This window comes from Muscardinus avellanarius (genome assembly GCF_963383645.1).
Source record: "Muscardinus avellanarius genome assembly, chromosome: X".
NCBI classification, from domain to species: Eukaryota; Metazoa; Chordata; class Mammalia; order Rodentia; family Gliridae; genus Muscardinus; species Muscardinus avellanarius.
This window is the reverse complement of record NC_137792.1, coordinates 8,926,262-8,989,652: the sequence shown is the minus strand read 5'-3', so window position 1 is coordinate 8,989,652 and position 63,391 is coordinate 8,926,262. Positions and strand designations below refer to the sequence as shown.

Sequence of the window (63,391 nt, the reverse complement as noted above, 5' to 3'; positions counted from 1 at the left end):
TTCTACCTTTGAGCTACACCGCCAGCCCTATTTTTTATTCTTTTTTTTTTTTTTGCGATACTGGGGATAGAACCCAGGGGCATTCTACCTCCAAGCTCCACCTCTAGCTCTAGTTTTTATTCTTTATTTTGAAACAGAGTCTCACTGAGTTGCATAGGGCCTCAATAAATAGCTGAGGGTGTCTGTGAAGTGTAATCCTTCCATCTCAGCCTCCTGAATACTGGGATTATTTTATTCTTTATTTTGAAACAAGGTCTAAATCATGGAGGGCCTCACTCAGTAGCTGAGGTTACTGGTAAACCTGTGATCCTCCTGTCTCAGCCTCCCAAGTCCTGGGATTACAAGCATAGGCTACCACGCCTGTTTGAGCATATTTTGATTCTACATTTTTACTTTTAGAAATATCTCCTCCAGAAATATTTATTTAAGTACACAAAGCCATGTGTATAAAATCATGGACTGCCATATTTTTATAGCAGTAAAGGATGTGGTAACATTCTGCTTGCATTGCTAGTATAATAAGTAAATACTTTGGGAACAATATGGAATAAAATTGTGAATAAAGAAGCATAGCTGCATCAGGTGAAATGGAAACATTTCCCAGGCATAAGAAATGCAAAAAGCACAGAACAATATGGTAATATAGTTACATTTAAGTAAAAATGTAAAGGGACATATGTGTGTGTACACAGAAATGCATTAAAAATATGAAAAATGCACCCTAAATTGTTATTGCTGGTTACCAAAGATTTCAACTGAGGCTCCATAAATCTAAAACAGTGGAGCTCTGTCTTTGACATTGAAACAAATTTGACATTGAAACAAATCTATAATAATTTGGCAGACAGAGCTTTTTTTTTCTTCTTGTAACACAGATTTTTTTTTTTTGGTGGTACTGGGGTTCCTGGAAACCCTTCTGCCTCTGGGCTACACTCCCAGACCTATTTTACACTTTTTATTTGGAAACAGGGTCTCTTAAACCAGCCCGGCTGGCTTCAAACCTGCAGGATCCTCCTGTCTCTGCCTTCCAAGCAAGGGGGATTACACGCTTGAGCCACCATGCCCAGCAACACACAGAGCTTTTTACATGGAGATGAAAACTGTTCTTCCATCAGGCAGGGAGTAGAGTGGGAGTCTAGGGGTGGCCCTGGCCTGTACCAGCACACAGAGGAGTTATGGAAAATGGGAAATAGTCATGCTTGTCTTTTTTTGTGATACTGGGGATGGAACCCAGGGGCATTCTACCTCCGAGTTACACCCCCAGCCCTATTTTTTTTAATTTTATTTTGAAACAGGGTCTCACTGAGTTGCAAAGAACCTCACTTAGTAGCTGACGTCCTCAAACCATGATCCTCCTGTCTCAGCCTCCTGAATGCTAGGATTACAAGCATGCACCACCATGCCCAGTTTATTTATTTATTATTATTATTATTAATTATTATTGGTACTGGGGTTCCTGGAAACCCTTCTACGTCCAGGCTACACTCCCATACCTATTTTATATTTTTGTTTGGAAATAGGGTCTCTTAAGCCAGTGAGGCTGGCTTCGAACCTGTGCGATCCTCCTGTTTCCACCTTCCAAGAGCAGGATTACAAGTGTGCGCCACCATGCCCGGCTATTATTTTTTAAAACTTGGAAACAAGGTCTTGCTAAATTGCTGAGAGCCTCACCAAGTTGCTGAGGCTGTCCTTGAACCTGTGATCCTCCTGTCTAAGCCTCTCAAGCACTCCTGGTGGAAAACTGAAATTGGATCTTGAAAAGTCACATATGCAGAAAGCCCAAATCTTTTGTATAGGCAAACTGATGAAACCCCTTGACAAAATATTTTTCTAATTAACAATGGAACGACAGAAAGCCTCTTCCATAGCCCATGCCACCCAGCAACCCATTTTTTTCATTATTCATTCCAAAGATAAAATGTGGGAAGGAAGGGTGAACTAGGACATTGAATGAAGTCCTCTCTGTTGAAAGGAAGAAAACAGTTCTTTCCCAAGCCCACATTTCTGTAACATATAGACACATTTTTCCATAAGACACTCCCAGCAAAATTGAAACCACATGTGCAGATGGCCAGAGTGTGCTGTGCATGTTTCAGTGCAAGCAATTCAGCAAGGCTGCTGCTGCAAAAGCAACTTTCTCAGCTCCCCGGGCTGAGGCTAGTCTCAACACCAAGACGCCCCTCCCCCCCACAAGTAGCAAGCAGGTCTCCACGGAGTGAGCAACTTTGCAGCCAGTGAGCTGTTTGCCTTGCCCCCACGCTACTCCCCTCACTTTGCAAAAGTTACAAACTGTGAGTTTCCTTCCTGATAAACTCCAAGGCTTCCTCCCTGATTGGTCTCAGTTTAGGAAAGGACGTGACATCAGCGGTTTTGCAGACTTAGGGCTGGGGGGCTCTTGTGGGCTTTGGTCAGCCTCCAGCCAGCTAGGTGCTCTGTGTGTGTGTGTGTGTGTGTGTGTGTGTGTGTGTGTGCCTGAGCACGCGTTTCTGTCTGATCACAGGTAGTACTCAGATTACCCTGCCTGTACTCTTCTCTGTTCCAGACTGACCAGGACGTGTGCAGCCAAACACAGAACTGGAATTTCTCAGGAGCATGGAATTTGGACTTTCCTGAGCAACTCAAGCGGATCGTGGAGCTTGCTGGCCCAGGAGAGCACCATGGATGAGCAGCAAGAGAGCAGGGGTGACAGCAAGTCCCTGGGACCAGGAGGCTGTCCTGACACCAGACTACTTTCCAACCCACTGATGGGGGGTGAGTCAGAGGGGCCATTCAATCAGAGCACTTGCTGGGGAGGGTGACCGATATGCTTAGAAGAAAAGAGGGCTGAAGCGATTGCAGTGGATTTGGCTCAGGTATATCCATGGAGCAGTTAATGGACAGATGTTCACTGCTTGCTGGTATATATGCTTGGCTGTTCAAAAGTGTGTGCATTTCTACCCGCACAGTCCCATAGATGATACACATTTAATTGTCACAGTGTATTCTCCAGGCTAAACTTCAGCTCCCAGGAGTCATTCTTTGGGGGTCAAATGTGTTACTTATTAATGGGAGGCTTAGAGTTACTTATAAATAGGGGAGAATTTAATGCCAAATTGTTTCTTCTTTTATTAAAAGGTCTTGGGGGGCTGGGGGTATAGCTCGGTGCTTGCTTTTCTAATACTGCCAACAACAAAAGGTCTTAGGTACTTGGCATTTAGGTGGGGTTGGGTTTATACCAGATGTTCAGACCTTGAGCTGTGATTGATTCACTCTAAAAGGAGACGTTTTTAAAATTTGGGGGAGGTGCCTTATAGGCATGAGCCTCGCACATACGGGCACTGTCAGTCTCTGAGCATTCAGCAGGTGCCTGCTGGCTGAAATGATGGTAAAAGGCAGATCCAAGCATTGGCAAACAGATTATTGCATTCAGTATCATATTCAGCACCCAGGTATTCTGCCCACAGCACCTGTCAATCAGAAAGACCAGGAACAGGGGCTCTGAAGTCAACAAGGATTTACCAATCTACTGAACAGGTATTTAAAGGGGGAAAGCAGAAGAAATAAAATACAAAATGCCTGCCCTCTGAGCAGAGAGAAGCTTGCACACTCATTCATTTATTGGTCCAGTTTTGCTCCTAAAATCAATGGAGCACTCAATGGTGAGTAGGCCAAACTGAATTACTCAGTAGAACCACTGAGTGCAAATTTGGAGTACTAGGAGAGCAGAGTGGCACCAGAAATCACTTTTTTTTTGGTGGTACTGGGGTTCCTGGAAACCCTTCTACCTCCGGGCTACAGTCCCAGACCTATTTTTATATTTTTTTTTATTTGGAAACAGGGTCTCTTAAATCAGTGTGGCTGGCTTCAAAACTGCGCGATCCTCCTGTCTCTACGTTCCAAGCGCGGGGATTACAAGTGTGCGCCACCACGCCTGGCTCAGAAATCACTTTTAGAAAGGAATTTGAAGCCGGGCGTGGTGGCGCACGCTTGTAATCCCCGCGCTTGGGAGGCAGAGACAGGAGGATCGCGCAGGTTCGAAGCCAGCCACGCGCGCTGGCTTAGGAGACCCTGTTTCCAAATAAAAACGTTAAAATAGGTCTGGGAGTGTAGCCCGGAGGTAGAAGGGCTTCCAGGAACCCCAGTACCACCAAAAAAAAAAAAAAAAAGGAATTTGAAGCCTGGTATAGTGGCACACGCTTGTAATACCAGCATTCGGGAGGCTGAGACAAGAAGATCACGGTTCGAGCCCAGCCTCAGCTACTTAGTGAGGTTCTTTGTGAATCAGCGTGTCCCTGTTTCAAAATAAAGAATAGAAAAAAAGTAGGACTCAGGGTATAGCCCGGAGGTAGAATGTTTCATCCCTCGTACTGAAAAAAAAAAAGGAAAAGAAAAGAAAAAAGGGAATTTGATATATTTATTTTTATTTTTTATTTTATTTTTTATTTTTGGTGGTACTGGGGTTCCTGGAAACCCTTCTACCTCCGGGCTACACTCCCAGACCTATTTTTTATACTTTTTAAAATTTGGAAACAGGCTCTCTTAAGCCAGTGCGGCTGGCTTCGAACCTGCGCGATCCTCCTGTCTCTGCCTCCCAAGCATGGGGATTACAAGTGTGCGCCACCATGCCCAGCGTGATACATTTATTTTTTTTTTAATCAGCAAAGCAGTCACTATGGGAAAGAAACTTTGGTTGGCTTCTATACAACTGCTTTACAGCTAAGTGTTATGTTTATTTTTGTTTCTATGTGAGAGAAAGTAATTGGGCACTTTTCACTGTTCAGGGTTTCTAAAGGTCCTAATCCAACCCTGCTTGTGGCAGATTGGGTGGGTGGAAGCAGGCAGTTGTCCTACTCAAAGGTATGTTGCTTGAGAAATAAACACACTGTGATAGCTAAAATGCAGCATGTCTCAGGGAGTCTAGTGAAAATAAATTTGGAGACAGGAGCTGGATGTTGAAGCTTTGAAAGCTAAGTGGAGGAGCTTAACATCCAGGAGTCAGGGAATGGGCAGCCACTGATGGTTCTAGAGCAGAGACCCAGCAATAATAAAGGCATTAAGGAAATGACTCTGGTGGCTGCAGTCAAAATAGTTCATGGCGGCATCACAGGAAATTGTTGCACTAAATCACAGGTCCTCAAACTCATGTACTTTGACATCAACTGGGGGAGGAGGAGAACATACCAAAACGTACGTGGTGCAGCTTCTGATGAAGTGGTTGGTCTGGGGTGAGGCCCAGGAATCCTCACTCAAACACAAGTTTCCCAGAGCTGTCGATGAGGATGCTCAGAGACCACATTTTGAGAAACATGGCACTAATTTAGGGGTCCAGTTTACATTTGGAAATGAGAGATAAAGGGTGATGATTTCAAAGGAAAGAGAAATCTGGCTATGTTGCTTGCTTAAATATTGGGGCTACAGGAGGGGAGGCAGACCAAACAGTCAAGTGTTCAAGTCTAAATTAGTGCTAGATAAGAGGGAAATTGGGAAGTTAAGCTTAGCTATGGAAAAGAATGAGTTCTCTTTTAACCAGTAACCATGCCCAATATATGATAGCATGAGACTGAGGTTGGGAACAAATACCCCAGATCTTGGAATGTTCTGTAGAGAGGTTGTGATCAAAAGTCAGTAAAAGGAAAAAATTTCTTTTTCTTTTCTTTTTTGTGGTACTGGGGATGGAACCCAGGGGCATTCTACCTCTGAGCTACACCCCCAGCCCTATTTTTTATTCTTTATTTTGAAACAGGGTCTCACTGAGTTGCAAAGGGCCTCACTAAGTAGCTGAGGCTGGCCACGAACCGCAAGATCCTCCTGTCTCAGCCTCCCGAATGCTGGGATTACAAGCATGCGCCATCACGCCCATAGAAATTTGACTTTAAATAAAACAAAAAAATTGTCCAGTAAAAGGACACATTTTCTGATGGCCAAGAGTTAGTGCCAAGGTTGGATCTGAGGGACAGCCTCTGGTCAAGAACATGAGATCATGAGCTGGACAACGAAGCTGGAAGCTTTGTTAAACTTGACCGCTCTGGGTGTAGTAATTTCACAGGGACTAAGGAAAGAGAAGCTTTCAAAGAACTGAAAATCAAAGCTGGGCGTGGTGGCCCAGGTTCACCGCCAGCCTCAGCTACTTAGTGAGGCCCTCTGCAACTCGGTGAGACCCGGTTTCAAAAAAAAAGAATAGAAAAATAGGGCTGGGGGTGTTGCTCAGATGCCCTTGGGTTCCATCCCTAGTACTGAAAAAACAAAAAAAGAATTGAAAACACAAAGATAGATTCCTGGCACCTCTGTGTTCTTACTTCTTCTCTGAATCTGTCAAACTCCTACTTTCCTGACACACCCAGCCAAGCCACTGCTCCCATAAAGCTTTTCTGGGCCTTCTCCCTCTTCCTCCCCATACTCAGTTATGCCCTTTCTGCCTTGCACCAAGCCTGCACCTCAGGTAAAACCTCGCTTATAGCTGGCTGTATTTGTTTATGATTCTGAAGTCTTGACCTTGGCCAAATGTGGAATGTGGAACACCCGGAATGCTGTTTCCAAAGAGCTGTGCTGAGAAACTCAGCTTGGGTGAAGGATGTCCGGCTGGCCCAAGGACAAATCAGAGGCATAACAGGGCCCACGTATGGTTCATCTTGGGGAAGTTTGCTGTTCCCACATTCACCTGCAGATTCCCCTACCCCCCACCTTCTTTTCTAGAAAAAGGGAGGAAAAGGGAGGAAAATAGGTCTCAGTCCTGAGGGTTAAACCTAGAGTCTCACATATGCTAGGCAAGCTCGCTGCCACTGAGCCATACACCCTCCCCAAGACAACCATCTCTTTATTTAGATTTCATTAATGCTGGGCTCTCCTGTCCTAGGAGTAGAGAATATTTTTTCTGCCCTGAAAGTACCTTAATAGGAGTTGAATTGTGTCTTCAGAAAGATACATTGAAATCCTAACCCCCATTATCTCAAATTGGAGTAGGGTCACTATGGATGTCCAAGAGTAGTTAAAAATGAAGTCATCGTAGAGAGGGGAAGGTGGACCCTTAATTCCATAAGACTGATATTTTTAAAAGAAAAGGAGAATAGCCAGGTGAAGTGGCACATGTCTATGATCTCAGTGCTTGGGAGGCCGAGATAGGAGGTTACCTGGTTTAAGGTCAGCCTCAGGAACTTAGTAAGACCTTATTTCTTTTATTTCTTTTTTACTTTATATTTATTTTTAATTTTTTATTGGTTTATTATATTCATACATCATATTGGGGTAAAAAACTTGTATGGACATACATGTACACATCACCCATTTAGCCACTACCCAATTCCCACCCCATTCCCTTCCCATCCCTCCTTCCCATGCTTGGCTTAGTGGTTGACGTCGATATGTTTAAGTACATTGTGTGTTTTAGAGAATTTCCTTCTTCCCCGCTCCCATCCCCTCCTTTAGGTTGTCTTGTTTGCTCCTCTGTAGGATTTCCTTTTTCATCTAGAGCTCCTCCTATGACCCATTTCTCCTTAGCTTTCACATATTAGGGAAAGCATCCGATTTCTTATTTTTTTGTGACTGACTAATCTCGCTTAGCATAATGAGTGAGACCCTATTTCAAAATAAAATATGAAATGGGCTGGTGTGTAGCTTCCAGGTATGATACGCCTGAGTTCAATCCTCTGTACCAAAAAAAATAAATAAAGAAGTTGGAATGGGAGTGGATAGGACCTACTTACTCAGAAGTTGTCTTAGTAGGCCTTTCTGACTTTGAGCCTTCATTTCTCTTTTCTCTTTTTGTGTTTGTCTTGGAATCAAATTGAGTCCACTGCAGTTGTAAACACAGCACCCAGATCCTCCCCAACATTGGCCCATGCCAGTGAATCCACTCTTATCATGTCCTAAAAAATGAAGGCAAATGCTCCCACACCCCTCACGTCAGCCCTATCTCTCTTTCCTCCTCTTGACCTTGCAGAATCTTTCCCAAGACGGACAGATTTATTCTGCTGCCCAGCATTTGCCGGGGCTTTCAGCTTCCTTAATAGCTCTTTTCAGAATGTACCAATTAGTGCATTTAAAGTCTCCCCTGAAATAATGGAAATTTTAGAAATTGTTCCAGAAAGTGCAATAAAAATGAAATAGCAGTCTTCCTAATGTGCTGCGGGTTTGATAGAGACACAAATTTTTTTTTAAAAAAAGGTAGGCTTAGTGGCACTAATTGGAGGATTTGTAGAGTGGTTTTGTTATGAGCGCGCCCTGCCCCATTTTACCCATGATCTACACTATCGGATCTGTGGTGCTACCAGGGATAGTACTGGGCATCTATATTTTGGCAGCAAAACCAATAGAACTTAGCCAAACAAGTTCTGGGAAAGAATCCTTAATATGTGCCAAGGGCTTGCATAATGTGGCACATGCAGATAATGACCCCTTGAATTTCAAAGACTTTGGGAGAGTTGATGGAAAATGGTATGGTCACCTTGGGACTCCTCTTCATCCATTGGACAGTCTACTACAGTGAGCATCTTCCATGTTCTGCATATTTCATTCTTTCCAGATGTCAGTTAACAGGAAGGCAGATAAAGATACTTCTGGGTTTAACTGGTATGTGTCGAACATAGAGATCTTTGCATGCTTCAGGTGTGGACTCTGGAAAACCCTTGAGAAGCATTTACCAGGTCCTCCCAGGCAGACTCTCACTAGAGTCTCACACGGTGCATGTCTCCACTACCTCTTCAGTGCTAAATTGTGTATGAGTGTGTGTGTGTATGTGTGTGTGTGTGTGTGTGTGTGTGTGCAAGCATACACACACACACATGATCTATGATGAGTGTTAGAAAATTGCTGAGTGTTAGAAAAATGTTAATTTGGCCGTTATCACTTGTCATGTCCACAGCCCAGTTGTGCCAGGGCAGTGGGCAGGTTGTAGCCAGGCCAAAGAAAGTGCCCGAAGACAGCATGGGAGGCATGTTGTTTATTGAAGAAAGCTTATGAGACATTAGTGATTCCTTCAAGAAGAGTTCAGCAGTGACAGGCCGAAGAGAAAGCTACTCTGTCCTTTATTGCTTTGCCAAGCCCTGTGTCGTCTTTTTCCTGGCACTTTGTCCAGTGGTGGCTGGCTGGACAAGTGACATGTATCCTTTCTATAGTGCCCTTAGCTCTGCACCAGTTCCCCCTGAGAGAGGTGTTTTATGTGTTAGGCTGCAGAAGCAGCGACATCAGCAGCACCAGTGTTCTTAGTTTGCTTGTGACCAAGGGGAGACGGTCCTAGTGTACATGCAAGAGAGTTGCTTTTTACAGATAACACTATCTCGCCCTAGCTCCCAAGTGTGTAGGAAAGAAAGCCAGTGGCCTTCAAGATAATAGGTATCTGGACTTTCTGGCCCAGGCTTGCGCTCATTGTTCCCTTAACTTGGCTAAGTGTTTAGAACACAAAGAAGACATGAAGTTTTATTCTCCCCCTGTTCTTAAAGGACAATACACACTATTTTATTTTTTTATTTCAATTGTTTTTTATACTTTTATTGGTGCATTGTAGTCCCACATTATAATGTAGTTCCCAGTGATAGTGACATCCATGCACACAGTACTTGGTGAGCTTTTCTCTGGGTTTCCTCCCCACTCCCACCCTCCCCTATACAGGGTATTGAGGTTGACATTAGCATTTTCCCATATGTACATAGTATTGATGGAAGTGTTTGCTTCGTTGATTCTTTCCTCCCATTTTCCCCCTAGACCACCTCCCTGGCGCCACTGAAATTTATCCTCCATTAACTGAAGTCCCCCAGGTATTCTGATTACTCCCTAGCTTCCGCATATGAGAGGAAACGTATAGTTCTTGGCTTTCTGTGATTGGCTAGTCTCACATAACACGATGTTCTCCAGGTCCATCCATTTTCCTGCAAATGGCATAATTGTATTCTTCTTTATTGTTGAGTAGAATTCCATTGTGTGCATATATCCTAATTTTATAATTCATTCATCTGTTGATGGATACCTTAGGTTGGTTCCATAATTTGTCTATTGTGAATTTTGCTGCTATATAAACATGGACATGCATATGCTACTATGGTTTTCTGGTTTCAATTTCTTTGGAAAGATACCCAGGAGTGTTATATCTGGATCATATAGTGGATCCATTTCTAGCTTTCGGAGGAATCTCTACGCTGATCGCCATAGTGGTTGCACTAATTTGAAATCCCACCAACAGGATACATACTATTTCAATTTTTTACATAATCATCCAAGTATTCTGAGACTCGCTGAGACTGAAGTCCTTGTACAGAATTGAGATGAATTTAAGCTTCACAAGGACCCGTGTTTTTCTTTGGGGCAGTAACATAGGATACTGTGACAGGCTTAAATGTCTTGGAAGGGGAAGCTGATGGGGATATAAAGTGCTGAGTACATAAGCTGGGCGTGGTGGCGCACGCTTGTAATCCCAGCATTCGGGAGGCTGAGACAGGAGGATCCCGGTTTGCAGACAGCCTCAGCTACTTAGTGAGGCCCTCTGCAACTCAGTGACCCTGTTTCAAAATAAAGAAGAAAAAATAAGGCTGGGTGTGCGAGTCGGAGGTAGAATGCCCCTGGTTCCATCCCCAGCACCAAAAATAAAATAAAGTGGTGAATATTTCAGAAAGTAGTTTCAAAAGGCTAGCCATTGTACAACCATATCATACAGAAATCCTGCTCTTAGATGTATACACAAGAGAACTGAAAACATATATCCACCTGAAAACTTATAGATGAATGTTTGCAGCAGCATTATTAATAATATTCCCAAAGTAGAAATAACACAGATTTCTATCAGCTGAGGAATGAATGAATAAAATGTGGTCCATCAATATAATGTATATCCGACAAAAGAAGAGATGAAATACTAATTTATGGCACAATGTAGATAAACCTTGAAATATTATGCTAAGTGAAAGAAGCCTGTCAAAAAGGAACACATATTGTAAGGTTATGTTTATATGAAAAGGATAGACTAGGCAAATCCATGAGGACAGAAAGGAGATCAGTGGTTATCAGGGTCCAGGGGAAGTGGGAATGTGGAGTGAATGTTTCTGGGCATGGTATTTCATTTTGGGGTGAGAATAATATTCTAGAATGGATTGTGGTATTGGTTGCACAGATCTGTGAATATAATGAGAAGCATTGAATCGTACACTTTAAATGGGTGCATTGGATAGTATGTGACTTACAGCTCAATAAAGCCATTATCTAGCTAGCTAGATACAGATGATCAGCCCCCTATTACGTATGCCATGACAGTACTTTGTACTGCTTAAAGATAGGCAAATTTGCAGGCTCTGCTCTGAAAATACTACATTCTACGTGTGTGCAAAACATCAAGTGGCCTTATTTTTCTTTTTGGCGAAATACATAATCCTTTATTTACCCTAAATAAGAGAAGTAATGGTTCTATGATGAATGAGCAGAAAGAAAATCTCATTTTTGTCTACATTTAATAATATAATGACACCATTTTTATGAAATCTGAACAGAGTTACAATTTAAGACTGGAATTACCTGCCTTGGTGGTTTAAACTGTCAACTCTAATAATGCGATGTAGCTTTAAGAAGGCCAATGAGTGTGGCAGCTTTATTTCTTAGCAGCTGAGCGCTTGGAAGGAAAAAAATTGGTCTAATTATCACACACATGGTGATCCATTAGGGTACATTTGCAAATCTATTTAAAACTGGTTTTCAAAACCTTTCTAAACTTTTGGCTCTCATCTTGCTCAAGATCTTGAGTGAATGGTATTTTGCAACATCAGCACCAACCAAGTAGAATTGGTTGTTCTTTTAATTCTAATTTGTAGCTAAATCATTCCATATTTGTAGTTTGGATTTTAGACTCCAAACCCTAGAAACATCAGTGTTTTTTTTTTTCTTTTTTCCTGAGAGAATTAGGAACCTGCAAAGAATACAGTGAGACATTTGCGTTTTTACCGAGCAGCATAATCTTTGGGGTGGGAAACCCATTTAACTTAAGGTGCCTTGCCTTAAGACCTCAGCCACCCTAGGCAGGAGCACCCTGGCTGCATACTGTGTAGGTGGGCTCTTTCAAATTCATTCATTCATTGATTGATTCATTCATTCATTCTTTCTTTCTTTCTTTATTTCTTTATTTATTTTTTGCGGGTCTGGGGATGGAACCCAGGGGCATTCGACTTCTGAGCTACACCCCCTGCCCTTTTTTATTCATTCTTTCTTTCTTTCTTTCTTTCTTTCTTTCTTTCTTTCTTTCTTTCTTTCTTTCTTTCTTCTTTCTTTCATTTTTTGGTGGTACTGGGGGTGGAACCCAGAGGCTTTCTACCTCCAGGCTATACTCTAAGACCTATATTATACTTTATTTGGAAACAGGGTCTCACTAAGTTGCTGACAGCCTCACTAAGCAGCTGAGGCTGGCTTCGAACCTGCGCGATCCTCCTGTCTCCGCCTCCCAAGCGCGGGGATTACAAGCGTGCGCCACCACGCCCGGCTTTATTCTTTATTTTGAAACCGGGTCTCACTGAGTTGCAGAGGGCTTCGCTAAGTAGCTGAGGCTGTCTGCAAACCCTGATCCTCCTGTCTCAGCCTCCCGAATGCTGGGATTACAAGCGTGCAGCGCCACGCCTGGCTCTCTTTTTTTTATAGTAATGCTTAATGAATCTGTCTGGAAGGTTGGTAATTTGCTCACTGGGACAGATTTTCCAGGACATCCATGGCTCCAGGTGGCAGACAGGCCTCAGCTAATACATGGGAAGGACAAGGGGTTTGCCTCTTCCCTCAAAGCCTTTCAGTTTGCGGTAACCACTTCGGTTCTCCAAGTCTGTATGACTTTTAGGAGCTATTAAGTCCTGTGCAAGGCAGAGCTGCGATCAGAGCATTCTACCTGGCTTTGCGTGTCCTGCGTTCACCAGCACAGGCGGAGCTGGAGCGGATGGAAGCCAAGGCAAGCCTCCTAGCACTCTGACTTCTGCCTATGTTTGTTCTGGAAATCAGATGCAACTTGAGATAAACAATATTGGGTCTGTTTCCATTTGTTACATCCGTGCTTAATTATAAGGTGAGAAGAACGCATTTAAAGTGTTAGGATAGGATTTGCAGTCTATTCCTAAGAATTTCTATTCCTCCTATATAGTTGTACAATAAATTTGCCTTTTTTGTGAGTGGAGATTATACTCAGGGGCATTCTATCTCTGACCTACACTCCATGCCCTTTTTTATTTTGAAATAGGGTCATGCTAGGTTGCTGAGGGTCTCACTAAATTGTTGAGGCTGGCCTCAAAACTTTGATCCTCCTGTCTCAGCCTCATGAGTACTGGGACTATAGGTGTGCATCACCATGCCCGGCTTAAATTTGCTACTTTATTTAATTAATTAATTAATTAATTTATTTATTTATTTATTTATTTATTGGTGGTACTGGGAATGGAACCCAGCGGCCTTCTACCTCTGGGCTATACTCCCAGACCTATTTTAATTTTTTTAAATTTAAATACAGGGTCTCACTAAGTTGCTGAGAGCTTCACTCAGTAGTTGAGGCTGGCTTTGAACCTGTGCGATCCTCCTGTCTCAGCCTCACAAGCGCTGAGATTACAAGCCTGTACCTATACGCCCAGACCTATTTTATACTTTATTTTGAAACAGGGTCTCACTAAGTTGCTGAGAGCCTCACTAAGTAGCTGAGGCTGGCTTTGAACCTGTGCGATCCTCCTGTCTCAGCCTCCCAAGCACTGGGATTACAAGCGTGCGCCACCACGCCTGGCAATTTGCTACTTTAAATAGCAGGGATTATAGGATTCAATAAGACTTTCCGTTTAGTGTTAGGGCAAGATAATAATAGTAGGTAATAGGTACTGGGGCATGGATAAGTAGATTTCTGTCCTTACTTTATAAAAAGGAAACCGAGAGTAAGAACCTGTCTTTGGACAGAGGTCTACTGGTTTTAAATTCAGAGCTTTCCTTTAACCACAAGGGCTTTGGAGGTAAATAATGTCCCTGTGTCAAGGTCAGACTGAACTCTGATATGAGCTTAATATTGGGACAGGAGGTAATATAAATAGATAAGGTTCTGTTTAGATTTGATTCCAAACCTAATGGTGTATGTGATTTTATGTGTTTACTACCATTAGTAAATGGCACTGTTTGCTGAGACACCAAAGTTTGTATTTCAGGCAAGAAAACTAGACTGGCAGCTACAACTTAACACACTAATGCTGGTGATTAGTGAAGCTCTCACTTAACTAAATGAGCCATTTGCCTTTGAAACCAGCATGTAAATGGAAGTACAGTCATCTGTCATCCCCATCTGCCTCCTTGTGAATTTTTTTTAAATTAAAATTTATTTTTAACTGATACAGAAAAACAGAATTGGTATACATCTATGGGGTACCATGTGATATTTTGACACATGTACACATTGTGTAATGTTTAACTCAGGTGATACATCTATCTCAAACATTTGTCTTTTCTTTATGGCTAAAATATTCAAAGCCTGTTTTTCTTTCTCAAATATACACTACATAATTTTTATCTCTAGTTATTCTCCGGTGCCATAGCACATCAGCTTCTGGTTCCTACCTGACTATAACTTCATATCCATTGCTCACCATCTCCCCATTCCTCCCTCTCCCTCCTCTCCTTGGTCTTTAGTAGCCACCATTCCACTCTCAACTTCTATGAGATCCACATTTTTAGACTCTATAGATGAGAGAGATCATGTGGTACCTGTCTTCCTGTGCTTGGTTTATTTCGCTTAACATAACGGTCTCCCAATCTATCTCTTTTCTTCTCAGTTTGGAACTGTCTATAGTTCTTTAGCTATCCAGACATTTAAAATAAGCCATGCAGCCAGTCGTGGTGGCGCACGCTTGTAATCCCCGCACTTGGGAGGCTGAGACAGGAGGATGGCGCGGGTTCGAACCCAGCCTCAGCTACATAGTGAGGCTTCCAGCAACTTAGTGAGACCCTGTTTCCAAATAAAATATAAAATAGGTCTGGGGGTATAGACTGGAGGTAGATAACCTCTGGATTCCACCCCCAGTACTACTACTACTACTACTACTACTACTACTAATGATAATAATAATAATAATAATAATAATAATAAGCTGTGTATAGTGAGCGAGGCGTGGTGGCACATGATTGTAATCCCAACATTTGGGAGGCTGAGACAGAAGGATCATGGGTTCAAAGTCAGCTTCAGCTACTAATTAGTGAGGCCCTCTGCAACTCAATGAGACCCTGCTTCAAAATAAAGAATAAAAAATACGGGTGGGGGTGTAGCTTGGAGTTAGAATGCCCCTGGGTTTCATCCCCCATACCACACACACACACACACACACACACACACACACACACACACACAAAAGAAATTAAAATAAGCTGTGTATAAAAACATCATTAGAAGTGAGAAATACTAAGCTGGGTGTGGTGGCGCACACTTGTAATCTCAGCATTCGGGAGGCTGAAACAGGAGGATCGTGGTTTGCAGGCATCCTCAGCTACTTAGTGAGGCCCTTTGCAACTCAGTGAGACCCTGTTTCAAAATACAGAAAAAAATAGGGCTGGGAATGTAGCTTAGAGGTAGAATGTCCCTGGGTTCCATCCCCAGTACTGCCAAAAAAAAAAAAAAAAAAAGTGAGAAATGCTAAAGTCCTCATGGGAATTTGTGCGGAGTGACCCTGTCTGCATCCAGGACCCATCCCACTCTTATCAGTGCTTAAGGACGGCCAACCTTAGTGCATTAGCAGAATATGACCCATTCCTCCCTTTTCAATACAGATGCCGTGTCTGATTGGTCTCCTATACATGAAGCAGCGATCCACGGACGCCTGCTCTCTCTGAGGAACCTCATCAGCCAGGTAGATCTTTAATTAAAAAGTGGTAAATATTAAGCATATGGTACTGCTACGTCAAACTTAGAAAAAAGAAATCTTAAGACTGATTATCAAAATACCAATCTCCTCTTAAGCAAAACGAGACGGCTCCCATTCTAAATAGACAATTCTTTCTTTGGAGGCTGGCATGATACCAGAGTTTTGTATAATTCTAAGCACATAGTAGGCATTACATGAAACACTTGTTAAAAGACGAATCAGCAAGTTGGTGCATTCAAGTTGATTTCAGTTTATTCAATAAACTGTGTTCTTAAGAATTATCATGTACTTGATGAAGGCAACAGTTCAAATAATGCTGTGTTCGTAACAAAATTATCAATATCAACCTCGATATGTATAGGGAAGGGGGGGGGGCGCATGGGGTGGGACCCAGGGGAAATATACCGAGTGCTGTGTGCATGTATGTGATCCTCATTGTGATGTTATCCAATCCTCATTGTGATGTATAATTGTAATGCACCAATAAAAGTATAGTAAAAGAATTACATGTGAAATTGATTCTGAACTGGCAGTTTTGCCCATCCACAGACATTTGACAATGTCTAAAGCTCTCGTTGGTTGTTAGACTAGAGAGGTGGTGATAATAGCATCTAGAAAATAGACACCGAGGATGCTACTAATCAAAATACAGCTCACGGGACAGCTCTCACCATCAGAAATTATACAGCTCACAATGTCATTAAAGCTCAGTTTGAAAATGTCTGATATAAATAAAAAAAATGCTTGAAAATGTTTTTTTTAATACACAGTTTTAGCCAGGTGTGGTGGCGCACGCTTGTAATCCCAACATTAGGGAGGCTGAGACAGGAGGATCGTGGTTCGAGGACAGCCTCAGCTACTACTTAGTGAGATTCTTTGCAAGTCGTGAGACCCTGTTTCAAAATAAAGAATAAAATAGTAGGGCTGGGGGTGTTTGTTACTCAGAGGTAGAATGCACCTGGGTTCCATCCTCAGTACTGCAAAAAATAAAGAAAACAATCTTAAAATTCCAAAAGCATTTTCAGTGCTGCTAAAGCCTCAGCTGGCCATGGCTCTGCACAGTTTGATTTTAGTTTTTCTGTTCCTCACGTAGAATTTCCAATACACATTGATTTGAGTTCGGCTTGCTTGAAATTACTGGCAACCTACACAAAAACACTTTTAAGCAAACAGTTTAAATTATTCGAAATCCTAATGAAGTTTTGTTCAGAAGGTTTTCTTCTGTAAAAAAAAATGGCAAGATACCAGCCAGGGCTGGTGGCGCTTGCTTGTATTCTCAGTACTTGGGAGGCTGAGACAGGAGGATCACAGGTTCACAGCCAGCCTCAGCAACTTAGTGAGGCCCTCTGCAACCTAGTGAGACCCTGTTTCAAAAATAAAAAAAAGAATAAAATAGGGCTGGGGGTGTAGCTCAGAGGTAGAATGCCCCTGGGTTCCATCCCTGGTATCACACACACACACACACACACACACACACACACACAGAGCAATATACCCTTTAAGTTAGGAACTGTTAGCTCCTTTTGTACTACGGGACCTCTTTAGCAATCTGACAAAGTCTGTAGACCCCTTGTCAGAGTAAAGTTTCAGTTCATAAAACATATTGCAGAGGAAATCTATCAAAATATTAAAAACGTGTGATATAATAATATGTGGACTTTGAAATTAATTCATTAAAGATCTAGTGGTGGTTCTGATAGCTGCTATAAATTCTAAGTAGGGTGAGCTTATATTTTGATATATTTAGATATGTGCAAAACCCATAATGCATTGATAAACATCTCTGCTTTCTATTGATGACAGCACTATAATCCGTTTTTACTACTGTCGTTTGTTATCTACACTCATGATTGAAGGACATGCAACATTTCAGGTAGAGTTGAATGAAAAGTGCTTTTGAAAATCCAATTCCATGGACCTAGCTAGATTAAGAAATTCTCCTATAAGAAAATAGTTCCTAAAGAAATATATTATCCTGCATTAAGCCACTATTTTAAGCTGTTTTCTCCATAGTAGCAGCCTATTATAAATAAAAATATTTATTATAACACATAAGTCTAGCTAAATGAAGTTAGTCTGCTTCTCAGATAAAATGAAGTATTTACCCTATTTTGATGGGATGAGAAATGATCACTGGTGCTTTTATATATTACTTGCAAAATTGGGCAGATATTCATTTATATTCAGTATTTATGTGTTTACTGAACATCAGCCGGAACCATGTTTTCATATAAGCCTTATCACATTATTTGAGTGAGTTATCATTGTGGGACCTCAGTTTCTGCCTTCATAAAATGAGCGTTGTAATAGCTACTTTTATCACTGCGCCTCTAAACTCAGCAGCAACCCACACCAAAACTCAGTGGCATAATAAAATAACCATAACTTCCCACTAACGAGTGCTTGGGTCGGCCGCTTTACGCTGGTTTGGATCCAAAGTGTGGGTTGGGTACAACTCTGCTGCACATATCTCTCATCATTTATAGACCACCGGTTCCCCGGGGGATTTTCTTCTCTCAGCAAATGGCTGGAACATAGGTAGGTCAAGCCCAACTATGCAAGAGTACAGGATTTCCCATCTTGGCTTATGGCACATATGCTAATATCCCATTGGTCAAATAAATCATGTGACCAACTCCAAAGTCAAGGATCAAGGAAGTATATGTTTTGTCAACTATGAGGTCATAGAAAGGTTGTGAAGATGCTGCATTACCATAAGGGGAGTAATGAATTGAGAGCCCCAAATGAATCTGTTCTGCTAATTTAAATTTATTTGACCACATTAACTCAGATGATGTATGTAAATTATCCAGACTAGTTACAACAATCACAAATGGCATCTATTTTTATTACAATATATATAGCACTTTAATCAGTGAATACTGAAGATGCTAGTGGCAAGCTAAAAAATGTTTTAGTAAGAGGAATAGGATTCAAATGACTATCAAGCAAAGTGAAAATTTAAAAAAATTCTCATTTGGTCCAAGAAAAGTAAAAAAAGAATACATAGCCATTTATTCTATATCAGCGTGTCATATTAAAAAGTCATCCAAGATTCTTTGTGTGTGTATGTAGTACTGGGAATTCAACCCGGAGGTACCTATGAACTGTACTCCAAGTTCTTTATATATATATTTTTTGAAACAGGGTCTTGCTAGGTTGCTGAGAAGCTTGCTAAGTTGTTTAGGCTATTCTTGAACCTGTGATCCTCCAAGAAACTGGGATTAAAGGCATGTGTCATCACACCCAGGTCAGGAATTTTTTTAGATAATAATGACTAGGAATTACTCCACTTACTTCCCTATTTAGCCTGGGCCAGGCTTCATGTATTGGTGCATTGGCATTTTTTTAAAAAAACTTCTTCAGAACCAAGAAAAGGTCATTTTGATGGTTGTAGGAGAGAGAGAGGCATTTGACACAAAAGGAATACAGCATGAGGAAAGGAACAAAAACACTGATAAGGTAATTTTATTAAAATTAAGAACTCAGTACTTGGAAGGCTGAGACGGGAGGATCATCAGTTCTCGGCCAGCCGCAGGAACTTGTGAGGCTCTCCGCAACTTAGTGAGACCCTGTTTCAAAATAGAGAATAAAAAAGGGCTGGGCTGGGCATGGTGGCGCACGCTTGTAATCCCCGCACTTGGGAGCCCCAGACAGGAGGATCGCGTAGAGACCCTGTTTCCAAATAAAAAACTATAAAAAATAGGTCTGGGAGTGTAGCCCAGAGGTAGAAGGGCTTCCAGGAACCCCAGTACCACCAAAAAAAAAAAAAAAAAAGGGCTGGGGATGTAGCTCAGAGGTAGAATGCCCTGGAGTTCAATCCCTAGTATTGCAAAAATAAAAAAAATTAAGAACTCAATTAAAAGACCATATTTAAAGTAAGGAGGCAAGCTACATATTAGGAGTAAATATTTGAAAACTATTTGTGGTTCTGGGGATAAAATTTATTGCACATATTCAATATGATATATATTAAATATAATATATATTCACTGTGATAACACACACAAAACAACACACACAGTCTAAAATCAGTATAAAAAAGACATGAAACCCAACAAAATTTGAGCATTTTATAAAAGGAAATATCAATTACTCAATAAATAATATGATATATATATAAATATTCTAATATAACTATGATATAAGTTCAATAGGACATATATTCATTATGATACAGTCTAAAATCGATACAGAAAAGACAAGAAACCCAGCAAAAATTGAGCAGCTTATAAAAGGAAGTAACCAATTATTCAATAAACATGTCAAACTGTGCTTATGAGTAGTTGGCATAATACAAATTAAAAGTATAAGACACTAGTATCCTTTTCCCTCCGTAGAAAGTTTAAGTTTGAAAAGACCCATAATACCAAGTGTTGAGGTGGAACTAGAACTCAATTGCGTTGCTTTCTTACGGTTGTCCTTTGCCCGAGTTCTATGCCTGAATCTGTCTTGCAACTACTTGTTATATAACTTTTGCCTAATGTGAAAATTATACCCTCTAGTTGCATTGATAAAGCTGCTTTTTTAAAACTGGTGACTAGCCGGGCGTGGTGACACACGCCTGTGATCCCGCGCTTGGGAGGCTGAGACAGGAGGATCGCACAGGTTCGAAGCCAGCCTCAGCTACTTAGTGAGGCTCTCAGCAACTTAGTGAGACCCTGTTTCCAAATAAAGTATAAAATAGGTCTGGGAGTGTAGCCCAGAAGTAGAAAATCCCCCTGAGTTCCACCCTCAGTACCACAAAAACAAAAACTGGTGATTCTGTGAAAAATATTCTCTTGCCAACAAAATATTTAAATCTTAGGTGTGAATAGCAAAATAAGAAATGATATATTTCTTACTTTGATCAAAACCAGAGTTGGAGCTGGGATAGGGTGGCATACGCCTATAATCCCAGTGCTGGGGAGGCTGAGATAGGAAGATCAGAGGTTGGCAGCCAGCCTCAGCAAATTAGCGAGACCGTCAGCAGCCTAGCAGGACTGTTTCACAATAAAAAATAAAAACAGGCCGGGGGTGTAGCTTATCAGTAGATTGCCCCTCCCTGGGTTCAGTCACCAGTATCAATAAACAACAAAAACAAAACAGAACAAAAAAGGTCAGGATTGGTATTTTTTCCATAAAGGGCCTGGTAGTAGATATTTCAGGCTTCACACACAAATCTCTATTGCAGATATCCAGCTCTGCCATTTTAGTGCAAACATCTTCCATAGACCATGTGAAAATGAATGGGTCAGGCTGTGCTCTGATAACACTTTGATTATGGGCACTGAAATGCTTTGCTTGCATCACAAAGTATTCTTTTGATTTGTTTTCAACCATTTAGCTAGTACCCTATGCAAAAACAGGTTTGTGGGCTGGTCTTGGCTCATGGTCTATAGTTCCCTGATCCCCTTGTTATAATACATACAGAGCTAGGAAGGTCAAGGAAAAAAGTTAAATGTCAGGGAAGAGAGTTTTGGGTCCCTTTGAGAAAAAGAATTGAATGGAAATGGTGTTTTTATTACATACATTATAAAATCCTGTGTACTACTAAATACAGTACTTATATTTAAAAACATTTTATTGGTTAATAGGTCCATTTTAATTTCCTAAAGCAGTCAAGTGCATTTAGTTATCCTAAAAGGTGCATGTAGTGTATTTCTGTGTTCACCTGCAGTTTCAAAATTGCCTTTGAATTGTCTTACAAGAAAAAGCTACTTGTTAATTTGTTAGAATTTAATAATTGCTTGTTAAATCTAGCAATTGAAGCTAAGCTGCCTTGAATATGTTTAAATTGAGAAATATGAGAAACAAAATAATTTAAATGTGTATGTGCAATTATGTGAAATTTAAGAAAGCATGATGATGCCGGCCGTGGTGGCGCATGCTTGTGATTCCCGCGCTTGGGAGGCGGAGACAGGGGGATCGCACAGGTTCGAAGCCAGCTGTGCTGGCGTAAGAGACCCTGTTTCCAAAATAAAAAAGTATGAAAATAGGTCTGGTAGTGTAGCCCGGAGGTAGAAGGGCTTCCAGGAACCCCAGTACCACCAAAAAAAAAAAAGCATGATGATAATGAGATTATTAACCGTATGACTGCGCATCTCCAGGTCAAAAATGGAAAAATAGAATTTGTTGCTTTCTTCAAAGTGACACCCATACCATCTTTCCCCTTTTGGGAGTCCAATCTTGTCCCTCTTTGATGGAAGTAACCACATCCTGATTGCCTTGCTTGGTTATGGTTTGACTTCCTTGGTATGCATTCGAAAACAATATAGGGTAGTTGTGCCTAATTTTGAAAAATTTTGAAGTAATCATTCAGTATGTATTATTTTGGATCTTATTTCTTTTGTTCAACATTACTTTTGCAAGCATCATCCTTGTAGTTGTTTGAAGTTTTAATTTGTTGAGTGTAATATTGCATGAATGTCTATAACAAAGTTTGTTAATTCAGTTGACCGTTGATGGGCATTTGGGTTGTTTTCAGTTTTGAGCTATCATGACTAATACTGTTATGAACTTTCTTCTATGTTTATCTTTGTATATGTCTCTTTACTGCATGCAACCAACAGTGAAATTTCTGGGTTGTAGGTATGCATATCATCAGCTCTAAAAGACACTACCAAATTGTTTTTCTTATTGGAAAACACAATATTCTGTTTTCACTTGCAATGTATGATAGTTTGGGATTTTCATTTAGTATCACCATCAACACCTTAGCGTACTTTCTGATAGTCTATTTAATCTGGAAGAATTGGCATAGTGCTGGAATCATGGCTGAAAACCAACCCCAAGTCACTATTGCTTTTATTCCTGACTCTTCACATTTCTGCCCTCCCAGGGGTGGCCTGTGAACCTCGTCACAGCAGACCGCGTGTCTCCACTCCATGAAGCCTGTCTTGGAGGTCATCTGTCCTGTGCAAATGTTTTAATAGAGAATGGAGCTCAAGTAAGTGAGGCTTAAATTATATCGTAGAAATGAATAATATCTAAGAATGAAAGATGACTCTATCTCTTCTGAATAATTTCAGGCACTTTTGATGAGCCTGATTTGAAATATGAAGAGTGGTGTTCTTGAAGAGTTATTTTGTCCATTAAGCTTGTTTATTTTAGCGATAGGTGAAATACTGAATCATTTTTTTAAAAAGGAAGCCATGCACAGAACCCCTAGCATTTTATCAGACACTACTCATAAATAGCTATTCTTTTTCTGCCTTCATTGCTATGGATGAACAGCAGTGAAATAGTGTAGCAAGCAGGTAGCATTTTGCTGGGGTCGCTGGGAAGACAGAACATCTCTATGTGCAAGCAGCCTTGACTTGTTCATGTAGCAGCAGCGATTGCAAGAGCAGCCAAAGGGGGCAGGCTCTCTTGTTGCATTATATTTGCTACTGTCACATTTGCCCACATGGGCGAGCTCAGATTGAGGTATTGGGTCAACAGTCTCCATCTTCTGATGGAAAGATTAAAAATCCCTATATCGTCAGGGGAAGCTCACCAAGTACCCTGCGTATATAACGTGTAATAAATACTAACACTACTTATTACTTATTATTGTTGGGAGCACATAGGAGTGTTTCTATCATCCATTTCTGATAGGAAGAGAGGAAGTTAAAAAGAGGCTTCCTACAAGAAATGGCATCAAAGCGGAATCTTGAAGGTCCTGCTGGAGTTAGGAAGCTGGATGGTAGGTTAGGGTAAATTGTGGGCTTCCCACCCAATGGGAATAACAAATAGAAAGGCTTGGAAGTGAATTCTTTCAGTCATAGTTTTTATTTAAAAAAGGTAACCGTTAGCTGGGCATGGTGGTACACGCTTGTAATCCCAGCATTTGGGAGGCTGAGACAGGAGGATTGTGGTTCGCAGACAGCCTCAGCGCTACTTAGTGAGGCCCTCTTTCAAAATAAAGAATAAAAAATAGGTCTGGGGGTGTAGGTTGGAGGTAGGAAGCTCCTGAGTTCCATCCCTGGTAATGCAAAGAAAAACAAACAAACAAACAAACAAACAGCTATCAAATTGATCCTAACTTATTTTGAAGTTCATGTTCCTGGGGAGGGCATGGAGGACATAGAGACTTCAGTAACATTTTTTTCTATCTATAAACTATACCTCCAGCCCCCTTTTTTATTTTTTATTTTGAAACAGTCTCGCTAAATTGATGAGGCTAGCCTCGAACCTATGATCCTCTTTCTCAGCCTCCCAACCACTGGGATTACAGGCTTGTGCCATCATACCTAGCTTCCGATAATATTCTTGCTGCCCGACAAAAAGAACCTCACGCAGTTTTTTTTTTAAATGAAAATCCTCTAGAATTTGGTATTTTCTCCCCATTTTATGAGCTGTGGAACTTAAGGCTCAGAGAAATTAAACAGCATCTTGAAAGTGGGTTAGCCTAACTCTCTGTTTGTCTTCAGCCTGGAGTTTCTTTCTATTTCCAGGTGAACGGCATGACTACGGACTGGCACACTCCCTTGTTTAATGCATGTATCAGTGGCAGCCAGGACTGTGTGAATCTGCTTCTGCAGCATGGAGCCAGCCCCCACCCCGAGAGTGATCTGGCATCCCCCATCCATGAGGCTGCCAAGAGAGGTAAATCTCTTTAGAATTTCCGGTTCTCCACGTAGTCCTTTGAGAGACATCTTATTGTTTTTTTTTTTTTTTTTGTGTGTGTGTGTGTGTGTGTGTGTGTGTGTGTGTGTGTGTGCTACTGGGGACGGAACCCAGGAGCATTCTACCTCTGAGCTACACCCCAACCCTATTTTTTAGTCTTTATATATTTTTTTCTTTGGTGGTACTGGGGTTCCTGGAAGCCCTTCTACCTCCGGGCTACACTCCCAGACCTCTTTTTACATTTTTATTTGGAAACAGGGTCTCCTAAGCCAGCGCGCGCGGCTGGCTTCGAACCTGCGCGATCCTCCTGTCTCCGCCTCCCAAGCGCGGGGATGACAAGCGTGCGCCACCACGCTCGGCTAGTCTTTATATTTTTTGAAACAGGGTCTCAGTGAATTGCAGAGGGCCTCACCAAGTAGCTGAGGCTGTCCATGAACCAAAATCCTCCCGTCTCTGCCTCCCGAATGCAGGGATTACAAGCGTGCACCACCGTCTTGGCTTAGAGATCTCTTACTGTTGAAAGAAACAGTAGGGAAGAGTAGGTATATTTTAGCGCAGTCGTTCTCAAAAGTTGGGTCCTGATTCTAGTTGCATCAACATGATGGAGCCTGGAAATGCCATTTTGGGCCACTCCAGCCCCATAGAATCCATAACTATGGTGGTGGGGGACCAGCCATCTGTGTTTGCTTTTTACCAAGCCCTCCAGGTGATTATGATGAGCAGGAAGATTACACTTTTCCCTTTTAGATTATTTGGGATGTTCTGGAACAGAGGCTGGCATATAGTAGCCTGTCCTCTCAATATTTATGAAATACATTGTTGAACCCAGGATCCCATAGAAATCAAATTATTTGACAAAACAGACCATGTTCTTCTACTTTTGGAGCCACACATTCTATTGTTCTACTTTAGGGCCTATAAAGGATGGTATCATCTGGATAGGGTGGTGCACAGCTGTAGTCCTGGTATTTGAGAGGCTGAGACAGGAGGATTACAGGTTGGAGGCCAGCCTCAGCAACTTAGTGAGAACCTCAGTAACTTAACAAGAACATGTTTCAAAATAAAAATGGGGTGGGGGTGTAGCTCAGAGTTAAAATGTCCCTGAGTTCAATCTCCAGTACCACAAAAAGAAAAAAGGGGAGAGGGGAGGAACTCAGATTCACCTAAGTGAAGCAGTTTTTCAATTTGGGGGCACTAGAAAGTGTTCTATACAGTTTAGGATAATTTTTAATAAAGTCATAGGTTTCCTGATAGTATTAATTCTGGGATAGAAGTTAAATTGCAAAGGTTTTTTGTTAGTTTGTTTTCGTTTGGTGGTGCTGGGGAACAAACCCAGGAACATTCTGTCTCTGAGCTACACCCCCAGCCCTTTTTATTTTTTGTTTTGAAACGGTGTCACTGAATTGGTGAGAGGCTTGCCAAGTTACCAAGGCGGGTCTTGAGCCTCCTATCCCAGCCTTCCAAACATCGGGACTACAGGTGTGCACCACCATGCCTGGATAATTGCAAGTTTTACTTTTCTCTGATGTTTATCCTCATCATCTTTATTATCATGATTATACTTTGCCAAGGGGCTTTCTCTTTCCTCAGTGGCTTTCACAGAATGGTTTCTTGTTTAACTGGCCCAACCTATATAATAATCCTCTCTTGAAGCATTAATGTTTCCTTATTAAGAGACATGCTAACTCATCACATTCAGTGGATAAAGTGGTAGAACTAGAGAAATCTAAAGCAGAAATATTTAAAGCATGACATTCTGAACCGAAGCAGGGAGATTCATCTTTCACTATACCTCACTTGCCAGGCTGGCCCCACTTCCGCGGGGTTGGCAGCTTCTTCTGAGCCCGTGCCCAGTGTGGCCTGTTTCTCCCAGGTCTAGCCTTGGTGAGGTCATAAGTTTCCTTCCTTTTCCTGTGGCCCACACTGTAGCCTTTCTTGTCCCAGTCCACTTTCAATCCCTGTTCCTCTCTAGCTCTCCCCAGCTCAGACGAATCACACAACCACAAACAACTGAAAACATCGGACTGTTGCTGGTTACTAACCATGTGTCTAGGAAATTCAAGTGCAGTGCCACCAGTAGCTGCAGATCATATTATGTGGCCAACTTCTTAACTGATAGCAATGCTTAAAGTCATCCCCTATTCTAAGTAAAGGAAATTACTTTCAATCCCTTGATTATGTTGCTGACATATTTAAACACGTAAGAGATGGGGACGCTGCCCCCTCCCGAGCTAAGAGAACGTGTGCAGTAACTGTTGTCACTTACTTTGGGCCGCAGGTCATGTGGAGTGCATAAAGAGTCTTGCAGAGCATGGGGGTAACATTGATCATAACATCAGCCACTTGGGCACACCCCTCTATTTAGCTTGTCAAAACCAGCAGATCGCCTGTGCCAAGAACCTTCTTGAGTCAGGTAAGAAAAAGAAAAAAAAAAAAAGAAGAAAAGAAAATGAAAAATAAATTAAATGTTTTTTGAATATCTTTTTTTAGTAGTTATAGATCATACTGAAGTTCAAAGTGATACAAATGTGCGTGCACACAGCACTCTATATTTCTCTCTGTATTCTACCCTGCTCCCTCTCCTCCCCGCACCTGTTAGTGAGATTGGTAGAGGTAACTTCATATATGGATATAGCGTTATTTCAACTCTTTTCTTTCTCAGCCCTCATGTTTTCCCTCCTGCTTCCTCCAACCCCCTTCTGCTATTCCACTGGTCTCTCTTCTTATTCATGTGAAATCACTTTTGTTTCTATTTTCTCTCGAGCTTCCACATATGAGAGAAAACCAACAACCCTGGACCTTAAAGATCTTTTCTGTTGTAACAGAGGGAAGAGTGTGGGCAATGAGGAGGTTGGGCAAGATCAGAATCAATATTGACTGTTTTCCTCTGGGGAGTTACTGAACACTGTTGAAACTCTAGTTTTCTCATGATGATAATGATGGTGATGATGATACCTCCTCCCAGCACCCTGGTCCTCACCCCGGTCATTATTTTCTCCTTCTTTTCCTTTTCCTCTCTCTCTCTCTCTCTCTCTCGCCAGTCATATGACGAAGCCCTATATAACTTGCAACACTGCTGAATTAGTGCCGGATCTTCCTATTCAGGATTGTCTTCACCAGTTCTCTTTGCTTTGGAAATCAAACTTGCCCCGTTTTTAGCCTGTTATAAATATTCTCCTTGAAAAGGCCTAGAGACTATCATTCCTTACTGTCATCCAACCCCCTTCTCAATACCTGGAATACCATTTCATCACCTCTTTAATTCTATTAGTCCTGCTTGTTTTTTTTAAGACTTCAGGAGTCTCTCCCCATACCTGAAAATTTCCTATTGCCTTCCACTCATTTGGTGGCCATTACTATGAATTAGGATATTCATTCATGTCTTTCCTTTCACCATGGGCAGATTTTCAACTCCTAGCTAGGAAAGCCATATTTGCTTCCCTCAATTCACTTCACATAGATTCTCATTTTGCTAGAGGGACAGCAGCTCAGACAAAGCCATATGTCCCCACATATCACAGTAAGAGCCGGAGTCTGGACTGGGGAGGAGATTTGTCAACAGTGGAGGGGTGGAATTGGTGGAAACGGTCCCTAGAAATATACCTTGCTATTGAAGAGGAGAACTTGGCCACTTTTCCTGTGATCTCGAGATTGGCCATTCCGACCTTGGAAATGCCCCCATGAGTTGGTGCCTTCTTATAGTCTAAATCACAGTCTTAAGTCCTAGGGTTTAAAACCTGTGGTGGCAGTTTAGTGCATGAATTTGGCTGCATAGTGTATATAACATTTCATCATCTAGCCTCACTCTCAGCTCACATTTTAGATTCTATTAACAGAGAATGGGTAGTTTTTGTGCCCCCACAAATTTTCTTATATGTAACACACAAGACATGGGCTCACTGACACATTTTAACTGAATATGGTATATACCTCATGCTCTCCATCTGGTCACACTGTCAAATGGCACTTTTCTCACAATATTCGATGGAATCAAATCATCTTGTGGTTACACAGAATTGCCATGCTCACCATGAATCCCCTTTTGTTAGGGAAATTGAGGCTCAGCGCTTCAAGAAAGGGGATGGTTGGGCTGTGTTCCTTGTCTGACTGTCTTTTGTTCTTGTGACTATTTAGGAGCAAGTGTGAACCAAGGCAAGGGTCTGGATTCCCCTCTGCATGCAGCAGCCAGACTATGCAGTGGGGAACTGGCCCACCTGCTCATGGACTTCGGAGCAGACACCCAGGCCAAGAACGCTGAAGGCCAACGTCCTGTGGACTTGGTGCCTCCAGAGAGCCCTCTGACTCAGCTCCTCTTGCAGAGAGAAGGTGCTACTCCTTTGCCTGAATCTAAGCCCTAATCCATAGAGTTCCTTCGGGCTCTTGTAGGAGGCAGGTACTTACTGAGTTCTGACTTCCAGTTCTGTACAAAATCACTCTGTGCCATCACCAGATGTGATAAAGTCATGACATTTTAGTACTTAACAGGATATAGTGTTGTTTATATTGTAAACAGTCCTCCTACTGTTTCGGCAGGTTAGGGACAGGCTGTTCAGGAGACTCTAAATTCATAGATAGGATAGGCCAGTTTTCAAACAATTCATATATTAAACATTTTTAATATCGAAGTTATTGAAAGCATGCTTTAGAATGATGCTGCAAAAGCCTGTTGGTTATTGTGTGCCACTCCAGGATATCATAGTGTACTACGGACGTGGCAAACTACTAGACATGTGATTTCTGGGGTCAAAATGTAGGGCTTAAGGTAGTTTCTTAATGATTCACACCAATCCAGAGACTTTTACTTCCCAAGCTAACCAATGATAAGTCCGCACACCTCCATAAAGAAGAATTGACACTCTGAAACAAAATAACTGAACACTAGTTTAGTGGTGTGCACTGGAAAAGGGGTGCTTTCCTGAAGCATTGGTCAGGATACAGAGCAAAAACTCCAGGTTGGAAAGACACCCGATTGCAATTCTATTTGCCCCTAGAGGCAGTTGAACAGCAGTGTCAGCATCTACTGTCTTACCAGTGTTTTAGGGGTTGGAAGTTTTTGAAGTAGATCTGCCTACCAGAAGGATTTTGATATCATATTATATTCTCACCACATACTGAAAATTGGGTCTGGCTCTGGCAAAACCGGAAGGTGGACCGAGGAATTCTTCATCCTCCTCGCACTGCTCAAGTCACCAACCTGGGGCACTCCTGTCCTCACACAGGCAGAAGGATCAGCCCAATAGAGATGCCTTGTGCAAAACAGTTGGATCATAACTGAGCAATTCGACTTGCATTTTGATTATTTCTTTTAAAAAAATAATTTCTGTATATACAGGGCCAATTTCTCAGATTTCTCTTTTAGTGCCTTGGGCCTGTAGAAATGTCTTAATTTATTTTAAAATCAGAAGGAAAAAAATAAAAAACCCAACCTGGATATTTATCCTTATACCAACACAGTAGTAAACTATTTTCAATATTACGCATCCATCCATTTATTTTGGGGGGTGCATTACAATTATATCTTAATGAGGTTCAGAGTGATGAAAATAGGCATGCATATAGCCCTTGGTGTGTTTCTCTCTAGATCTCACCCTGTTTTCTATTCCCCCCTACATAATTTTGAAATTGGTGTTGATAACTTTATATATGAACATACCATTATTTGAACTGGTTTATTTTTATTGGGAAAAGGACCCACAGATGTGAAAACACCTCAGGGCCCCTTAAAGTTATAATGTAGGATGTATATAGCTCCTTCTTCAAAAATAAAAGATTTTTAAATTACTTTCACTGGCTCCTTCTTTCCACTTCATTTTCCAAAACCATTCTTAGAGACCTAGGCTACCTTGTATTTCTTTGCTTCACATTTTACATAGTGACATGATAGTATCACAAAGGGTCCCAATAGTTTATAAAGTGCAATTTAGGAGGCTGGGAGTGTAGCTCAGTGGTAGAGCATATGATTAGGGTGCACAAGGCATTGTGTCTGATCTCCTGCACCAAAGATAGGTAGATAGATAGATAGATAGATAGATAGATAGATAGATAGAGTGTAATTTGCTACTCTAGAGATTGAGAGAATCACCAAGTGCTTTGCCTTCATGCTCCACTTTTGGAACTCTGATGAGATTACCTCTCAGTGGACTGGAAGTCCACCAGCAACAGTGCCAAGCAAGTGTTTTGGAAAGTCAGATCTGCTGATTTAACACAACAATTTCTGTCTCTGGGTGTCCCTGTGGATTCAGTCCACCTGTTTCTCTGTGCCTAGGGATGCGACTTAATTAAATTACTATCCTCTTTTCAGTGGTGGTGACAGGAAAAACATCAGATGAAACCCAAACGTGTTCTGAGTTGGCTTTTAGATCGTTGCTAGAAAAGGCAAGGTGTTACTTTCTTTGGAGAGAAGTGGAAAAGAGTCCATGAATATCACTTTCTTGATAAGCATTTAAGGCCATAAGCATTTGCTTATGGTACACAATAAAAACTAAAAATGATTCAGCTTAGCATGACAGGAACCCCAAGCCGCCGAATGCACTTTGACCTCGAAATTTCATGAATGTTGCTAAGGGAAACAAACATCAAGGCCCAAAGGAATATTCCCAAAGGAATTTATACATATACAATTAGCTCATTTTATTATTGAGAAAATTAAACCTCCTGAATGTTTGCAGGCTTAACAAGTGGCTACCAAGCTGTAGTGGATTTCCATCTCTGCGTATGTGGAATTAGAGCTACGGTTCTTTTATACCTGGTCCTACATGTAGCATAGAGCAGGCAGTTAGTACCAGTAGTCACACTGAGATTACTCTGATGTCCTATTTGTAATTCTCTGTCAGGCTTACTCTGAGGTCCTGTTCTTCATAATGTTTCATCAGTATCTCCTACAGTTGCCCAAGCAGTGTATCCAGCATGTGTGATCAGTCACATCCTTCAACAATCTTTAGTGAGGTTAGATTAAGTTCTGTTTCCTCACAGTGTACTTTGTGCAGTCTGTTAGTATAGTCCTCTAGTTCGCTGGATATAACCTGAAAGGTGTTCTAAATTCCAACAAGGCCCTTCCGAAAGTGCTTTCCTTTGGGCCCAATTAAAAATCTCCCATTCAAACCAAGTGTGGTGGCATATGCCTGTAATCCTGGTACTTGAGAGGCTGAGACCAGGAGGATTGCAAGTTGGAGGTCAGCTGTGACAACTTAGTGAGACCCTGTTTCAAAATAAAAAGGGCTAGCCGGGCGTGGTGACGCATGCTTCTAATCCCAGCATTTGGGAGGCTGAGACAATAGGATCTGGGTTTGCAGACAGCCTCAGCTACTACTTGGTGAGGCCCTTTGCAACTTAGTGAGACCCTGTTTCAAAATAAAGAATAAAAAATAGGGCTGGGGGTGTAGCTCAGAGGTAGAATGCCCCTGGGTTCCATCCCCAGTACCGCCAAAAAAAAAAAAAAAAAGGCTGAGGATGTAGCTGAGAACTAGACCTCCTCTAGTTCAATTCCCAGTGTACTCCCACACATAGATCTTGCATTCATTTCTTTGACATTTTTGCATATATATATATATATATATATATATATATATATACCTTTGTTTGTTCTCCATTACCAGAGAGATATGTAACTCAGTTTACTCTGTTCATGGTGAGGCTATAGGAAAATAGAGGCCCTCGTATCCTTTGATTCTGTCTTCAACCATGGCCACATCATAAAATGACCTGGGGTTGATGCCTTTAAAAAATCGAGATGTATAAGCCCTAGCCAAACTAATCAAAGCGTTGTATAAAGTCTTCTCACCTCATACAAATCTGAAGTGCACCATGAATTGAGAGCTGCTGTTTTATGGAATTCTTTCAGGCATATAGTTTTCATTAGAAGAAAAAAAAAAGCAACCCTTAGCTGGGCGTGGTGGCGTACACTTGTAATCTCAGCATTTGGGAGTCTGAGACAGGAGCGGCGTGGTTCGCGGCCAGCCTCAGCTACGTAGTGAGGCCCTTTGCAGCTCACTGTTTCAAAATAAAGAATAAAAACTAGGACTGGGAGGGGTAGCTCGGAGGTGGAATGCCCCTGGGTTCCATCTCCAGTACTGCAAAAAAGTAAAAAAACAACCCAAAGAATTTCCATTGCCATTTGATGCAAAGAGTGGGTGTGGGAAATCATTCCCCATTCTCTTACCATATAACAGGGTTACTTTTACCCTATAATAGGGTTTCTCAACCTCAGCACTATTGAGAGTTTGGGCCAGTTGGTATCCATCCTGTGCAGTATATGATGTTTAGTTGCATCTTTGGCCTCCACACACTAGATGGCAGTAGCACTTTCCCCAAGTTGTGATGAAATGACTCTTGACATTGCTCATTGTTCCTTGGGGAGCAAAATACTCCCCCTCCATCTGCCCACGTTTTGAAAACTACCACCTTAAACTAGAATTTTTTTTTTTTTGGTGTTTACTGGGTAAGGTTTGTGCTAGTTTCCTTTTCACCTGTGAGTTGAAACTTCGAGCTATCTCTGAATACACTATATAAGAGTTAGTATGACTTAATATTATGACTTATGATTCACTCATAGCTTATTGTCATTGAATAATTTAAAAACTGCCAAAATTATTCAATAGGCACACTCGCATCTAGAAATATGACCTTATGCCTGGCGTGATGGCGCACGCTTGTAATCCCCGCACCCGGGAGGCGGAGACAGGAGGATCGCGCAGGTTCGAAGCCAGCCGCGCTGGCTTGAGACCCTGTTTCCAAATAAAAATATATAAAAAAATAGGTCTGGGAGTGTAACCCAGAGGTAGAAGGGTTTCCAGGAACCCCAGTACCACCAAAAAAAAAGAAAAAAGAAAAAGAAATATGACCTTATTTTTAGAGGCAAAAGGCAAGAATGCCGTGAAACATGGATTTTATTTGCATTATTCGTGCGGCTCTGTAATTCCCAAGTTAGTTTCCTTAAGCCTCTGTTAGCGAGGCTAAGCTTTAAATTTCTTTCACTCTGTTCTAAATTAAAACCCAATGAGCTTATTTCAGTTAGATACCAGAAAAGAGAACAAGGTCCAAAAATTCCTCCCATAAAAAAACCAGAAAATTGTCTCAAACAGTAGTATATTATTTCCTTATAACGATGTTATATCTAGTATGCTCAAAAAAGAGAGAGGCAAAGCAGTCTGAGATCGATGAAAGCAGTGTGAGCCTTGTCTTATGATCTTTCCCCAGGGCCTCCTTCTTTGAAGCAGTTATGCCGCCTGAGAATCCGGAAGTGCTTTGGAATCCAGCAGCATCATAAGATAACTGGGCTCATCCTCCCGGAGGACCTGAAACGCTTTCTCTTACACCTTTAATTGTGTCAAGGGAATGGATTTACAAGCAACAGAAAAACATTGAATGTTGTAGGCACTAGAATTTTTTATACTAACATAACTATTTTGCATATTATTTTCCGCATGCATATAGACGTTATTGCCACAATCATAGTGTATTTATTGTACTTTCCATCTTATAGACACATCCATGTTTCTACATAGTCTTTCGAATAATCATTTTAGTGGCAGTACACTTCAATATATTAGCCCACTTTCATCTTTGACATGTACATCTTTCCTAATTTTTTGCTATTGTTAATAATGCAGACATAAGCATCTTGATACATTTACCTTTTTGCAAAATTATTCTTTAGTTTAAAAGCCTATGAGTAAAATTTTTAAAATAATTTTTTATTGGTGCATTGTAGTCATACATTTCAATGGCATAAAAAACTTGTGGAGATATACACGCACACATCACCCAATTAGCTCCTACCCAATCTCTAACCCCTTCCTCCCCTTCCCTCCTACCCATGCTTGGCTTCCTGATTGACTTTGATATGTTTAAGCACATCATGTGCTTTAAAGAGTGTCCCTTATCCTCCTTCTTATCCCCTCGGATATGTCACCTTAATCGCTCTATAGGGTCCCTTCTTCATCTAGAGTTCCTCCTGTTACCCATTTCTCCCTAATATTTTGCACTTTAAGAAAAGCATCCAATTTCTTATTTTTTGTGACGTTTCACTGTAAATGTAATAAGATTGTTTTCCCTTATGGCTGGGCAAAATTCCATTGTGTACATATCCCATAGTTTTGAAATCTACTCATCCGTTGAAGGACATCTTGGCTGGTTCCACAGTTTGGTAATGATGAACTGTGCAGCTATGAACATGGTTGTTCATGCATTAGTTTGGTATTTTGGTTTTCAGTCTTTTTGGTAGATACCCAGAGGTAGTACTGCTGGATCATATGGTAAGTTTGTTTTCCTCATTCTGAGGATCTTCTATACTGTTCTCCAAAGTGGTTGCACCAACTTGCAATCCCACCAACGATGTATTAGAGCTTCTATTTCTCCACATGTATTCCCACTTACTGAAAACCTGAAAGCCAGAAGGTGAGTAACTTGGACAAGATAATCCACTCACAACCAATTTTTTCTAATAGAGGTCACTTGGATCTGGAAATCTGCTGAGAGATTAGGTGAGACAGCAGCAGCTTCTATTGCTTCCTGACCACACAGCTGAAGAAACCTTCTGGCCCTTTGTTGTGGAGCAGGCCCCAGTTCCAGGCCTGCCACACAACAGGCTCTGGGCCTGGCTGGGCTGGCTCCAGACCCAGCCTCACCCCGCAGTAGGCTCCGGGTCTAGCCTTGCTGGCTCCAGACCCAGCCATGCCCCGCAGCAGACTCTGGGCCCGGCCTCGAAAATAAAGTTCAGTTCAAAGAGCTTGGCTAGTTTTTTTTTCAGTTGAATTTTTATTAAAACACACAGTATGTTATATTATTGGTTAGAAAGGCATAAGGATCCCCCCTTCTGCCCGCAAGACAGGGTCTAACATAATAGCTATTGTTTTCAACATCAACTATATACCAAACATTAAGCAAGGTACACTATATGCATCGTCTAATTTAGCCCTCACACCAAACCTACTGGGTACTTACTACTCACTACTTTTCCCAGGTAATATACTTAATCTTGGGGAGATCAGTATGTCCAATTACCCAGATCAGGTAAAAGGGAGTTAGACCGAAATATATTTTTTTCTGATGTTAACCTGAGAAATGTTGACTGAGGCAGATTTTCTAAAATTACTGTCCTGGCTCCATCTCTGTGGCATGGAAGGAAAATAATGATATTATTTTGTTTACATCTATTTGGTTTTTACTTTCCCTATTCTTAAGAAAAAAGTACTACTGCCCTGGTAGAGTACAGAGGCAAGTTCTTTTTTATCAACCAAATGCCATATACTTACTGAGCATATTCTAGACCCATGCTATCCAATACAGAATCCTGTGGTTCTCAACTGTGGGTGAATTTTGCCACTCATCCAGGGGAAATTTAGCAAAGTCTTAGATATTTTGGTTATCACAAATAAGAAAGAATATGCTTCCTGCATCTAGCAGTTAAAGGCCAGGATTGCTGCTAACATCCCACAATTCACTGAATAGCCCTTCATATACAAGAAAGAATGATCTAGTTCAAAATGTGAGTGGTGCCCAGGTTAAGAAAACCTGCACTACGTATATATAGTTAATTTTTTTTGTGGTACTGGGGGTGGAAACCAGGGGCTTTCTACCTCTGGGCTATACTCCCAGACCTATTTTATATTTTATTTGGAAACAGGGTCTCACTAAGTTGCTGAGATCCTCACTAAGTAGCTGAGGCTGAGTTCGAACTTGTGTGATTCTCCTGTCTCAGCCTCCCAAGCGCGGGGATTACAAGCGTGCACCACCATAGCCAGCTGCTAATTAAAAAATTTAAATTAATTAAAATGAGGTAAAAATTTCCTTTGTATCATTAGATACATTTTAAGTAATAACCACACATGGCTAGTGGCTTTTGGACTATACTGGACTGCACAGATAGAGATAGATCATTACAGAAATTTATATATTTTTAGAAATAATAAAACAGTACTTTTTAGATTATAAAAAATGGATTATAAGTGCTTTTCAGTTTCAGATTTATGGGAAACTTGTGATGCATCTTAGCATGGATGTTTTATAGTTGCAGTTATCTAAGAGATGATTTTGTTACATCGATAGAAAGAAAATATTGTAAATACTTAAGGCAAATCTGTATATGTAAGATGACATGTTGTCGAAGTGATTTTAAAGATATTTGCAATATAATCTTTCTAATTTGAAACCTAATTTGCTCTATGAAAAAAACCCCTCTAGAATACTGTCCTAAAATGCTCAACTAGGTCTCCCAGAAGATGGCGCTGTTGCCACATAGTCACAAGCAAAATCGAAGTTCCTGATCATAAAATGGTTTACAATACAGGCTCTGGAAATTTCCATTTGGGAATGAAAACTTATGGCGGGGGATTCCATTGACACCAGGTTTCCTTTTCCTTTTATAATGTACCCAATAGTTCAACACAACTACACCTCCTGTTTGTTTTCTTCTCAGTTTGATCATTTACTCTTCCGAATGCAGACAACTAATAAACAATAGTATCCCTTTACTTGCTAATTCATTTAATTAATTCATTGTGTTAACTTATTTAGGGAATTTCTAGTGTGCACTATTCTAGGTGCCGGGGTGGCAATACTGACTGAGCTAGGCAAAGATAATTTCACTTCCTGAATCTTTCACTCTAGTCATGGAATCATGTGTCAAGGCATAAGGAGTTGTAGGCATTTTGCTATAGTTTTCTTTGTGAGAACATCAGTTTTTAAAATAGCATTTTTTCTCATATAAAATGTATCAGACAGGCCATTACTTATGTTACTCTTCCCTCAGCCAAATCCACTGAGTTTAATCCAAGACTGTAACAGAATTACTAGAACAGCATTTTTCTTCTTAAGTGTTCCAGGCAATTAACCAGTTTGCAAATCCATTTAATAGATGGTCATCCTCACAAATGGGAAAAATACCTCCACCACCTCCCTCATTTCAGTTGAGGGAAATTGCAAATTACCTCACTTAGCAATGCTCAGAAAGAAGATTTTATTTAATTAGTCTATTTTATGAGTCTAGATGTGGTTATATTTACAAATAGGATATACTTTCAAATTCTTTATCATCCCAAAGTGGGATGACTTCATAAATTGCATCATCAGAGTTGGTTCAGCGAAATTTAATAGACCCAGCCAGGTGTGGTGGCACATGCTTGTAATATCAGCATCCAGGAGGCTGAGATTGGAGGATTATGGTTCTCAGACAGCCTCGACTACTTAGTGAGGCCCTTCCCAAATCAGTGAGACCTTGTTTTAAAATTTAAAAAGAACTAAAAATTAGGGCTGGGGGTGTAGCTCGGAGGTACAATGCCCCTGGGTCCCATTCCTAGTACAGCAAAAAAATTTTTTTAATAGACCCCACCTTCATGAATGGTGGATATAAACTTAGCCCCATGAAACTATCTTGGAAATTAATAATAACTTTGTGTTTAGATTAAAAATTTGCATCTCTATGTAGACTAATCTTGAATTGGCATTTAATCATAGTTTTCTTTGTTTCATATCAGTAGAGACACTGGTAGATGGTGTGCATCACTAGCGGGATTCATGTTACAATGAACAAAAAAACAAGAAGACGAGAGCAAGGAAAGATCACTATTTTATTCTTGGTTTGTAATGGGCTGATTGACATCGTCTAATAATCCATGTACCAAGAGCGACCCATCATTAACCAGACTCTAGGGGCTCTGAAACAAGGGATCAAGATGTACTCAGGTATCTATTCTGGAGCACAAGGTTGGGTCTTTATAATATGATAAAAGCCCAGCGTTAGGGCTTGAGTGTCAATTCAGGTCAGCATGAAAAGCATTTAAATAATAGCTCCCATTTTGGAGGGCTTGCTAAAATCTAGGCATAATGCATTAGTAATTTGTAAGCATCTTAATAACCCCAATTCCCATTTTACAGATGGGGAGCGGAGAGGGGTTAAGGAGCTTGCAAAAAATCACACAATTTATCGATAGTAAGTCCAGAGTTTAATGCAAAATTTTGCCGGAGCTCTTAACCATTACATGTTCTGCCTTCCTTTTTCTTTAGCCAATTCCAAACTCTGATCTCCAGGTCCTAAAAACCTCTGCATTATTTCCTAGTATGTCTTAAAAAGTAGAGCCAGAGGCAAGTCTGTAGGTCAAAGGTCCTAATATGATGCTGGAAGGCCATGCCACGTTTAGACCTGGATATTATCTCATGGCCCTTTCCCTGATCACGTGAAATAGCCTGAGAGCCCCTAAACTTGTTGCTTCTTGGAACAAATGAGTCAGTTTGTACTGGCTGTGATGCTGGTGGGCATAAAAGGAGGCCTTCCCATAAGGCCAAGCTTTAAAAAAATCCTTGTATTGGTGCCTGGTAGTCTCACATCATAATGAAGTTCAGAGTGATAGGGACACAACACTTAGTGAGCCTCCCCAATAATCTCTCCCTAACTCAGTTCTCTCTTTCTCGTACATGATTTTGCAGGCCTGGGGATGGAACCCAGAGGCATTTGAGGTCCAAGCTACACCCCCTGCCCTATTTTTATTTATTTTGAAACAGGGTCTCACTAAGTTATGGAGTGTCCCACTAAGTAGCTGAGACTGTCTGCGAACCATGATCCTCTGGTCTCAGCCTCTGGAATGCTGAGATTACAAGTGTGCGGCACCATGCCTAGCGGCATTGAAAATTTAATATATGGACATAATGTCAATGAATTGAATTCTTTCCTTCATTTTAAAGATATTCACTAATTTTTCATGGGGAAGGGAAAATTAATGAATATTTTCTTTTGCTCTGAACAGAGAGTGTTTAAGACTGACTTTGTCAGTGAAAACATCGTCCCTGTAGTATGGTGGGATGAGGCTGCTTGGGCTTTGGACAACATGGCCTGCTCAGTTGCTAGTTGCATATGTTCATCCCCTCCCCTTCCCATTACTGCTTTAATAATTTTCTATTAAAAACAGTTTTCTATTGCCAAGTAGCACATTATCACAAAATTAGAAACTTGCTGAAGTTGTTAATCTAGGGTAGCTAGATTCTCTGTTCAAGGTTTCACAGGGCTGACATCAGGATGTTGCTCAGGACAGTTGTTTTTATCTTTGGCTCATAGGTCTTTTTTCAAGCTGACTAGCTGGCAGAAATCAGTACCTCGTGTTTGTAGGACTGAAGCGCCTGTTTTCCTACTAGTTGCCAGGGGTTGGTCTTAGCATCTGAAGACCACCCAGTTCCTTGCCATGTGACTTCCTCTATAGGACTTTCCCAGCATGGATATTTACTTTCTTCCAGTCCAGGTGGAGGAATCTTCCTGAATTCTTATTCTGTCACCAGTTGGAAAAACTCTCTACTCCTAAAAGCCTTGTCTGATTAGGTCAGACCAACCTATATAATATCCTGAAATTAAGGTCATCTCAGTGGGGACCTTCATTGCATCTGCAAAATTCTTTCAGAGGAGACCCTAGATTCATGTTGGATTGAATAACTAGCAGAATATGTATATATACACACACACGCACACACATAATATCAATGTATATATACACATTATCTATCTATCTATCTATCTATCTATCTATCTATCTATCTATCAGAATCATAGAAGCTTGGTGGCATCTCAGAATTCCTTCTACCATACCTGTTAGTTTTACGGTACTGGGGGTGGAACCCAGGGGTTTTTCTACCTCTGGGCTATACTCCCAGACCTGCTTTTTTTTATATTTTATTTGGAAACAGGGTCTCACTAAGTTGCAGAGCCTCACTCAGTAGCTGAGGTTACCTTCCAACCTGTGTGATCCACCTGTCTTAGCCTCCCAAGCTGGGGTTACAAGTGTGTGCCACCACACCCAGCCTCTACCATACCTATTAATGACTAATAGCCATGAATGTTGTATTGATTTGTCTGAACTTTAATATGTAATAACAATACTAAATATTTTATTTTATTTAACATACATGTAGTGCTTAAGCTCTGACTCTATGCTAGATATGGCTCTAAGAATTTCACAGACATGAACTCATATAATATTTATAATACTCTATAACAGGAACTGCTATCTTCATTTTACATCTAAAGATACGGAGGTACAAGTAAGTCAAGTAACTTTTCCAAGGTCAAACAGTTTCTGTCAGGGACCACAAGGTTCCTTGAATCACATCAAACCTGGATCATCAATTTTGACACTAAATAATGAAGGTTCAGATGGGGCCGGAAAGTAGAACTTCTAACCTTGATTCCATTCCCTTTGGGACCTCCTAAACAGTATAAAAGTCACTACGTTGACTTCCTTGGGGCTCAGGTGTGGTGACTAGGCGCTATGCTCTCTTCCACCTTCAAGAATCTTTTATATAGCTAAGTAGTACAGTTCTAATAAGGCAGATGTTTTATACAAAAGTTTATGGAAACCCAAAGGGAAGATGAGTTATATGCTTAAAAAATGCAGCTAAGTTTGGCTACAGGTCCACCTCCTGGCCCAGCTCCTAGCCAGTTTTTGGGACAAAGTGCAACAGTCTCTTACCTCCCCTAATCCCTTTTCAGGAATTGTCTTTTCCACACTCAGGAGAGCAAGGCTTAGAGAAGAGCAGGGACTCCTTTCTGCTCAAAACCCACACACCACATCCTGTTTTCCTGATTAACTGATGATGTCACTGGGAGTAACCACTTCCTGTTCACTATATCATGGACTTACCCTATGACTAGAGGAGGTCACTCTTATGTGACCCAAGGGCCAGCCCCCAAATTCCAGAGGCACACTCCTTTAGAGGCAGGATAAGGGGGGGGGTTCTTTTAGGTGCAATCTGGAGGCTTGTTGAAGTATGTACAGAACAGGCATGCTGAGGGCTTCCTTTGTCATGCTCAGGGAATTGGAGCTGGAATTGAGGAAGTCAATCTCAGGTGAGACTTCTGCCTTGGACTCAATTTGAGGCATATGCCAAAAATCCTTGTCACAGTCCTGTCAGTACAGAAAAGAGTTCAGCCTCCATGCCGTCGTCTCAATGATGTGATAGAGGACAAGAACATTCTACTGCCTAATACACCCTCCAAGACCTTTAGACTCCTTCAAGTGTATAAATTCTCACTGATTTGACAAGATTGATTTTCTACCCTTTACTTTGCAAAATCCATTGTGAGACCGAAGCAAGTAAAATTGATTTCTGCTCACTTTCCTCCCCACCCAAGGCCTCTTTGCTCACTCTTAGTGATATGAGATTTTCTAACTTTCTTTGCCCTTTTTGAAAAGCTTTATTTTTTTTTCTTTCTTTTTCTGAGTACATCAAATCAGATGGTTCCACAGGCTTGTGCAGAAATTGTAATGTGATATCCTTGGTGTTTAAGCTTCACAGGTTCAAGAAGCCACCTCTGTTGTATCGTATCTGGAAGCCTGAATATTTATATTGTAAATGTTGGGCTGTGACTATGAAAACTGGGACTAGAAACACCCTGCTTTTTGTTCAAAGCACATTTTGGGCATTTTGCTTAAAAAAGAATGCACCAAAAAGCTCCCAGTAGAAATTTTTTCTTCTGAGTTGCATTGTACAGAATCAAATGTAGTGGGTCTGTGTCTGACTTAACATAGGACATAACAAATATTTTATTTCTTTTAGTTCTCTGAAATGAATGTAATTCAATTCAGCCACAATACGGACCCCAACTGAAAGGTTAAGCAGAGATTATGAGGGCTTTGTGTTTCTCAAAGCAAGGAAGCAGGGCCTTCTGGTCATAACCGTACAGTGAAAAGTAAGCACAATTAATATTGCAACAAATTTTCTTGCCATACAAATGTCAGGTCCTCTGTACCTTTCAGTCCTAGTCTGCTTTAAGTCACCAGATCAAACATTTTGACTAACTTGATTAATTGATTGATTGATTGTGTGTGTGTGTGTGTGTGTGTGTGTGTGTGTGTGTGTGTCACTGGGGATTGAACACAGAGGCATTCTACTTCTGAGTTACACTACATTCCTATCCCCCCCCTTTTTTTTAAAATAAAGCTTCCTGGAACTATCATTAAGGTTTCTGAAATTATCTTCTTTTTCCTGCTTTTCTTAAAACCTGAAACCTATACAGATTCCTCTTCCATGAGTGCCTTACTAAGTTGAGATGGGCTTTACTAACTCGATGAGGCTGGCAGTGAACCTGCAATCCTCCTGTTTAATCCAAGTACTGGCATTATAGGTGTGAGCCACTGCACCTGGCTCAACTGATTTTTTTTTTTTGCAGTGAATCATCTCTTTGGATGGTTGGGATGACAGAATGACTGAATGCTTTAACTTTATGCATGGGTATATATTTTCCTTTCAAACCCAAGCCAGCATAAGTAATCTACTTACTGAGGTAAATTTGATAATATGCAAATCCAGATGGTTATTCATTCAAAAAATTAACTTTGTCCTATGGCACTACTCTGTGGCTTGATAGGGTACTGAGTAAAGACGTTGGTGGTTCTGTCTTCCACTGCCAGTTTCCCTTCTACCTTCCCTTGTACCCTGTTGTTAGTCTTGACAATAGGAAATTATCCTATATGGCTTTGCCCACTATCTCATGACACAGGCATGGATAGAATTCCCAGGAAATGGCTCTCAGTGGTGACTTAATTTTCATTCTCTGGAAGATTTAAATCAAGCAATACAGTCACTTAGAGAATGGACATTTGGGTCAAGTTAGTGGTGGATCATCAGAGTAGAGCATTGTCAAACTTCCCAAAATGATCTCCTTTATTCCTGCTTTTCTTGAAATCTGGAACCTATCCAGATTCCTCTTCTATGAGATATTTACTCCTTTACTGCACCTAGTTTGAGTAGATTCTAGTTCTTGCCACCAAATGATTACGGAGAGTGCAATTTGCAGATTCTTGGCCATGGTAGGTCCTTTGACTTGTCTCTTACAGGATTTTGAATTTGTTCTCCAGATCAGTATTCCTTTATGCCCTTTGTCATCAAAAGAAAATAATAGAGGGAGCGGGGCGAATGCAGATCAATCTTTACTTTTGAGAAAATCACTGATTGCATGAACCCAGCTGAAACAGAGTCTAGAGGTACACACTGTATAACAGATATTTGTCTAACTTTAATGGAAATGACTGAGGCTTGAATAGTAATTAAGGACCACTGGGGTAGGTTTTCACCCAAGGATAGTCTTCCAGATGGAGCTAAAAGTGAGTGAAGTACAAATGGTTTCCTTGGAAGAGTTTTATTAACTAGAGTATCACCTTGGCCCTCTTCCTCCCTGAGTTTTCCAGAACTGTCATTAAATGTGATCTTTGTAGAAATTCATGGAAGTGTGGCCATCTCAGTTATACTTTAAAACTTAATGCTGGTGATGGAAATTTTAAAAAATCCTGCACAGCCTGTAGGTACCAACAGTTCATGATGGAAACAGTCCTTGTTGTGACCTTTGGTCAAGCTCTTCTGATCCCATCACTTCCTACATTAGTTTGGCTTAGTGAAAATGCATTATGCTGTTAGGGGATTTTTGCAGAATAAAAGAAAGAAGCACACATACACCAGAACCAGCTATGGGAAGGACACTACTCCAGATATTTGGAAATGCTGATCAATAGGATCCTTGACGTCTCAGGTTGTAAGCCTTGAAATGTATGCTTTCCCTTGCCTTGCCTAATATGATTCCTTTCCCCCTGATTAATGAACACGCAATTTTATGTCCTTAATTCAATAATCTTTGGATTGAAGGCAGATGTTCTACAATGGATCCCCACCAGTGGTAGTGATGCCAAATTGGTTGTTAAATGAGGCTGGCAGATCATTTTCTTTGGGCTATGAATGTCTGTGTTTCGTGTGATTTCCATTCTAGGTCAGCACTGGGGACAGCTACTTTATCAGGAAGGAAACTTTAGTCTGACATGAGACTTCCAGCTGTACTATGCTTGAAAAAGTCATTAAAACAAAACTTTTTCTGCAAGCTTTCATCTTCTTAGGCTTGTCATAGTGGGCAAAGGTCTCTCTTTAAGTAGCGAGTCATAGAATAATGAGCTTCTCTGAATTAGTTTATTAGTCATGAAAAGAATGACTCAGAAATTAATAAGGAAGCTTATTTCCCCCACTTTGGAATAATAGGGCAACATTTGGTATATGACCGCTGTCAATATAGAAGATCCACTTGGACAAATACTTAACCTGACTACATAATGACAACACAATGTCATTTTAATTTTGCCTTCTTTGGCTTGGATAGTGGCCTTTGATACTGATAAAATAGCTAACATCCAAGACTCCAAGAAAAAATACGAACATTTGATTGGTAGCATTTGTCAATTTTTGTGGTACAAATATGCTCACTATAGCCAGTTTCAAGCTACCAACATGATGTCATCACACACAGAATTTGGGAACAAATTTGCACCCTCAGGTTTCAGAAGAGAATTTCAGCTGGATCCAGACACAATTTCCCTTTAGCAGGCTGGTCTGGATCTCTGGAGGGCGTGGTGGGCTTGGCTGCCAGTGCTGCAAGTTGTAGCCCATGTTCGCACAGGAGGAACTGATGACTTACAAATCCAAGGATCTGCAGCTGCTTACTTCAGTTCCTTGGATGTTTTCTTGATCTTCCCTGGAATCAGGTGCAGTGAGGCAAGATGGCGCCACAGCAGCGCCCTTGGCTGCAAGGCAGGTAGGTGGGTTTCTTTCCTGGTGTTGAGCTCTGCTCTGGATCCTTGGAGGGCATGGTGAGCTCAGCTGCCACTGGTGGAGCAAACTGCCATACTGATAAAATAGCTAACATCCAAGACTCCAAGAAAAAATACGAACATTTGATTGGTAGCATTTGTCAATTTTTGTGGTACAAATATGCTCACTATAGCCAGTTTCAAGCTACCAACATGACGTCATCACACACAGAATTTGGGAACAAATTTGTAGTGGTGTTTGCTCAAGTAGAACAGATTCACTTCCTTGGTTGTTTTCCTTTCAGTCTCTGGAGTCGGGTGCTGTGAGGCAAGATGGCGCCACTGTGGTGCCGGCCACAGCAAGGCTGGTGGGTCTCTTTTCTGCTCTTCCATCAGTCTCCTAATCTTCCTTTTTCCTGTGCCTTGTATCTATCATTTTATTCATGTACTGATCATATTTTCTGGCTTTATAGAATGCTATTTTGAGGCAATGGAGATCAGCTGTCAGCAGGAGTGGTAAGTGCTGCTTCCCTTGATTGCCATGTTTCTGAAAGTCCCCCACCAGCTCTTTTTATTTTGAGACAGACTTGCTACATATTTGAGGCTATACTTGAAACTGTGATCCTCCTGGCTCAGCTTTCCAAATACTGGGATTATAGATGTGTGCCACCATACCCGGCTTGTGTTATGCATGTACCATTCATCTTTTCTACTTTACTTCTGGAAGTTTAAACATTAGGACAATGAATGGAAGACAGGGATGAGATGTCAGCAAATTCACCACACCTGGAGCAAACTGCGTAGTCTTCCCCTGTAAGGATTTTCACTACTTTGGCAGAAATATTTTCCCCTATAATTCAAAAGAGTTGATTATAATTTGTTGATATCAATAATCACTTTGAATTCACTAATCCTGTATAATACAATTCTGAACTGAAGTTCTTCACCTATAAAATCACCCATAGGAATTTGAAAAATATTAATTACCCAGACCTCATCTCAGACCTGATAATTTAGAAACTCTATTGGGGTAGGCAGTGGAGAGGAAGGGCGTAGTATTAAATAGTGCTTAGTATTGAACCATATGCATATTAGGCAAATCTAACACAATAGCTCTCTTATTTATTTATGTCTGGGAATTGAAACCAGGGGCATTCTACCTCTGGGATACACACCCAGCCCTTCTTATTTTTTATGTTGACACAGAGCCTAAGTTGCCGAGGGTCTCACTATGTTGCAGAAGCTGTCCTTGAACGTGTGATCTTCCTCTCTCAACCTCTCAGCCTCCCAAGTACTGGGCTTATAGGAGTGTCCTACGATGCCCAGACAGATCCTATATTCTTAAAAAAATTCCTCAGATGATTCTGATATAGAGAAAGGTTTGAAAATCATGGCTGTAGGGTGAGGAAAGACTTCACTATTGTTTAGCGGGCAACAGTCAAGGTTAATTTGTAGCTTCTAGACCAGAAGTCCAAATATAGATGACTGTTTCCAGTGATGAGAAGCCAAATCTCTGAATCAGTGGCCCATCGGAATGGTTCACTATCAAACTCTTACATCCCCAACCATCACTACTGATGTCCCTATCTACCAAACCCCATGGCATTTGTCACCTGCAGCCATTTTGTTATCCCACTCCTGGAGCAAAGCCCCTGTGAAACAAAAGCTTCTGAAAGTATTAGGGAGATGCAAAGAGATGCCACGCCTGGATGATTCTGCTTGCTTTCAGAGGCTGAACTCGCTGTTCAAGAGAGATGCTGCTAGCTACTTGCAGCCCTTCATGTCCATCCGTTCTTGGTCTGTGAGTCAACGTAGATTACATGCATCAATTCCTATTGTAGCCGACTGTCCGTTAACATCTCTGTTTCTTATGATAACTGACTTGAGTATAATCAGCAGGTGAACACACTCTTTATCAATGTCCATCTTTCTAAGCTTCTATGTATCGATTTCCAGCTTCAGAACTGAGCCAAAACAGGCTTGCACTCTAAGTGATTTTTCCACTCTGCCTTTTTCTTCAATTCATTCATTTATTCATCGAAGACTTGAAGAAAGTCTGCTATGTTCCAGACGATGGAGACACTGCAGTAAAAAGAATTACACCAGAAACCCTGCTCCCATAGAATCTGCCAGTGGGAGGGCAATAAAAAAGTAACAAGCAAAGTCATAACATAAATATGTAATATGGTAAAATAAATAAGTAAAATATATAGTATGCCAGCTAGTGATAAGTACCATGGAGACAAGAAATCCAGAATAAAAGAGCAAGAAGATTAGGGGTAGGACTTGAGCACTAATAATAGTAGTAGTTAAACAGGAATCGATAGCTAAAGTAGACTAAAAATCTGGAGTTTATTATAGAAAAAGTATAAGATTAAAAAGAGTATGGGTAAATATATATTCACAGTCCAAGGCTATCACAAGCAAGGAACTCAGAGAGGTCCATGGTAGGGATGTATTATCTTCCTTTTTTAAGGGTCATGGCAGGACACACCCTTGCTTTCCAAACTGGAGATGAAGAACTGTACATGGTATTCCTTGGAACCAGAGAACTCCAGATATGATGTTGGCTAGATGTTGTTATTTTTAATTTTTCTTTTAGTACTGGGTATTGAGCTCAGGGGCATTCTACCTTTGGACTATACTTCCAGCCCCTTTTATTTTGAAACAGAGTCTTACTGTTCCCTGTTTCCTTGTTTTACCCTGGGTCTCACTAAGTTTCTGGGACTGAGATCCTTCTATCTCAGCCTCCTAGGTACTGAGATTACACGTGTGTACTACCATGTCTGGCTTGGCTAGAGTTAAGACTACCTTGCTGGTTACATATACGTGTTTCTACTACATAACCAATCTTAACACCTGAGATTTCTGAGAGTCTTACCCTAACCAGTTACAGATCATTAATCTTATTAATAAACAATGCCAACAAGCTGATACAAACCACATCGAAACTAATTGCACTCATGGTTGCAGAATAGCATTATTAATAATTAGGTTCCATGCCTTGGCCAGGGGTCTATGCTTATAAATGCACTTTTTATTTCAACAGAACAACTTTGGCCATTTCTAGGCATGCTGCAATAAACTTTCAGAGCCCAGACTGCAATTCTTAGTAGCAACTCTAAATTGAAATTTTCAATTCTAAACAGCTGATTGAAATCTCAAGGTGGTTACATAGCTATGTAGAAATCATTAGGAAGCTTTTATTTTTCCAGACATGGAGATCAGTCAGGGTAAAACCCTCAGGCTAGACCATATTCAGTGAAAAGCAAGAGAGTTTCTGAGAGCAAGATGGAATGAATGCTGGGTAAATTTATTTGACAATCTCAAAAAAGTAAGGGGAAGATGCTAGGAGAAAATCTGAATTTTAGGGTTTTCCAAATGTTTCACAATTCTGTCTCGTTTTCTCTTCATGGTGCAATGGAATATATCAGTTGTTGAATAGAGATTCCTGACTTGGCAATCTATGGACAGAATCCATGAGGCCCATAAATCATCTTATTCTTACTAACCTCTGACTGATACTGAAAATTTCTTTTGATTAGAAATATGGGCAACCAAAGTAGTTTTAACAGTATAACTCTGCCATTCATAGATATCACAGAGATTTTCATATCAGATTACAATTGGTGTAAATATTCTGAAATATCTTTTATGCTCATCACTTCTTTGAAATTACTGTAGTTATTAACCTGTTGCCAAAGGACATATGATCATGCTTTTCCTATCTCCATATCAGATGGAGTTGAATATTTTCATAACCTGACTTTAATGAAGAAAACTATAGAGCATTCTGATGTCTCTAAGAGATTACTTCAGTCTTTTAAAATGAGCAATGGAAGTTTTAGAGTTCCATTTGCCACAAAATATCTCTAGGGACTGGCCTTTAAACATTGGTAGGCATCAAAACAAAAAATTAAGCAAGTTATTGGTGCCCATGCCTGTAATCCTAGTACTTGGGGGACCAAGTCAGGAGGATCACAAGTTCGAGGCCAGTCTCAGCAACTTAGAAAGAACCTCAGCCACTTAGTGAGATCCTGTTTCAAAATAAATATAAAAAAATAAAATTGGGCTGGAGGTGTGGCTCAGAGGCAGAATGCTCCTGAGTTCAATACCCAGTACCAACACACACACACACACACACACACACTTGATATCTATTGGCTATTCAACATGATGTACCCCCAACCTTGTTCTAGACCACACTACAGTTGAATATGTTTTTGCTTATTTATTTATTTATTTTATTGGTGCATTGTAATTATACATTGTGGTGCAGTTCAGGGTGATAGAGGCATACATGCACACAGCACCTGTTGAGCCCTCTCCCAGTTCCCATCCCACTCATTCTCCATCCCCACCTTTCCATGCTCAGCACAGTGATTGGCTTTGATGAGTTTGTGTATGTATCTCATGATCATTGAGATGTTTTACTCTTCAAGTCTTCTTACCCCTCCTGACTCCCTCAGGTCCCCTCCTTCACTCCACTAAGATTTCTTGAACATGCTTTTTGAAATAAGTAACAACAGCCTCCACCCCAAAGTGTCTTTAAAAACTCCTGTAACTCATATACATGTATTATATTATTTGTTGTTACTTATGGTAATAACAAAGGAACACCTGTATTTCTATACTGCCAATGGATTGATTTAATTTATTTTTGGAAGATTCATTGAAGTAAACGTCACATAGAATCCACAGAACTTTACCTGCTGTACAAAATAAAATAAAAAAAACCAAGCTCAACAAAAAAATTTCCTATTAATTGTTCCAAATAGATATGCAAGGTCTTCAGGATAACAGCCAGGATCTTGAGAAATTGAATTTTCCAGTGCCAGGTAAGGTTGATGAGATATTAGCTCCTGAATGGAATATATCATATAAGATTTGACAAGCTCGAATTAATACTTCATGTTCTCAAAAGGGGTGGGAAGTGATTGGAGATCAATCAGGGAGCCTTGGAAAACGAGAAGGCAGATAGATAGGGAAATGTATCCCATTAGCAGGGCAGGAATGGACAGGCATGGGCTTGTTATTGCTGAGAGGGAAATGAATCCTTAAGGAGTTGTGTGAACACGAAAGGGAACCAGCACTAATGCTGACTTTTCTCTCTCAGGTAACAGAGCTGTATTTCTAGTGCTTTCCTACTCAGAATTGTATTTGGCTGCTGCCAGGTGTGATGGCACACACTTGTAATTCCAGCATTTGAAAGGCTGAGACTGGAGGATCATGGTTCGTGGCCACCTCGGCTACTTAGTGAGGCCCTTTGCAACTCAGTGAGACCCTGTTTCAAAATAAAGAATAAAAAAATATGGCTGGGGGTGTAGCTCAGAGGTAGAATGTCTCTGGGTTCCATCCCCAGTACTGCAAAGAAAAAATAAAGAAAGAAATTTATTTGACTGAAGGATCAAGCTAAAGAAAAAAGGGGAGTCAGTGGAGCATACTGAGAAATATGTCCTTTTTTGTTCACTTTCAGTAATTTGTTGGGGTTCTAACCATATCTGATGACGGTTTAAATTCAGTGCTGCCAACCAGCATTTAAACAAGCAGACCCTTCTCCATCCCAAAAGACACAGTAGAATCTTCTGGGGTCCTTTGGGGTTCACTGAATTCTTAGGCTTGCAGTGGCTCTATATCGAGGGCAAATCAGCCCCTTTCTGGGGACCATTTGGCAGTGTCTGGGGATATTTTTGCTTGTCACAACAGGAGGGTAACTCCTGGCATCTACTGTGTAGGGGACAGGGATGTTGCTAAACACAGGAACACATGGCATCCTTCAAAACTGAAAAGTTCCTGGCTCCATATGTGATACTGCCCAGGTTGAGCAACCTTTGTGTAGAGGATGGTACACATCGCTTACTAGTAGTGTTAGGCTTGTGCATATGATACATGATTTCCTCTTTTGAATTAATATTATTTTGAGCGTTTGGGAGGCACTGGGATTGAACCCAAGGACATTCTATCTCTAAGCTACACCCCCAGCTTTTTTATTTTTTGAAACACAATCTTGTTGAGTTGTAACCACACCTACTTATTTTGAGATTTTATTCAAACAAAGAACTTAAACACAGTCATAACTTATGTAGCAGAGTGGCTGCATATTTAAAGAATTTTCTGACAATATCTCAACCCCAAGCTAAAGTTGGGACTAGAGGTTCTCCAACTTGCCTATGGGAAAGAAAAGCCAAGGAGGGAAAATGCAACTGAATGAAGCACATTTCCACAGAGCTGCGAGAGGCAGTAGTGGTACGACAGGCTAAACCTACAGCAGATTGAGAAGTAGGGCAAACCATCATGGTTGGCTGTCGTTAATCACCTCTGCTGGCACTTTCTCCCACCACAGAATCCATGGCCCATTTATCTAATCGTCTTGTGGTCTACCGGCTGCTAACTATTCTGCTCTGATATTTGTTAATGAAATCCCCAGCTGATTCCTAGCAAATAATTGGAGGTCCTGAGAAACAGGAAGTTCTTGGGGCACTGAGGAATGACTTCTAATGTTATGTTTGGAAGAACAGATGTTAGAGCTCAGGTAGGCATTCAGAAGATACCTTCGACCACTTCCTGGGCTGTCCTCCTGCCTCTGTTCACTTGAACAATGTGACTTAATCTTGTAGCACACACATTATGATCCTTAAAGCCTCAGGAGGCCTAATCTACTCATATAAGGTAAATGCCACTTTTATACCAACACCTCCCAAACATAAGAAGTAAGATGTGAGCATCTGATTTGGTTATCATCTATATAATAATGAAAGAGCAGCTCAACTTCACTGAACCTGAAATTTGGTCATGGTGCTCTAAAAACAAATTGTAGGTGAAAAACTAGAGATGACCACTCTTTCAAGAAGAAACCAATGACGAAGTTCAGGGGGGAAGGGAAGCTTTGGGATGATCCTCTAGGGAAGATGCCTCTGGCACCTGCATCATACCTGCTTGGCCTAGCTCTGATTGCAGCTGGGGCTGAGATGGACCATTTTTTGCAGATCTAGGCTCATTTCACATTTACAAGACATACCTCAAGCACAAAATTTTCTGCATTCAGCTTCAAGGTCTTTTATAACACCATGGTAGCATGTTCTTACCCTTGTAAGAAGAGAGATGAGAAATATGAGGGAAGTTCCTCCAGGCGCTACCCTGATAATGGAAAAATGGAGCTAATATATAAACACTTCAACCTCTGATTTTTTAAAAAAATTTGATTGGTGCTTTGTAATCATATGTCACGGTGAAGTTTAGAGTGATAGAGGCACGCATGCACACAGCACTCAGACTCCCCCAGATCCTACCCCATCCCTTCACCCTCTCTGTACATGACATTATGATTGGCATTGATAAACTTGTGTATATGCAAATTATCCATTGAAATATTTCCCTCATCAATTTTCCCTTCCCCCTCCTCCATCCTTCCCTGGGTCACCTTCAGCACTCCACTAGGGTACTACCATAGTAATGCATGTGCGTCTATATTTATAGTGGCGCCATTAATATTATCCAAACTAGGTGTACATCATCAGATGAACGGATTACAAAATTATGGGACATAAACACAATGAATTTCTACCCAGCTACAAAGAAAAAAAATAATGCCATTTGCAGGGAAATGGGGGGAGGAGGAACTGGAGAATATTATGCTAAGTGAAATTAGTTACAAAAAGTGGAAGGTCAGATGTTTTCTCTCATATGTGGAAGCTAGGGAGAAATTGGGACACAGAAGGGACTGGACCTTTCATTTTTATGGTGGTCATTTTTATGGGGTTTCTTCTGGTGGAACAGAGCTCCCCTTTAGCACACCAGTGGCACTGATAATGCACCCTGAGATACACTTTCCTCCTTACCTGTCCCTTTCTTTTCATTTACTCATTTATGACTCATTGCTACTGACAAATGCTCTTCCTTTGATCTTCTCGTGACCGGCACTGTGTGAACCCTTACCTCTGAAATATTGGCATGTTAGTGTTACTGAACATGTTCATATTCTCTACCATAAACACTGTGGAAACTGAGTGGCATCCAAGCCCTTCTAATTTCCCCCCTGTTCTTAGAATGGAAAGGACATCACTGCCTAGATTTCTTGTCATCAGAGTTTCAGCTTCATTTTGTTAATGAGGATACAATTTGGAATACTATTATCTTCTAGTGGCATTCAGATATAGGTGTCAGGGGATGCAAGTGCAACTGGGAAAATTGTCCACTTTAGAACCACAGGCATTTGAGTCCACTGCTGAAAATTCTTGTGGCTCTATCCTTTGTGATCAATTTCCCTGACTTTCTTTCCTACAATCCTTCCAAGGAGTTGTTTTTGAGCTTCTAATTCCCTATGACATATCCCTTCTTGCTCAACACACACAAAGTGGTTTCTATTTTTATGGGCAAATCCTGGTTGCTACACATGTATTTTCTAATTTTATTGAGATAAAAGGTCTAAAATCAAATTCAATGCTGATGGCTAAGAGGTGAGGGGAAGGTAGCAAGATACAGCTCAGGTAGCAAAGCAAAGGTATCTTGAGACTTGATGCCAATATATTACATTGGATATCAAGGTGAAAACAATATCAAGAGGAAGGGGATTCTTGATGATGAATATTCTCTTCCAAGAGATGTCATCCTGAATCAGTCTGATGGATATCAAAAAGTGCAGTTTTAAAAGGAGATGTATTGGAGCCCTCTATAAGTCCTTGAAGGTGAATGAAGAAGGAAAGATAAGTTAAGTGTAGAATGCTCATTAATATGGGTGTAGTTGCTGTCATCTGACTTCTCAGTGGCATTGATACTGGGACCTGTGTACTGTGTGGTACCGTAAAGTGAAGGAAAATAAAATTGACTGCAAAAGTTAAGAATTCTGGGTATTAGCAGTTTCTAGATCTATTGTGAAATGTTTCTTTGACAGACTAGTGATGTAACATTTTAAAATGCAGTGTGTTTTTTATGCTCTTCAGATCTACTTGAGAACTGAATGAAAGCTTCCTTTCTCTTGTTTATGTTTTGGAGTAAATTAGTACCCTAGTCATAAAGTTCATATGTCTGAGTCAGAAAAAGGATGAATGCTTAAGTGATCACATTTCCAAGGTAGCCAAATTGTTTTTTATTCTCTGTATAAAGCTTTTTAAAATTTGTACTATTCACTGAGAGACTTGGGCAGAATTTTTTAGTTGATGACCTTAATTCATAACCTGCAAGTTTTGGGTAAAATGTTGAGGGTAAACTTCAAATGCACTTCAATTCACATGTATGCTAGGGTTCTCTTAAGAAACACAACCAATAAAATGGATGGATAGATTGATTCAATTCATAGGAATGGCTTATGTGACTATGGAGGCTTTCAAATCCCAAGATCTGTGGTGATAAACTTACAGAGATGCAAGAAACGCAATATTGAAATGTAGTCCAGGGACTCAAGGCTCAGGAAGAGCCAGTGTTTCAGTGGGAGTCGGAAGGCAGTAAGTAGCAGTGCACCAGCTTAAAGGAGGCATTCCAGTCTGTCTCACTCAGCCTTTTTGTTCATTCATACCTCCCACCAATTGGATGAAGCCCATTCACATTAGACTTGGCTAAATGTATTGCAGTCTATAGATTCAAATACTAATCTCACCCAGAAACCCTCACAAGGACACATCCTGAATAATGTTTGGCCAAAAACCTAGGCAATTTGTGGCCCAGCCAGGCTGACATATAAAATTAAACATCACAGCATGAAAACTTTGTGAAAGGGAATGAGTGATTTTGGGGCTAAGCACCACCAGAGCAGGTGCATATATTCACTTGATGAACATCCCCAAGCACCGAATCGGGAGGAGTTCCTGTTTTAGTTGAGAGAGATACAAAAACATTGGCCTGATTTTCAAGAATTCCCTAGTACAATAGGATAAACAGACATTATTTATCTATTTGGAAAACACTATTTGTGATGCAATAGAGTTCTCTATAGGATGCTGGAGGTACACAAACAAGGTGCCTGGGGGGAGCTGGAGCTTGGTTCTTGGAAGATATGACATTTGATTGCTGCCTTAAAGGAGCATCATTTTGCTAGAAGAAGAAAAGGGTGGAAGGGTATATCAAATGACAGAGGCAAGAAAGAGAAAATCACATTTGAGAAATTCAGGTAGTTATAAGGAAAAAACAAAAGAATGCATTTAATCACCAATTCAATAACAGTTCCCAAGGACCAAGAGCTGGCACTCAGTAAGTGTTAACCCTGGCCTGCCTCTCCCCGCCCCCTTTTTTGTCATATAGTCTTTGGGAGACACCATGAGGTTTTCGAATGTTAGACAATATTTGGATAAGAGAGAAGTATTACCATATAATTCCTACTCTTAAAGAAATCATTTCTGCCTTGTAGAAGCTGTACCTTAACAGATGTTTCTGAGTGAATTTATTCATCATATCGAGCATTGCCTTGCAATGTGGGATGCTTTTCAAAAGCCCCTTTTGGGTGAACAGATTGTGTTGCTGCTGAGGGAATTCACAGGAATGAGGCAATCACTGTAATTCAAACAATTTCTCCTCATTTAAGAGCACCAACTGTTTATATTAGTACTGACACGATCCATTTATGAAGAAGCATCTTAGCACAGTTGTCTCTGAAATTTTTGGCTGTCAAATGGTCATCAGAATTGAGTTGGCTCTAATTGCAAGCAAGAGCCTTTTGATCTCTTTATCAGAACCTTCACTGAATAGCCACTGTATTGGGGCTCAGTCTGATAACTTGTATGTGACATCATGGCATGAGAAAAGTGTGGCCTCTGTATTGACTGTGCAGCATTATTAGAATTCAGACCACACTATTCCGGTGGTAGGAATCCAGAGATAAATGAGATATCCCACACCAAAACTGTTCTTAGTCTATTAAAAGAGAGGGATATGTATGATTGCATCAGAAAGTGATGATTTGGATAACATATACGGGAATGGTGATACACAGAGAAATGAATCTTCTTTATCGTAGAAACTCACTAAACAGAGTAAGAATGAAACTTTAGATATTGGGGGACAGCATAGCCTCAGAGAAAGGAAAGAAGAAACAATATATTCAATTGAGAAAAATTGTGGTGCTGGGGAATAAATCCAGAGACATTCTACCTCTGAGCTACACTTCCAGCCATATTTTATTTTTATTTATTTTTTGATAGTACTGAGGGTGGAACCCAGGGGCATTCTACCTCCAAGATACCCCCCAGCCCTATTTTATTATTTTAGTTTGAAAGAGAGTCTCAGTAAGTTGTGGAGGGCTTCACTAAATTGCTGAGGCTGGCTGCAAACCTACAATCTTCTAGTCTCAGCCTCTCAAGTGCTAGAATTACAGGTGTGTGCCACCATGCCAGTCTACATTTTATTTTATTTTATTTTTTGTGGTTCTGGGGATGGAACCCAGAGGCGTTCTACCTTTGGGCTACACTCCCAGATCTATTTTTTATTTTATTTGAAAACAGGGGCTCACTAAGTTGCTGAGAGCCTCACTAAGTAGCTGAGGCTGACTTCGAACCTGCACGATCCTCCTGTCTCAGCCTCCCAAGTACTGGGATTACAAGCATATGCCACCACGCCAGGCTATATTTTATTTTGAAATATGATCTCACCGCCGGGCGTGGTGGCACACACTTGTAATCCCCGCGCTTGGGAGGCGGAGACAGGAGGATCGCGCAGGTTCGAAGCCAGCCGTGCTGGCGTAAGAGACCCTGTTTCAAAAATATAAAATAGGTCTGGGAGTGTAGCCCGGAGGAAGGAGGGCTTCCAGGAACCCCAGTACCACAAAAAAAAATGATCTCAGTAAGTTACTGAGGGCCTTGGTAAGTTGCGGAGTCTATGAATTTACAATGCTCCTGTCTCAGCCTGCCAAGTACTGGGATTATAAGCATGCACCACTATGCCCAGATGAGGCAAAAGAAATTTCCTTGGCCTAGTTGTAACATATTGGGGAAGGTAGGGGATGATGTTTAGAAAGCAGAGCAGGACCACAAAGAAGCTCACAAAAATATAAGCAAGTAACCAAATATCCAAATAGCTAAAGCTCTATGAGATTCAATTGAGTTGAAGGAATCAGCAATATTTTAATTAAAATATGGACTTGATTTTGAAAGTCTAGTATGAAGTGGAGAATAAGAAGGGGACATTCCCAGCAAAGACCAACAAGGACCAAAACATATTTGAAATAGAGATGTTGTTATGAATGACTCTGATGCTTATGACCATCCTGTTAAATTAAATGAAAGGGCTATATAAAGAGTAGAGTTCTTTGCAAATGGAAGTTATTATTATAGAAGTTGATGCAGGGACAATTCCTTTGCTCAAGTGTTTCCAGGGCCAAAGACTACAAGGTCTTGAACCAGAGATTGACCAAGAAATTAAATAGCTGGCAAGGCTGATTTGTGTGTGGCTGGAAGTTTAATTATATTTTGCTGTTTCTGCATTTCTGGCAGAAATGTAGCTGTGGAGCATGGTTTGTTAATCTGTACACATGTGCACTGCAGCTGGGGTTTAAATAAAGCCCGTTTATTCCCTGTTTCTTGCCAAAATGGAGCTGTAGTGTCTTTTTGAGGCTAGTAAAAATATAAACAGACTTCTCCCGGAAAACTCCAGTTTGCAATATCATCACACAGTAGCAGCATGGTACCTTTCTCGTTGTTTTCAAGTGACCATCTCATGTCTGAGATTCACGAAGGCCAAGACACCCCCTTTTGGACAATCTTTCCAAATCGTATTTCTCTGCTAGTTCTTTCATAGTCCTGGAGTGAAGGAATTGAGAAAATGATTTTGGACTTTCCTGGGTTGTTATATCTGTTCATTTTATCACAGCCTTCAAGGTTGTGGGCTTTGGATTTGCAATGGGCTCTCTATCAGTCTAATGGGCTCTTTATTGTACACTCTTTTGCGGGCCATGCCTCACCCAATTGCTTCTCTTCATCAATAAATTCTGTCCTAGCATCGACATAACTATGGTTAGATTTTCAGCTGGCAAGTTGTTTAAAGTCATCTTCAGGACATCTGAGATTTCTGGGCATGAGCATCAGAATAAGGCTGCAGATCACCTTTAGGATATAGCATGGTACCGCTAATTGCAACAGCTCTCCTTTAGGGTACAGCATGGTCCCAGTAACATCTGTGGCAAGTCAGGGCCAAGAGAGAATGGACTGACTTATTTCTATTCTGTGCAAATGACCATGCCAACATCATTAGTTGCGATCGATCCATTTTTGTAAAGTTCTTGAGATTTTGGCTAGCTCCTTCAAGTTTGCAGGTTTCTGGCCACTGGTGCTGATGAGAGATTTTCTGAATGAGGTATAGACTGACAATTTCTCTTCAAAAGCCCTGCTCTCTCTGTAGCAAAGAGATACAGCATAATCACAGAAGACGAAGCATCCTTGACTTCCCAAAGCAAGAAAGACATGGTGTATTTTTGTTACCTTGAAACTCTATAACTTTCATAATTAAAGTGGTTTCTGAATGTGTGTATCAGTTAAAAAAAATAAGCAGACATGTCTGGAGACATGGCTTGAGGACTTCCCAGTATTGCATGTGGCTCGTTATGGCCATATCACCCAGTATGACCTTGCAGAATGTAGACAGAAGTAGGAAAGGCCATATCCAGGCCTGGCTCATGAAAGCCTACACTGCGCTCACCCATCTTCTTCCTCTTCTTGCATGCTGAAATGTAGGGCACCCCTGAAAAACATTTAAAGAGCTACATATTGAAGACAGCACAGCCACAGACGAAAGGTGTCTGGGCCCTGAATTGTCACTTCTTTTTTTTCCTTTTTGAACCCAGGGACATTCTACTTCTGAGCTATACGTCTAAACTTTTTTTTATCTTTTGTTTTGATACAGGGTATCACTAGATTGCTGAGCGTCTCACTAGGTTGTTGAGGCTTGCCTTGAACCTGCGATCTTCTTGTCTCATCCTCCCAAGTGCTGGAATTACAGGTGTGTGTCACCATGCTTGGCTTGTGACTCACCACTTGGAGAAAAGCTGCATGACTGGTTACTCTGCACTATGTGAGGGGGAAGTAAACCATAACTCTGTTCAGCTGCAGAATTTTGGGGGTATATCTGTTAAAGCAGGATGTCAGCTTGTCTAATAGATGGTAGAAGGGGCTGGATGATATGTTGGAATTAATGCTAGGAGGAAATTCTTTTTTTTTTTTTTTTGGTGGTACTGGGGTTCCTGGAAGCCCTTCTACCTCCGGGCTACACTCCCAGACCTATTTTTGCATTTTTTTATTTGGAAACAGGGTCTCCTAAGCCAGCGTGTGGGGCTAGCTTCGAACCTGCGCGATCCTCCTGTCTCTGCCTCCCAAGCGCGGGGATTACAAGCGTGTGCCACCACGCCCGGCTTGCTAGGAGGAAATTCTAATATAGGAGAAAGGTAAACAAAGCAGAGGAGCATTCCGTGGTTCGGCAGTTCCACGGAAATGTTTCATGTACTCGCTGGTGTATCAACACAGTCCTGCAGAAGGCATCGCAAATTCCCACGCTCCATCCACGAGAGGGTTCCATTCACAGGAGCGAGGAAGGGCCCCGGAAACGTGCATATTAATCATCAGCCTACATGATTGTGATGTAGGAGGACCAGAGAAGTTATTTTGAGAAGTGGAGAGAATGCGACACGGTTTCCCATAATGTGCAGGCCCCGTTTATCAAATGAATAATTAAATGAACAAGGCGCCCAAGAGAAAGCAAGCATGAGATGACAAGAAGGAGACGCAACGAAAAGCAGTAAGCAGCAGGGGAAAGCCTGGCCTGGGGGCACAGGGGAAGGTGGGGACATTTTGTCACAGGTGGCTGTGGCTGACGATGGTAGACGGGGCATATGGAGTGTGCTCCTGAGCTTGCCAGACCTAATTTCCCGGGGGGAAGCCCTCTGTGTCGAGGAGCCTGCCTTTCATCAGGCGTTTTATGTACATCCTGCTGTCACTGTCCTCTTACAAGCTGCTCCTCTTGAAGCAATTATTGAAGTAATTGACTTTGGGGGAAATTCTGGGGGGGCAACTGGAAACAGGGAACGCTAGTTTTTACTCATTTGCTGGACAAAATCTAATTGGAGCTAAAAAGATGAGATCTCTCAGGGTCCGCAGCCTTCTCATTTTGCTTTTCTGATGCCCAGATCATAAGCCCTCCTCATCTTAGTTTTGCTGAAATAAATAGCATTTTGTAAATAAAGAGGCTGAAGGAAAACCCACTTAGGTCCAGATGGTGTTAAGGGCCCACCCGAGTCAGGCAGAAAGTAGAGAATGGGTTAAGCTCACATTGAGAGCTAAGGGATTGGGATGGGAATACACTTTGCATGGTGCAAATAGATACCACTCAGAGACTAAAAGTGACAGGAGTGAATAGAACTTGAGGACCGAGAATGTGAAGGGGATGTGTCCGGAGTACTAGCAATCCCAGCAGGCTGCTGGACTGCAGCTGTGGCTCTTTACACACTTTCCCAAACATGGTGTCTTAAAGGGCTCATGTGTCTTTTGCCATTGTCCTAATAAGTTCTTTTAAAAATAAATAAAAGCTGGGCGTGGTGGCGCACGCTGGTAATCCCCGTACTTGGGAGGCGGAGACAAGAGGATCGCGTAGGTTCGAAGCCAGCCGCACTGGCTTAAGAAACCCTGTTTCCAATATATATATACAATATATATATATATATATATATATATATATATATATATATATATATATTTATATTGCCAGGCATGGTGCACGCTTGTAATCCCCGCGCTTGAGAGGCGGAGACAGGAGGATCGTGCTGGTTCGGAGCCAGCCTTGCTGGCTTAAGAGACCCTGTTTCCAAATAAAAAATATAAAATAGGTCTGGGAGTGTAGCCCGGAGGTAGAAGGGCTTCCAGGAACCCCAGTACCACCAAAAATAAATAAATAAATAAATAAATAAATAAATAAATAAATAAATAAATAAATAAAAATAAAATTATCCCTATGCTTAAATGTCTGCATATGAAGGTCAATAGATGATTAGTGATACTGTATCTTCAAGAATTTGAGGTATGCCAATGTACTGGATGATCATGCTTCTAGGAATTTCAACTAGAGCTAATCTTTGCTTGCAAAACACCATTCTAGAAAGATTATCGTGCTATCACGTCAAGCCATTGTAACGAGGTCGCATTTATGAAGCATTTGGTGTGTGGCTCATGCTGTGTAGAGTCCATTACATGTGTTGCCTTATTCTATTCTGATCACAAACAACCTAGTGAGACCAAGACCTGGATTCTACTAAGTTAGAGTCATGGAAGTTGGGTCTTATAGAAGTAAGAAACAGGTCTACTGTCTCAAACGTACCACACAGTAGAGATGACATTTGAAACTAAGCCCAAAGACAATTGCTTCAGTAACAGCATTAAAATTCTTTTTCACTAACTTTTATTGGGGAGATATAACAAGACTTTACACACATCATATCCTTTAATCTTCCTGACAGGCCTATAGGATATGCATTATGTCCTTTTTTTGTTGTTTTGATACCATTCACTAACTGGAGGTTGAATCGGGAACATTTTATATTTGAGCTACACTCCAAACCTTTTTTCTTTCTGTTTTGAAACAGGGTTTGACTAAGTTGCTGAGGTTCTCACTAAATTGCTAAAGATGGCCTCAAACCCATAATCCTCCTGTCTCAGCCTCCCAAGTACTGGGATTACAGGCATGTGTCACCACATTCAGCTATGGGCTATGTCCCTGTTTTAAGTTGGAGAAAATAAGGGGTAGAGAGATTAAATGACTTATCCAAGATCGTGTGACTCTCAGAGGAAGACACACTTATGACCTTAAGGGTTTCTGGCTGAGCTTTTAACTGCTATTCTCTGTTTCTCATCTGGTAAGCAAAAATACAATTTGAATCTCCAAATGCTGGTATCCATTCCCCACCGTCCCCATCTGTCAACCTGTTATATGAGCCATAGAGGAGTGGGAGCCTTTAATATTTAAAACTCCAGTCTCTATGGTTGTTTCTACTGCTGGAGTTGTGAGGCTCTAGGAAGCATCTATGAAGGGCCTGGGAGATTAATTTTGGTGGAAATGCTGGCAGAAGAGAACTGAAATGGTGGACGCTTCAGAGATTTCAAATAAATTGCTGTGTGTGTATGTTATTTCCTTCTCATAACACTCTTGGGGATTGAATGAAGGAAAGCCATCGGATGCTTGCCTCCACCCAAAATCTGTCCCAGGAGTGATAAAAAGCCCTGTCTGAACTGGGGCCAAGTAATGCCTGAAAATGTAACTTGGGAACATGTAGAAATATATATGCAGCTGGCATCAAGTAAGGAAAATGTTTAATCTGTCTTTTGAATGAATTAACAGTTGGCCTCAAGAAGGCACTTCTGACTTTTGGCTACATAGATCAGGGGAAGAGGCTGTGCTGCATAATGAGGACAAGAACCAAAGGGGAATTAATTGTGTGTCTGCAATTAGCACAAAATAGCCATAAAATTATATTCAAGAAGAGCCAGACTTTCTCATGTCAAACTGAGACTAAAAAAATAAATCACCCACACTGGCTCTTTATTCTAAGAGCACTGGGAAAGTATTTGCTTTGAAAAGCAGTGTGACATAAAACTTGGTTGGCTAACACAGTGGCTACTAGTCCCATGCCGCTGTGGAGCACTTGAAATGTGGTCAGTCTAGCCGGGCGTGGTGGCGCACGCTTGTCATCCCCGGGCTTGGGAGGCAGAGACAGGAGGATCGCGCAGGTTCAAAGCCAGCCGCGCGCACTGGCTTAGGAGACCCTGTTTCCAAATAAAAATAAATGTAAAAATAGGTCTGGGAGTGTAGCCCGGAGGTAGAAGGGTGTGGTCAGTCTGAATTGAAATTGCTGTAAGGGTAAAAAGTATATGATTGAATTTCAAGGACTTAATGAGAAAAAGAAAAGACAAATAGTTTCTTGATAATTGCTATGTTGATTGCATGTCAAAACAATAAAATTTTGAATGTATTTGCCTAAGTAATACCTGTTGTTAAATCAGTTTTTTTCTGTTTACTTTTGCTCTTTTTTTTTTTTTTTAATTTGCGGCACTGGGGATGGATCCAAGGGGCATTGTACCTCCGAGCTACACCCCCAACCCTAGTTTTCAGTCTTTTTATTTTAGTTTTTGAAACAGGGTCTCACTGAGTTGCGAAGGGACTTGCTAAGTAGCTGAGGCTCTCTGCAAACTGTGATCCTCTGGTCTCCACCTCCCAAATGCTGGGATTATAAGTGTGCACCACCTCGCCTGGCCTTACTTTTGTTCTTTAAAATATGACTCCTAAGCCGGGCCTGGTGATGCATGCTTGTAATCCCAGCATTCGAGAGGCTGAGACAGGAGGATCGCGGTTCGAGGACAGTCTCAGCTATTTAGCGAGGCCCTTTGCAACTCAGTGAGACCCTGTTTCATAAACTAAAAAAAAAACCAAAAACTAGGGCTGGGGGTGGGGCTTGGAGGTACAATGTTCCTGGGTTCCATCTCCAGCCCC

At 41.0% G+C, this 63,391-nt stretch overlaps 1 protein-coding gene across 1 annotated transcript; it reads left to right on the top strand.

Annotated features, from left to right (window-relative positions):
* Positions 1 to 2,657: 2,657 nt before the first annotated feature.
* Positions 2,658 to 33,718, top strand: ASB9 (ankyrin repeat and SOCS box containing 9; the record flags this gene model as incomplete). Its single annotated transcript, XM_080718799.1, has 7 exons — positions 2,658 to 2,751; positions 15,715 to 15,794; positions 22,630 to 22,737; positions 24,227 to 24,377; positions 26,677 to 26,811; positions 28,533 to 28,724; positions 33,594 to 33,718. The coding sequence occupies 7 exons, from the start codon at positions 2,658 to 2,660 to the stop codon at positions 33,716 to 33,718; spliced, it is 885 nt and encodes a 294-aa protein (XP_080574925.1).
* Positions 33,719 to 63,391: the final 29,673 nt, after the last annotated feature.